This window comes from Mustela erminea, chromosome 21 (genome assembly GCF_009829155.1).
Source record: "Mustela erminea isolate mMusErm1 chromosome 21, mMusErm1.Pri, whole genome shotgun sequence".
Classification (NCBI taxonomy): domain Eukaryota; kingdom Metazoa; phylum Chordata; class Mammalia; order Carnivora; family Mustelidae; genus Mustela; species Mustela erminea.
In genome coordinates, this window is record NC_045634.1 from 6,475,863 (window position 1) to 6,536,810 (window position 60,948).

General features: G+C 45.8%; 1 protein-coding gene across 2 annotated transcripts; it reads left to right on the top strand.

Annotated features, from left to right (window-relative positions):
* Positions 1–27,776: 27,776 nt before the first annotated feature.
* Positions 27,777–59,574, top strand: RAB11FIP1 (RAB11 family interacting protein 1). 2 transcript variants are annotated; one of them, XM_032329286.1, is made up of 6 exons: positions 27,777–28,244; positions 42,491–42,933; positions 44,129–44,930; positions 45,918–47,774; positions 48,546–48,654; positions 56,411–59,574. In XM_032329286.1, exons 1-6 carry the CDS (start codon positions 27,868–27,870, stop codon positions 56,627–56,629), a joined length of 3,807 nt encoding a protein of 1,268 aa, XP_032185177.1. In that variant the 5' UTR covers positions 27,777–27,867; the 3' UTR covers positions 56,630–59,574. The 2 variants fall into 2 exon arrangements, with proteins under 2 accessions (XP_032185177.1, XP_032185178.1); XM_032329287.1 differs by lacking the exon at positions 45,918–47,774.
* Positions 59,575–60,948: the final 1,374 nt, after the last annotated feature.

Sequence of the window (60,948 nt, forward strand, 5' to 3'; positions counted from 1 at the left end):
TGCAGGAGAGGTGGGGGGATGGGGTAACTGGGTGATGGGCATAAAGGAGGGCATGTGATGTGATGAGCACCAGGTGTTATACTAAATGGATAAACTAAGGAACACTACATCTGAAACTAATGATGTACTATAAATTGGCTAACGGATTTTGATTTTTTTTTTAAAGATTTTATTTATTTACTTGAGAGAGAGACAGTGAGAGAGAGCATGAGCGAGGTCAGAGAGAGAAGCAGACTCCCCATAGAGCTGGGAGTCCGATGCGGGACTTGATCCCGGGACTCCGGGATCATGACCTGAGCTGAAGGCAGTCGTCCAACCAACTGAGCCACCCAGACGTCCCGGATTTTGATTTTTTAAATGGAAAAAAAAAAGTTTTGTTATCAGAGAAATATAGAATGTAACGGCCTGCGGGTGGGAAGTTAGACAAGATTTCGATAATGGTGCATTTTCCGGTGGGAAAATTAACATGGGAAGGAATAGGTTTCCACTTTTTGTTCTTATTGGTCTCTTTTCCTTTGTAACCCAGTGTAGGACACTGGAAATATGGGTACTTAGTTTGAGGCAATTGTCTGTAAATGCATCTGGTTCTTCCAATGAATTCAGACAGTAATAATGACCATTGCTGTCCTAGCTAACGCACGTCGGACGTCCGGAGCTGTACTGTTCTAAGCACTTCTCGCCCAGCATCTCCTGTGCTGCTGAGCATCCGTAACCTGCCCAACTCCGGCCACACAGCTAGTAACGGGTTGCAGGGATCCACGCACATAGACCCTTGACCTCTGCTACGGGTGCTGCCTTCCCCCGCAGGCTGCTCCCATCACTCCTTCACTCTCGCCACCGCCCCCCCCCCCCCCCCCCCGCCCCAGAGCTCTTGCATCTAACTCTGAGGAGGTAATAAACCCGCAGAACAGAGTCCACAGAAACACTGCTCCGGGGAGCCTCCAGGCTTAGCGCCCCCAGAGCCAGCGTTAACCTGCGCCCTACGGAGAATGAGGAGCTGCACAGCTGCGTTCCCTTGCAGCAGATAAAATCCTCTGCGCGGGAGGAAAACCTAGCGCTCAGAGGGACTGGTAAGGACCTGGAGATAAAGGAACAGGTAAGAAGGACGGAATGATCGACAGCCTTTCTTCTAACGTGGAAAGCGCGGCGAAGGGACGCGCGGCGCCACCAGCCGCTGGAGCCCCCGGAGGGCGGGCATGGCTGCCGAGTAGCCAGGGTTCGCCACGGAGACTCGAGGCGGTGTCTGCACACACACTGCGACTCCACTTTTTCTCGTGGCGGCCAACGTGGACCACGCTAGCCCCGGCTGCTGCTCGCATCTGTGCGTACGTGCACAGTGCCCCAGGGGCTGTACTTCGAAGTGCAGTCATCTGCGCCCGTCGCTGAGCCCCGACCTGCCGCCGGGGAGCTGGATCTTCAAGGGAATCCGCCACTGAAGGTACCTGGCAACTCCGAGGTTCTCCCTGTAGGGGCGCTGAGATTCCAGAAGGTTCCGTGGCATCCCAAGGACGTGCGCCCTCGTGTTTATTCATGGGTGCTGGTGCCCGAGCCCAGCAGTTAGTGGGTGCGCGTGCTGAGCTTTACCCAGCATTTCTTGGGCTGCCTTCTCCCGTTTTCCGTCGGCCGTGGGTCTCAGCAAGACCTCGTACGTAGTCAAAGCAAAGGAGGTGGGGCAGGTAGGCCTGCCCTGATCAACAGATGGCTGCGGACGCACAGGAGGAAAGCCCGGCGCGAGCGCTTTTTCCAGCCTGGGACCCCGCTCTCCACTCTCTGCAAGCAGTGATGGCCCCAGCCTCGGGTCCCAAATCCCCTGTGTGTGTGTGTGTGTGTGTGTGTGTGTGTGTCTGTGTGTTGGCTGGGGTGACCGACCATTCGCTTCAGGGTGACCCCGAGAAAAGCCGTGGATGGGGTTCTGGGGCGGAGCAAGGGCACTGCCTCCAGGGCCACCAGGACCGCACGGACCGCGGGGATGAAGGCGTGACTGGGGGCCGCGCTTCAGACCTGGGTGCTGGGGCGGACAACCAGCCTGCGGGGTGGCCGGGAGCCCAGGGATGGGAGGAAGGCGTTTTCCACCCAGGCACCTGCTTGGAGCCCCGGGCTAGCCAAAGTTGGGGCTCCCTTTTCCGGACAAGGACTGGAGGGCGAACCGCGGAGGAAGCCCCACAGCGGACCGGTGGAAGGCTGGGTGTTAGGGGTGCGCGTGGAGGACGGACTTGAGCGCCCCCAGCAGGCCTTCGCCTTTGCTCGAGGTTTCCATCCTGTCCTGGCTCTGGGGTGGTCCTGGGCAGCCGAATCCGCGTACTCTCCTACCCTTCTCCTTGGACCCGGAGTAGGGACCGTCCCTCTGTGATGCAAGATTTAAGCGCTTCTCTCGCTTGTTCACCACACTGCAGCCACACCGAGCTTCTTTCAGTTCTTGGAGCAGGTCTTCCTGTCTCAGGCCCTTTGTCCACACTCTCTTTTATGCCAGTAACACTTTTTCTCTGCTTTTGGCAGGATCAGCTCTTTCTCGTCGTGTAGGTCTCACTTCTCAGCTGAAATGTCTCCCTCTCAGAAAAGCTGTTATGTAACCCTCCTACGAAGTAAGGTCTCCACTCCCCCACGAACATGTTTATTTCCTCTTTCTTGTTTCCCTTTATACCTGTTTGTGCACACTTTGCGTGTCTTTCATTTTATTCTGCGACTTTGACAATTTAATGTAACATAAAGCAGGGAACATTTTTTGCCTTGTCAAGCCTGCGACGGGCACATAACAGGTTCTGAAATTTTTTTGTGATCGCACTTTTATTAATGAATTGGCTCCTTGCCCCCATAGAATACTAGAGCCGGAAAAATGCCTCCTGGGACGGGGCAGCCTCCCCAGCTCTGCAGAAACCTGCTCTTCCGCGGCAGCTGCAGTCTGTCAATATGTAAGTTTAGCTCCCAGGTCCAGTCTTCATTTCCTTAGAGACCTAGGTCAGCTACCTCTGTAAGGCAGTGTTCCTGGGACCTCATACAGGGTCCAGCACTCAGGAGCTCAATAAATATGGGACCCTGGGTCTGGGTGGGCCACCCACCACCCCCTTGGCTTTTCACCACTCGCCCTTTGAAGCAAATTCGGCATATCACCCTATTTCTTCAAAACTCATCTTACATCACGAAGCTGAAGCTGTCATGGGGACAGAGAAGTGAATTTACCCTATGGAAAACTTTTTTTTAGGGGGGTGCCTTGAAATGCCAAGATATAATTGAGTAGCATTTTCTTACAATCAAAACATCGTTGATCCACCTAACATCCTTTTCATCTTTTTGTGTTTAAGTTCACAGACCTTTATGTCTTTTTAAAACTAGTTTTGAATTTTTCTTTTCTTTTCTTTTTGAAGATTTTATTTCTTTATTTGACAGAGAGGTAGAGAGAGAGCCCAAGGACCCTGGAATCATGACCTGAGCCGAAGGCAGCCACTTAACCAAGTGAGCCACCCAGGCGCCCCAGTTTTGAAGTTTTAAATCCGATATGGTTAACATACAACATTTTGTTAGTTTCATGTGTACAATATAGTGACTGAACACTTCTGTACGGCACCCCGTGCTCATCATGGTAAGTGCACTCTTAATCCCCTTCACCTCTTTCCTGCTCTCCATTCCCTATCCCCCACGCACCTCCCCTCTGGTAACCAGCAGTGTGTTCTCTATAGCTCAGAGTGTGTTTCTTGGTTTCTCTCTCTCTCTCTCTCTCTCTCTTTTTTTCCTTCCCTGAATTGCTCACTTATTTTGTTTCTTAACTTCCACCTAGGAGTGAAATCAAAGGGTGTTTTTCTTCTCCGGCTTATTTCACTTAGCATCACATTATTCACTTAGCTATTTTATTCCTTTTATGGCTGAATAGTATTCGTTGTGTATCTATACATACTGCCTATTGTTTACCCAGTCATCTATTCATGGGCACTTGGGTTGCTTCCTTAATTTGGCTATTGTTGATAATGCTGCTATAAACATAGGGGTGCAGGTATCTCTTTGAATTAGTGTTTGTATTTTTTCGGTAAATACCCAGTAGTATGATTACTAGATCATAGAGTAGTTCTATTTTTAAATTTTGGAAGAAACTCCATACTGTTTTTCGCAGTGACTGCATCAGTTTTCTGTCCCACCAACAGTGCACGAGGGTTCTTTTTTCTCCCCATCCTCGCCAACACTTGCTGTTTCTTGGTTTTTTATTTCGGCCATTCTGACAGGTGGGAGGTGATAGCTCAAGAAGTTTTGATTTGCATTTCTCTAATGATGAGTGACGTTGAGCATCATTTCATGTGTCTGTTAGCCATCTGGATGCCTTCTTTGGAGACATGCCTGTTCATGGACTTCTGTCCTTTTCTTAATTGAATTATTTATTTTGGGTGTTGATTTCTGTAAGCTCTTTTTATATTTTTGATACTAACCCTTTGTCAGATGTCATTTGCAAATATTGACTCTCGTTCTGTTGGTTGCCTTTTAGTTTTGTTGATTGTTCCCTTTGCTGTGCAGAAACTTTTTATTGTGGTGTAGTCCCAGTAATTTATTTTGGCTTTAATTTTCTTGCTCCAAGAGACATATCTAGAAAAATGTTGCTAAAGCTGATGTCAGAGACATTACTGACTGTGCTTTCTTATAGGATTTTTATGGTTTTGCATCTCATATTCAGGTCTTTAATATATTTTGAGTTTATTTTTGTTCATGGTGAAAAAAAGTGGTGAAAAAAAGTTTCACTCTTCCTCATGCAGCTGTCCAGTTTCCCCAACAGTGTTTGTTGAAGAGATTGTCTTTTTCCCATTGGATATTCTTTCCTGTTTTGTTGAAAATTAATTGGCCATATAACTGTGGGTTTGTTTCTGGGTTTCTATACTGTCCCAGTGATCTAGGTGTCTGTTTTTGTGCCAATACAATATTGTTTTGATTCCTACAGCTTTGTAATATAACTTGAAATCCAAAATTGTGGTACCTCCGGTTTTGTTTTTCTTTTTCAAGATTGCTTTGGCTAGTTGGAGTCTTTCATTGTTCCATACAAATGTTAGGATTATTTGTTCTAGTTCTGTGAAAAATGTTGTTGATGTTTTGATAGAGATTAAATTAAATCTGTAGGTTGTTTTGGGTAGTATGGACATTTTAACAATACTTGTTCTTCCAATCCATGAGCATGGGATGTCTTTCCATTTCTGTGTGTCATCCTTAGTTTCTTTCACTGGTGTGTTTTATAGATTTCTGATTACAGGTCTTTCACCTCTTTGGTTAAGTTTCTTCCTAGATATTTTATTATTTTGGGTGCAGTTGTAAATGGAATTGTTTTCTTAATTTCCCTTCCTGCTGTATTATTATCGTTGTATAGAAATGTAATAGATTTACTAAAGGCAACCAAAATATCCATGAACAAGTGAATGGACAAATTGTGCCATTATCTACAATTAATGCAATAATACCATGAGGAGAAAATGAACCACTGATACATGAATCAACATGGATGAATTTCAAAATTATGTTAAGTGAAAGAAATCAGACAAAGAGAATTCAAACTAAATTACTTATTTTACTAATCTAGCATCACAACAGTGGTTTCCTGGGATGGAGAACAGGGAGGGAGGAGTAGGAGGGAAGAATTAGAAAGAAAAACTTTTTAGGAGTGACAGATAAGGGCATTGTATTGATTGTACTGGTGATTTCCTGAGTGTTTATATATGTCAACACCTACCAAATTGCATACTTTAAATATGTGTAATTTCTTATATTTTGATTATTTCTCAATAGATCTTTGTTTTAAAAGCTTGTCTGTGCACAATTAGATTTTCTTTCATACTGTGAGATACATTTTTAAATGTTTTAAAGAGTGTATTCTGAATCCTCTTTGATGACCCAGAGCATTTTCAAAAGTGGTAGAAGCCACCTTCACAGACACCCAGTGATGTGCTCTGAAAGGGACAGGTTCTGTGGGGTCAGAAAATGTTAAGTAGAGTCCTTCTAAGATCTATTTCTGGCCCCAAGGGACTAGGAAAATGTGTAGCCATAGCTTCTAGAAGGAGAGTCAACTAATGCAGTACCAGTGTTTTTCCAGCTGTGCCTCTCATCTCTGAAAGTGTCCCCAGCTAAAGTGATAATGGGACTAGTATTGCCATCTTTTCTGTCTTTGGAGCATTCCAGAATTACATTCTTCTGCTTCACTTGCAAAGTGAAGGAGCTGCTTGCCCTGATTCTAACTACTCTTCAAAGGAAGAACATGAAACCTTTATGTCCAAATCTCTTCCTGTGATATTGCACTTGACATATAACTATATGGTGATTTTTAATGCAATTTTTTGTTTAAAGTTTATATTTATGAGTTTATAATTGTGACAATAATTGTATATCTAGTTCCTATTGAGTTATCTTAAATGGTTTATACATATTATCTCATTTTAACCTTAAAACAGTTCTGTAGGTGGTATTGTGTTATTATTGCTCCATATTACAGATAAGAAAAACATAAGGATTAAAAGGTTATTTGCCCAAGGTAATACTGTGCTATTTTTGGAACAGGGATTTAAACTCAAACCCAGCTCACTACAAAGCCAAGGATTCAATATACTTTTCTACTGTGTCTCATTTAATGACTTATTAATTTAATCCTTTTCTACAAAAAAAATTGAGATATCTTATTGTAAACATAATATAAACTAGTAAATTTTTCATTTGAAGTCATACCCCAGAGGAAATACGTGTATGTTTCTTCCCATGGTTTGTGAAGGTTAGGGATACCTCTTTTTTATTTATTTTTTTTAAATCACGCATGATTTATTTTTTGCCTTTTTGCCAAATTACCAATGTATTGCATTCATAGTTTGTATTAGATCTATAAAATGTTTTCTTACCAAAAAAAAAAAAAGAAAAAAAGAAATGCAACAGATTTCTGAACCATTGATTTTGTATCCTGTGACTTTACTAAATTCATTTACCAGTTCTAGTAGTTTCCTGATGAAATCTTTAGGGTTTTTAATATATAGTATCATGTCCTCTGCAAATAGTGAGAGTTTAACTTCTTCCTTAGCAGTTTGGATGCCTTTTATTTCTTTATGTTGTCTGGAGTGGTGGACCTTAGTACTATGTTGGCTTCAAGTAATGAGAATAGACATCCTTGTCTTGTTCCTGACCTTGGGAGAAAAGCTCTCAGTTTTTCCCATTGAGTATGATGTTTGCTGTGGGTTTTTCATAGATAGCCTTTATTATGTTGAGGTATTTTCTTTCTAGACCTACCTTGTTGAGGATTTTTATCATAAATGGATGTTGTATTTGGACAAATGCTTTTATTAGGTCTATAAAAATGATCATATGGTTTTTATCCTTTCTTTTATTTATTTTTTTTAAAGATTTTATTTATTTATTTGACATAGAGAGATCACAGTAGGCAGAGAGGCAGGCAGAGAGAGAGAGGAGGAAGCAGGCTCCCCGCTGAGCAGAGAGCCCGATGCGGGACTCGATCCCAGGACCCTGAGATCATGACCTGAGCCGAAGGCAGCGGCTTAACCCACTGAGCCACCCAGGCGCCCCGTATCCTTTCTTTTATTGATGTGATGTATCACACTGATTGATGTATCACACTTATTTAGTATTAAATTACCTTGGGATTCTGGGGAACAAATCCCACTGATCATGGTGTGTGATTTTTAAAAAAATGTATTGTTGAATTCCACTTGCTAGTATTTTGTTGAGGATTTTTGAGTCTATGATCATCAGAAATACTGGCCTCTTTTTTGAGGTGTGTGGTGTCTCTATCTGCTTTTGGTAGCCCATATGGAAAACATTAAATTCCCTATTAGACTTCCCTGTTGATCCCTGAAAAGTCCCCAGCTGGTTACTAGCTGGTTCCTTTTCCTCCCTTCCTCTCTCCTTTTTACACGTCACAAATTTCTTAATGATCTTGAGCAGCTTAGTTCAGACACCAAGCTGATACTCTCTGTTCTGCAGAATCCCGCCTTTAGAAGGCAGTTTAGAAAGTACCTCTTGGGGCACCTGGGTGGCTCAATTGTTAAGCATCTGCCTTTGGCTCAGCTCATGATCCCAGGGTTGTGGGATTGAGACCCACTTTGGGCTCCCTGTTCAGTAGGAAGCCTGCTTCTCCCTCTCCCGCTCCCCCTGCTTGTGTTCACTCTCTCGGGATCTCTCTTTGTCAAATAAGTAAATAAATAAACTCTTAAAAAAAAAAAGAAAATTAAAAGTACCTCTTGTTGTTGGAGCACCTGGGGGTGTACCTAGGGGTTCCATCTCCCTCTACAAATACCCAAGCAACTTATTTAGTATTTCCCCATGGAGGCTGTGTTGAGAAGGTTGACTGTATTCTGCACTTAAGAGAAGTGAGCTTTTCTCCATTTTATTACAATTAAAAAAAAAAAAAAAAACCCAAGGGATAGCCTTGTGATCAGGAGGATGTGCTTAGAAGTGAGGCAAACCTGGGTTCAAATCTGTGCTTTGACCTTGGGAAACTGACCTATTAGGCTCGGTTTTCTCCTCTGTAAAATGAGGATTAAAATACCCACTTATATGGGTTGTGGTGAGGATGAATAAGGTCATGTCTGTTAAGAGCGTAATAAGTGCTCAGTAAGAGTTATTATTAGCAGAAATCTTCCAGAAGTTCCTATAGGCACTAAAGTCACTAGTGAGAACTCAAGGAGCCACCCAAGGCCATGTGAGGCATGAAAGGCCTCTGTTTAGCCTCCTTACTTCTCTGGCTTCCCAGAAACATCTGCAGATTATAACCTTCCCCTTGTGATTCCACTTTAATCTTTCTTGCGAGTACTCTGCTGCAACTTTCCTTTTGGGATGTCCCTGCCACTCTTTGATGTCCTTACTTACTCAGCCCACACTGGCCCATACAAGGCAAGGGTACTGTTGGTCATCATGTGGTTCACGGCCATTGATTGTTCAAGGAAGGAGCTGGATAAAATGAAAGCTCCAGACGCTAATCTCCTCGGATGGTGGTCGGTGGGTGGCTCCTAGCTTTTTCTGGCCTTTTCTAGCTTTCGTCTTTGGGAATCTGAGGAAAGGTAGAGAATGTCTCCCTAAATATACATATCTATATGTTCCTGGCAGGCACATACAATCTGAGCACAATACTCAGGGAAGCCCAAGGATCCAGCGCCCCCTAGGGGACTAGTTCTCTAGCTCCTTCCTGGGCCCAGTCTCTCAGAGGGGCTGCCGCAGAAAAATGAACAAACCTCAACTCTTTTCTCTTGTCCTGCCTTCTCTTTGTCAGGAGGTGTCAAAACAAGGAACTGAAACTGCTTTAAGAGGGGAGAAGGAAAAACGAAATAAACCAGCGTTTAAAGACAGCAGGTGGGAAATTGAGAGATGGCTAAGCTAATGGAGTGTATTTTGTGAGCTCCATGAGGATTCGAGAGATCAATTTTTTTTTAAGATTTTTTTATTTATTTGAGAGACAGAGACCACAAGTAGGCAGAGAGGCAGGCAGAGAGAGAAAGGAGGAAGCAGGCCCGCTGCTGAGCAGGGAACCCGATGCGGGGCTCGATCCCAAGACCCTGGGATCATGACCTGAGCCGAAGGCAGAGGGCTTAATCCACTGAGCCACCCAGGTGCCCCTCGAGAGATCAATTTTTAAAATATTGGCAATGAAGAAGAACTTGAGTTAGAAGAGGGGCAAGAGGGCTAGGAGCGGGGGGAGAATGGTGTGGAAAACGGTACCACGGTCAAGATGAAGAGTTGTGAACACTGAATTACTTGCCCCTACTGAACTGCACATTTGAAAATGTAAATTTCAGGGGCGCCTGGGTGGCTCAGTTGGTGAAGCACCTGCCTTTGGCTCAGGTCATGATTCCAGGGTCCTGGGATCGAGCCCCACATCAGGCTCCCTTCTCAGCAGGGAGCCTGCTTCTTCCTCTCCCCCCTCCCTCATAATCTCTCTCTCACTATCTCTTACTCTGTCAAAAAAATAAAATCTTTTAAGGAAAAGAAAATGTAAATTTTGTTAGGTGTGCTTGACCATGATTAAAAAAAAATTACTGGGGGCGCCTGGATGGCTCAGTGGGTTAAAGCCTTGGCTTTCGGCTCAGGTCATGATCCCATGGTCCTGGGATCCCTGGGATGGTGCCCCCTGTCAGGCTCTCCGCTCAGCAGGGAGCCTACTTCCCCTCCCCCTCTCTGCCTGCCTCTCTGCTTACTTGTGATTTCTGTCTGTCAAATAAATAAAATCTTTTTAAAAAAATTACTGGGCAGGGTGTACCCCGTGAGAACATTTAAGGGTCTACCGCCCTACCTGACCCTAAACAGTTAACCACCCCTTCCCAACAGGAAGTGCTGAAGCCAGGGACAGATCTTGGGTCCAGGGCCTGCTTTATCAATGGTTAAGTGGGTGTCAGAGGGATGGTTGAGGTGGTGCTGGTGGTAGAATTAGCAGAAAGCTGTGGGAAATTGGTGGGTTTTGACAGGGGTGGACTGGTGTGGAGGAGGGAGGCAGAGCCGTAGAGGAGAGGGCATAAAGCTGGCCTGCAGGAGTGTCCTGCCTTCCCTCTGCTTTTCAAGGAGTCTTACAGGCCCTGTGAGGGAGCATTCCACCCCAAGTGTTTGTCTGCTAAGGCTCACACCCAGTGCGGCCCTTGCCTGTTTTCTGACTTAGGAAACAGCAGGTGGTGCTGTTGAATAAACTTGGGAGCCCGAGAAGTGGAAACCTGAACCTTGAACTGGGGAAGTCAGGCGTCTCTACCCTGGTAAGTCTGTCCTTTCCTGGGGCCGCAGCAGAGGAGGGTGTGGGAGATGGGAATCTTCCTTTTCAAGCTCTTCAGGGCTCCTCAGCTGGCCCGGGAAGGAGGGAGGGCTGGGATCTGTCCTTTAGTGTGGTTCCCACCTGTGCTGGTATCCCAAATGTCTTTGGAATGCGGCTCAGGTGAAATCCTGGGTGGTGGCCACCAGCAGTTTGGGAGGGGTAAAGAAATTCTGAGGCATTCTTCCACACCCCTCCGTCAGCCCTCAGCCGGGCTGACTCACCCTGGACCCAGCTTAAGGTAGCTTCCATGGCTTTGCCTGCTCCTCCAGCTCCTGGAACTTCCTCCCTCCCCATTCTTCAGAAAGCTCAGGCTGCTCTGAGGAGTCTGGGACTCTGCTGTAAAACAGACCAAACCCTTGGGAAACCTCTCCTTAATTGTAGTTTTAAATGGGGGGCTCGTATCCAGTGAGCGCAGGTTCCAGAAAGCATCCATGGGGACTAGTTGGGGAACCGGGTGCTTTGTGTTGGGTTAGGGCACTGGATGAGGTAGGAGGTCTCCTTCTATCCAGTGAATCTGGATTTGATTGTGTCGCTGGGCTTTGTCCCCAACAATGACAGGATTCTGGGGAATGCAAACACAACACTGGTTTGACAGCTTCAGCAAGTTTTTAAAAAGCCCAACATGCCAAAACCCAGTGTGCCTTTGCAACTCCACGCTTGCCTGTTTCACTCTCCACGCGTTCATGTCCCTATCCTTGTTTTTCTCTGCCTCACCTTTCTCAGGGTGTTCTAATTTATGCTGTTTGACCTCACTTACGTGATTTTGTAAACAATCTTAAATCCTTCTGGATACAGGGCAGGGTACAAATAAACAGAAAGAAAAGCCCGACTCCGAAAGGTCAGATGTTTTGATATTGGCTAAACCTTGTGCAAATGTAAGAAAATGACTACACCCCTTAGTGACCATAGCATCCAGAATCTTCCACAACTCACAGCAGAGAAAAGATCTGTCTCCTCATGGAAAGAGTCGACAGGACCGCAGACTTGACCTTAGACTCCTGGCATTCCCTGTGCCTCCACCTGCGCAACTTGCTAGAGTTGCTGTTACCCACCAGCTTTAGTGTGGGGTGAGGGCTGGGAATGCTGTGCCCCTTTAACCATTTGTTACTATGAACTCATGACCTTTCCCTCATGCTCCCTGCAGAACTCTAAACTCATAGACCCAAACGTTTGAAACGACTTCGAAAAAGACCATTAGATGAGCAAAACATAAGTAGAAAATAACATGAAACTCGGTCATCTAAGTGGTAGCTCCTGGTATTTTATTTTCCGTTACGCACCACGTGGTGACTTCAACATTCATATGAAAGCTGACCAGGCTGGTGGTCTTATTTATTTATTTATTGGAGAGAGAGAGAGAGAGAGAGAGAGCATGAGCAATGGGGAGGGGTAGAGGAAGGGAGAAGCAGATTCCCTGCCCAGCAGGCAACACGATGCAGGGCTCAGTCCCAAGACCCTGAGATCATGACCTGAGCAGAAGGCAGACACTTAATGACGGAGGCCCTCCCCTTTTTAAAAAAGATTTTATTTATATATTTGAGAGATAGGAGGGAGAGCACTGAGGGAGAATGAGAGGGAGAAGTAGGCTCTCTACGGAGCAGGGAGCCCTATGTGGGGCTTGATCCCAGGACCCTGAGATGATGACCTGAGCCGAAGGCAGAGGCTTAATCAACTGAGCCACTCAGGTGCCCCCAGTTGTCATATTCTTACACTAGGTACAAACCGAAACAATTGTCAAAGTGCAAGACCTCGTGTTCCCCTTCCTCAACAGGGTGGTCCTGCTAGCACCCCTTCCTAGAGCAACTTCCAAACCACATGATGCTTTCTAACTCCAGCACCAACGTTGGCTTTCAGTTTTAAGTCACACATTCTACCTCCCCGCCCCTGCCCCTAGCCCTGCCCTCCTGCAATCTTAGAAGATGAATGTAGCCATACTCAATACTTAGAAGAATTTACTGCTTTTTCCAAGGTATTTCAATCAAAGGTTTGCAGTCGGAGGCATCGAAGTGTTGAAAAGCCATTTTTTACTATCAAATTGGATTTCAAAGGATCTTGGAGATGTAAGAGACCATAGAGAGCATTTATCGCCATTTGTGCACAGTATTCGTGCTGGAAGTGATTAAATTACTTGCTGATGGTCCCAGAGCTGAAGAATGTAAACTGAGATTTATGCCCGTTGATACCCAGACCACTCCTTTTCTCACTGCACTACCCAGATTGGCCTCTTGTACATCTGAATAGAAGCATAATTGTGACTGGGACTTTCTTTAACAGAAGTAGATATATATAGATGCAAACACATACACACACACACGCACATATTCTGGAATATGTGTATATATGTTACTTTAATTCCTAATTCTTTTACTTTGAATGTTCACATATATATATTTTTATAAATAAATAAAGAAATAAATGTTTATATATATAAACATGCAAGGTAATAGAATCAGGAATTAAAGTAACAAAGGAATGATTATTTGTGCTGTGTACACAATTTTAGCTATTGTGATGAGTGTGTTCAGGTATGCACAGATGCAAATCTGGACTCCTAATAAATGGAATGAATGAATGAATCTAAGGGAGAAAAAAGTTTTCATTTTATCCATTGAATATAGAACTCGAGGGCAAACGATGAAATTTCGACAAGGTCCTATCCTCCAGAAGTTCATGATGAGTAGGCATAGGCTTAAATAATTCTAATATAAAGTATTGATATAATATAAACTAATATAAATATAATATAATATATATTGTATATTATATATAATACATAATATAATATAAAATTTGATCATTATTGTCACAATTTAGGAAGTTTAGGATCACTAAAGAAAAAAATAGTAATACAAATAGGAAAACTTATCAGAAGTATAAGCAAATTACCTATGTATAGGTATGACACAGGTATATATACATGGGTATAGATGTGTAGCAACTGACCATTCATATAATGTGATTTTTCAGTGTATTGTAAGTATCCAGTAAGCAACGATGGTGTCATTTGAGATGAATTCTTGCACAACTTCTACTCAGCTTTATACGCACAGAGACCCTTCCTTCATGGCGTGTTTCTTATCTCTCGGTTTGGTTCTAGGCCCAATGGAGAAAATACATTTATATTTCCAGGTCAGACCTCTCCTCTGAGTTCCAGATTCAAATTTCCAACAGTCTATTTGCCATCCTCTGGGGTGTCTCAAAAGGACCCAAAGCTATACGTGTCCAAAATAGCCCCAATCCTTCTTCCAGGATTCCCTATCTCAGTCGATGGCATCATTGTCCATGCAGTTATGCAAGCCAGAAACCTGGAGCCAAAACATCACCTCCCTGAGGGCAGCGACCTGGCCTGTCTTGTTTTCTGCTGTGTCTTCGTGACCCAGAACAGTGCATGGCCCAGAAAGGGTACTAAGTATGTCCTGTGGAATTACTGTCTGCAATCTCTGGATTTCATTCATTTTCCTCCATCTCTACCATTCCTGTTCAGTCCAGGCTGCCATAACCTCTCACTGGCACTACTGCAATAGCCTGACTAGTCTTCATCCAAGCTCAGCCCTATTTCTATATACCTTCCACTGTAGCCAGTGATCTTTTCAGACCAAATCTGAACCTGAGAGAAGTGCTCTTGCCCTGGCCTCTGAGGTCATACCTGGTCTGTATCCTATCACTCTTGTAGCCTCGTCTCCTATCATGATTCCCTTGGCTCTTTAGATTCCAGCCAGGTAGGCTTTTTTACAATGCCTATAATCACTTGCTCTGTCTTGCCACAGGGCCTTTGCACACACTTTCTCTGCTTGGACCATTCTTCTCCTCTTTACCCCCTTAATTTCTACTCATCTTCCTGATGTTACTCTCAGAGCTTGGAGTACTAGTTCCTGTAGGTCCAGATGTCAGATGTATTTGACAGAAAAGCCATGGTCAAAATAACTTGAAAAATACTGAAAAGAGATAGCTCTGTAGCACTTGTCATGGTTTAATTTTTGTATTTGTTTGTATAATTGTTTTCTACATAAAATTTTTCATGACTTGTAAGATGTTTTTGTCTGTCTTCCTTTATGAAGTCAAGGATCTAGTCAAGGACCATTAAAACATAAGTCATCCTTCCTTTCTTCATGTGTTTTTGGAAAGTACCACTGAATATATTTTCCTGTATTCTTCTTTTCTTCCTATTAGATATAAATCCTCAGAAGATTACTAATGTTTGATAAAAATATCCCAGGTTTTTATCATTTCAGTGAAGTCCTCCTTAGTTCATGAATGCCTTAGGGGATTGTTTAAGTGTAGTTTAGCGGGGGACAGGGTATGCACCTTTAGAAGATACTACCTTTTCTTCCTCAATTTCTTTCATGAGTACTTTATAGTTTTCTGAGTATAGATTCTTAGCTTCTTTGGTTAGGTTTATTCCTAGGTATCTTATGGTTTGGGGTGCAATTGTAAATGGGATTGACTCCTTAATTTCTTTCTTCTGTCTTGTTGTTGGTGTAGAGAAATGCAACTGATTTCTGTGCATTGATTTTATATCCTGACACTTTACTGAATTCCTGTACAAGTTCTAGCAGTTTTGGAGTGGAGTCTTTTGGGTTTTCCACATATAGTATCATATCTGTGAAGAGTGATAGTTTGACTTCTTCTTTGCTGATTTGGATGCCTTTAATTTCCTTTTGTTGTCTGATTGCTGAGGCTAGGACTTCTAGTACTATGTTGAATAGCAGTGATGATAATGGACATCCCTGCCGTGTTCCTGACCTTAGTGGAAAAGCTTTCAGTTTTTCTCCATTGAGAATGATATTTGCGGTGGGTTTTTCATAGATGGCTTTGATAATATTGAGGTATGTGCCCTCTATCCCTACACTTTGAAGAGTTTTGATGAGGAAGGGATGCTGTACTTTGTCAAATGCTTTTTCAGCATCTATTGAGAGTATCATATGGTTCTTGTTCTTTCTTTTATTGATGTGTTGTATCACACTGATTGACCTTTTCTTGTGATATCAGAATTCAATAAAATCAAGCAAAGAAGGGCTTATCCAGGTTATCTTCTCCAATGTATGTATTTTCTTTTCTTGAGAGTTCCTGAAATGGGTAAGCTGATGGGATCTTATATATTAAGATGGTTAGAATCACTCAGGCAGGCTAGGTGTTTCAAACAGACCCTGAAATATAGGAACTTATTACATGATAAGGAAGGATTATAGATCCAATTAGGGAAAGGTCAGTTTATTCAACAAATTATCTTTTAATATGTAATTAATAGTTCATGGGAAAAAGTAAAATTTATCTTTAATCTACGTCATGTACCAATATAAATTCTAGAAGGGTTAACATGCGAAATAGTAAAAACTCAAGCCAAAAATGGCCATGTGAAAATGTAAGTGAATATTTATCTCATATCCAGAGGGAGGAAGACATTCTCAGCTTAAAGGCAATGGAAAACATTATTCCCACCGCCCCAAAAGAAAATGTTTGACCACGTAAAAATGGAAAATTATTGACCAAGGTAAAAGGTAAACAATAAAATGGAGGAAAAATAAATTATCAGAAACTATACAAAGGGTCAATGTTTGTATTACCTTAGGATGTTTATAATTTAGTAAACAAGTGCTAAGACCCCAGTGAAGAAATTGAACAATGGATATGAACAGACACTTCATATGTAAAATATAAAGATTGACACATGAAAAAATTCAGTCTTTCTAGATATCAAAGAAATGCAAATTATACATTTTATAATTGCATAAATGCAAAAATAACTCTTTTAATCTATCAAATTAACAGAAATAAAAGTGTATAATACTCAGTATTGAAGAGGGATGGGGGAAATCACTTTTCCAATACATTGCTGGGGGAGGGGGAGTGATATTTGTCATTATGAATAATGAATATTAAAAATATACACAGCTTTTGACCTATTTCCCAGAATATATCATCAGCAAATATGTTAAGGAAATAAATCTAAGTATGGGCAGACTTTCATGAGAAGTATTACAGTTGTTTAATAAAAGGAGATCGTTAAAAAACTAGTATACATTCACATGATGAAATAAATAAGTTAGAAATTAAGTATATGAAATATTCCAATAAAATGAGAAAAGGTGAGAAAAATAGGATACAAAAGTGTGTGTACAGTATAACTCAACTGCGTGTAAAGACAAGTGTGTCTAGAAAAATGTTGGTTTTTTTGGCAGGGGGGTGCCTGGGTGGCGCAGTCAGTTAGGTGTCTGCCTTAGGCTGAGGGCATGGTCCTGAAGTCCCAGGATTGAGCCCCCCATCAGGCTTCTTGCTCAATGGGGAGCCTGCTTCTCCCTCTCCCCCTTCCCCCTACTCACGCCCTTTCTCTCAAATAAATGAAATCTTAAAAAAAAAAAAAAAAAGAAACTAAAAACTTTTGTAAAAAACAAACAAAGAAACATGTTTTTCTGTTCCTATTTTTCCAAGACAGGATATAAATTTTTGTTTTGTTTTGTTTTATGTTTTTCTACTTGTCTTTGCTTTCCAGATTTCCTAGGAACCAATCCTTGCTCCTTTCCCGTGTGAGCACAGAGACAATGTCATAAAAACAGATCGAGTACTGACACACGCTTGACTTGGATGAACCTTGAAAACCTGAGGCTAAGTGAAAGAAGCCAGACCCAAAAGGCCACAGACTGTATGATCCCACTTATAGGAAATGTCCAGAAAAGGCAAGTCCATAGAGACAGAAAGCAGGTTAGTGGTCACCAGGGGCTGGGGAGGAGGAACTGGGACTGAAGGCTCAGAGGCATGGGGTTTCTTTCTTGGGTGATGGAATATTCTGGAACTAAAAGGTGGTAATGGTTGCGCAATATAGTGACAATCCTAAAAAGCCCTGCACAGCACACTTAAGCGGTGAATTTCATGTTATATGAATAATAATATCTCAAATAAGTACATAAATAAATAAAGGGGGGTGCCTGGGTGGCTCAGTGGGTTAAGCCTCTGCCTTCGGCTCAGGTCATGATCCCAGGGTCCTGGGATCGAGCCCCACAGCCCCTCTCTGCTGAGCAGAGAGCCTGCTTCCTCCTCTTTCTCTGCCTGCCTCTCTGCCTACTTGTGATCTCTGTCTGTCAAATAAATAAATTTAAATAAATAAACAAATAAATGAAGGAAGGCTTGTTATTACCAAAAAAAAAAAAAAAAAAAAACCTGAAGTGAGTGAAGGTTTTAGGTTAAGAATTTAATATGGTCCATTTTCAAAGGAGTCATCTCTTTGCATTCTCAAGGAAGCCCTCTTTTTCCTTTTCGGCCCCAAGGACCTCACTGGCTGGTGTATGTCAGAGAAGAGAGGGAACATGAAGGAGAAGAACTGAACATTGATTTTATTTTTGAGTAATCTCTACATCCAACATGAGGCTTGTCCCTACAACCCTGAGATGAAGAGTTGCACACTCTACCAACTGAGCCAGCCAGGCACCCAGGATCAGAGAGGTCTTACAAATTATGACTGGCTATTAAAAATGAAAACATATGGACACCTAGGTGGCTCAGTCAGTTAGGTATCTACCTTTGGCTCAGGTCTTGATCCCAGAGCCCTGGGATCGAGTCCCACATCAGGTTTCCTGCTCAGCAGGGAGCCTGCTTCTCCCTCTGCCTGCCACTCTCCCTGCTTGTGCTCACTCTTTTTCTCTGACAAATAAAATCTTAAAAAAAAAAAAGAAAGAAAATGTGAAAAGATACTGTTTACAATAGCACCAAAACTTCAAATGCCTAGGAATAAAGCTAACAAAAGATATATAAGACCTACATAGAAAGCTACAAATATATATTTTTTAAGATTTTATTTATTTATTTGACAGGCAGAGATCACAAGTACATGGAGAGGCAGGCAGAGAGAGAGGAGGAAGCAGGCTCTCTGCTGAGCAGAGAGCCCGATGCGGGGCTCGATCCCAGGACCCTGGGATCATGACCTGAGCCGAAGGCAGAGGCTTTAACCCACTGAGCCACCCAGGTGCCCCGAAAGCTACAAATATTAAGAGAAAGTAAATTTAAAAAGGATCTATCTTGTTCGTTGTTTGAAGGATTCTATTGTAAAGAAGTGAAATTTCCCCCAAATTGATCTATAAATTCAATGCAATCTCAATCAAAATTTGAGCACGTTTTTGTTGTTTTGTTTTGTCTCATTATATCTTAGAAATGAACAAGTTGAGGGTGCCTGGGTGGCTCAGTCAGGTAAGCATCTGCCTTTGGTTCAGGTCATGATCTCAGGGTCCTGGGATCAAATCCTGCATTAGGCTCCTTGCTCCGTGGGGAGTCTGCTTCTCCCTCTGCCTCCGCCCCTCCCCCCACTTGTGCTTTCTCTCCCTCAAATAAATAAAATATCTTTAAAAAATGAACAAGTTGATTCTAAAATGAATAGGAAAATGCAAAGGACCAAGAATAGCCAAGAAATCTGGATGGATGAAGGACAAAGCTAAAGTCTTTACATTAGTAGATACTGAGAAGTATTAGAAAGCTAAAATAATAACTCAGTGCAACATTGGCTCAAGTACAGACCAGTAGAGAAATGGACCAGAATAGAGATCAGAAACAAACCCACACATAACCGTGACAGTGAAGAGCTAGTAGGGGGAAGCTATGTTTTTCAGTAAATGGTGCTGGGTCTATGGGATATGTTTGTGAAAAACGTTAAGAATCCTGATTCCTATCTGATACTATATGTTGGGAAAATTTATGCTTCCGTGGAAAACTGCATTTTTGCAGCACAACCTCTGGGTTATCTGATGGTGATTTTACGGCAACTATTTTATAACTCTATAAAATTGTAGATAGCTGATAGCAAAATTCATGAAAATAAATTCTGTCTGGTGGAGGGACACCATCCCCCCACCCTCATGGAAAGACTTATTTTGCCTCAATTTGCATATTCATTTCAATATTCCTGACCTATGAATGTGTCTGTTCTTTGGACTCACTTTTGAGCAGGTTGAAACACCTTGCCAGTTTTTCTTCTTAATAAGTTAAATAAAATTTTAACTTGTTCATTTTTATATCTGCGTAAGAGTCATGATTTTATCTTTTCTGCTGCTCTGCCTACTTGTGATCTCTCTCTCTGTCAAATAAATAAATAAATAAAATCTTAAAAAAAAAAAACCTCAGTGGGAAGCCTGCTTCTCCCACTCCCACTACTTGTGTTCCCTCTATTACTGTCTCTTTCTCTATCAAATAAATAAAATCTTTAAAAATAAAATTTTTAATTTTTAAAGATTTTATTTATTTGACAGACAGAGATCACAAGTAGGCAGAGAGGCAGGCAGAGAGAGAGGGGGAAGCAGGCTCCCCACTGAGCAGAGAGCCCGATTCGGGGCTCAATCCCAGGACCCTGGGATCATGACCTGAGCCGAAGGCAGAGGCTTTAACCCACTGAGCCATCTAGGTATCCCCATCTTTTAACAATTCATACAAATTAATTCCAGATGGATTGCTAACCTAAATGTGAAAGGTAAAGCAATAAAGCTTCTAGAAGATTACAAAGGAGAGTATATTTGTGACTTTGGGGCAGCAAAGTTTTCTTAAACAGGACACAAAAATCACTAACCACAAAAGAAAAGACAAATAACTTAAATTTCATTAAACAGAAGTACTTCTCACCCAGGAAAGCTACAGAGAGTGAAAAGGCAAGCCACAGGGTGGGAGAAGGTATTTGCAATGCATTTTTGGACAAAGGAATTATATATATATAATAGAAATATAGAAATTATATATTATATGTAATACAAATATATAAATATTACAAATCAGTAAGAACATAGACAATAGAAAAGAAAAACAGACAAAAGACCTGCATAGCACATCACAAAAGACCAAATAGCCCAATGGCCAATAAACAAGTGCCCAGCCTCACTAGTCATCAGGGAAATACAAATTAAAATTGCTACACATCTACCAGAAGGGCAAAACACAAAACTGACAATGCCGAGGTTGACAAAAAAATGTGGAGAAGCTAGATTTCCCAAACATCGCAAGTGGGAGTATAAATTGGTATAAATGTTTTGAAAAATTATTTGGCAATATCTCTTAACACTAAACATATACCCAACCCGATCCAGTAATTCCATTCTTAGGGGTGTGTGTGTGTTTATGTATGTGTATATGTACAAAAAGACATTCAAGAATGTGCAGCAAGTTATTCTTAATACCTCTGTGTTAGATTCCTGTGGCTGCCGTAGCAAACTACCACAAATTCAGTGGTTTAAAAGAGTAATTTATTCTTTCGCTGTCAATTCTGGAGGTCAGAAGTCTGAAATCAAGGTGTCAGGGCTAAACTCATTCCAGAGGCTCTGGGGGAAATTCAGTTCCTTGTCTCTTCCAGCTTCTGCTGTCTATGGGCATTCATTGGCATGTGGATCCATTATTCCAACCGATGCCTCCTTCTCTTGGTCTTGTCCCCTTCTGTGAAACCTCTCTGACTCATCCATCTGTTTAAGGATGCCTGTCATTGGATCTAGGGCCACTTGGACAATCCAGGATGAGCTCCTCATCTCAACATCCTTAATTAGATCTGCAAAAACTAACTAACTAACTTCCTTCCTTCCTTTCTCTCTCTCTCTCTCTCTCTCTCTCTCTTTCTTTCAAGACATACTCATTTGAGAGGGAGAGAGAGAGAGAGAGACTGGAGGGCATGGTAGAGGGAAAGAATCTTCAAGCAGGCTCCCCACTGAGCACAGAGCCCAACATGGGGTTCCATCTCATGACTGGTGAAATCATTACCTGAGCCGAAACCAAGAATCGGACCCTTAACTGACTGAGCCACCCAGTGCCCCTGCAAAAACTTGATTTCTAAACAAGCAGCATTCACAGGTTCCCGGGATGAGGACATGCATATATTTGTGGGGGAAACATTCAGCCCCCTACTAGCCCCAAACTAGAAGCAACCTAAATGTCTATCAGCTGTAGAATGAAAAATAAATTGTGATAGATGACTCTAAAACAATAAAGATGAACACATCACTGCTACATGGACACCACTGTTGACTCTCATAACACTGAGTGAAAGGAGCCAGACCCCAAATAAACACCTAGTGTACAATTCATTTAGATAATGTTCAAAAATAGCAAGACTAACCTAGGGGACAGAAGCTGGGATGGTTGTTGCTACCCAGTGGAAAGAAGGTGTCCAGTGACTGAGAGGGACGCAAGCATGGTTTCTGCACGTGCCAATACTGCCCTCTTTCCTGATATGGGTGGGGAAGACTCACCACACCGAACTTTTCTATGCACTTTTCTACAGATAATGTTTATAGCACATTTTCCTCTTTACCTTCTTCACGTTTTCTTTTACTTTCTGTGTATATTAGATTTCAATACCTATGTTTCTTAAAAATTGTAAATGATTAACACTATTTTCTTTCTCATTATGGGTTTAGGGACTATACCATCTCTCAGGACTGTCTCTTTGGGGAAATATATATATATGCATATATATACATACATATGTATATACATATACATATTAGTCTAATGGGTTTTGATTGAAACTTGAATGGGGGGGCCCAATGGTGCCAGAGACTGTGCTGCTTCATAATTCCTTCCCAAACCCCTCTATAAGCCCTTAGTGTCACTGACTTTCCTGGCTGAAGGTGTCCCCTTTTAACTTGGAGGGCTGGTGGTTGGGATGGCAGTGGGAAATGTTACTCCAGGGTGAATGATTAGGCTTAGGACAAGAGCTTAGACCTATGAAAAGCATTATGCATTCTAGGATAGGTAAGGGATAGTGTTTCCTGAAGTCAGGCAGAGATTTGTCAGAGGGACTATAAGGGCAGGTAAGAAGAGGGTACTTCAGGAAACCATTTGGACCTGGGTTGCCTCTTAGAGGGGACCTCTCCGTAAGGCCTCTGATTCTGTTTGTGCCCACCTAACCCCACCCCAGCTTTAGAATTGGTGAAATGTCAAACACTGGGTTTGCCTTGAGGCTTCCAGGCTTATAATTCCTGAGGGTCAAAAGTCAACATACCCATCAGCCTCATGCTGTGCACTGTGGTGTCAAGAGGGAAGAGAAGAAAGGGGGGTGGGGGCTGCTCCCACCACCTCTCGGCCAGCTCTGCCTCTGTGGCTCTGTGTTCAGAGGTCCCCCGCAGTTGGAAAGGGGAGGCTCGTGGCTTACATGGAAGAGGCCAGAAGGAGACCAGGATCCTGAGGAGTGGTTTCCAATGGGACGATTCAAGGAGGAATAAACGCTCAGAGCGTCCGTTCTCCTCTCATACGTCATGAAACTGGTTCCGGGAAGGGGAAGGACAGCTAGGATCGAGGAGGAACACATCTTTCTTTTATAATCAGAATAAAATAAACCTAAATTTTTGAAAGGTGCTTATGTCAGGGGGTGCTAAAAGGCTTCAGAGTTGTCTGTCTCTCCCACTTAACCTGACCTGCCTTCTGTTTGCCACTTAACCTGACCTGCCTTCTGTTTGCAAGGCCCTGGGAGAGCCGGAAATGGTAAGGACCACGTTTCCTGCCTTCGAGATGCTTACAGGGGAGTAAGTGCTGAATCAGAGTCTAAGAAAGAAGCTAGGAAACCAGAAGCCGTTCTGAATGGGAGGGGCCCAGCGGAAGGCTTACCGGAGAAAGGGGAGGAAAATACAGGTCCGTAGTCTCCCCCTGCAGTCTGTAGTTGTAAGCTCCTTCTCTGGAGACACTCAGCAAATTGGAAAGATAACATCTTTGTGTTATCTATGACGCAAGTTTTGTTAAACAGAATAATAGGGGGAAAGGGGGAAATGTTAGCCATTGGCCTCTTGAGACCATCCTCTGTCCGGTGTGGCTATAGCTGTTTTTTATTTTTTTGTTTTTAGATTTATGTGAGGGAAAGAGAGAAAAAAGAATGTGCATGCACATCGGGGGAGAGGCAGGAGGAAGAGATCTCCAGCAGACTTCCTGCTGAGCGTGGAGCCCCACACAGGGCTAGATTCCACAACCCATGAGATCATGACCTGAGCAAAAACCCAAGAGTCGGACGCTTAACCAGCTGAACCCCCCAGACCCCACAGTATGGCCATAGTTTTAACTTCCACATTGCCACGTCCACTGGAGCAATGGAAAGAGACCCAGATGTTGGGGACTTGTTCCCCTGGCTCACAGACCCCTGAGGTAGGAGCCCCTTGCTCCCAGAGCCGGCACCCGGAAAGTGGTCTCCTTGGTCAGCAGAGTGGGCAAGAGTCTGAGGCAGCTGGACCCGGAGAAGCCAGAATCCTATTTACAAGCACTCCAGTGAATGAGTCATGTGTGTGGACATTTGTCACCACACCCCAGAGTCTAAGGTAAAGGAGAAATACAAGCAACCATTACCAGCCTCTTTCTGCTCCTCCTTTGGGATAGTACATTAGCCCATTCAGAGCATTTATTTATTTATTGTTTGTTTGTTTTGAGGATGGGGAGGAGCAGGGGAGAGGGACATGCAGACTCGTGCTGAGTGCAGAGCCTGATGCAGGGCTTACTCTAATGCCCCTGACATCATGACTCGAGCTGAAACCAAGAGTCAGAAGCCTAACTGAATGAGCTCCCCAGGTCCCTCCCTCCAGGCAGTTTTTGAGTGAGTTCTCTTGCGGTTGGGGGTGTACTGAGGAACTGTGGGCAGGAGTGATTGGCAGTGGCAGGGTGGTAAACATCTCTCCTTCTGCCGGCTCTTCCTCCTACCCAGAGCGTGGGTCTACACGATGCCTTATCCTGCGGGATTGTTCCTGGTTGCTTCCCAAAGCAAATCTGCACTGGTCTTCTAACCACACAGCTGGTGTCTGGGAGTCCCGGCACGCTGTGTTCTGCTGCTCTGGGAGGAGGACAGGTGGCTAACCTGGCCAGTCCAACCTGCCAGGCACCTTGCCCACGTGCTCAGAGCCAACAGAAACTCTTTTCCTCTTTCAGTCAGGGCTAGAGGCGGGCCGGTGAGAGGAACCAGAAGTCAACTTGCCGCACCCTGGCTGTGGGAGGTGTTTATAAACACTCCCGGAATGCAGTGAACCTGCGAGGGGTCAGCTGCCCCAGGACCGCCTGGCCTGTGGGAGAGGGTGGGAGGGCTGCCCAGGTGGGTTCTTCTGAGGGCAGGTAGCGAACAGGACCTCGTGGAGCGCCAGCCCTCTCATGCTCCTTGTCTTTGCACCTGCACACCCCCAGCCTGGACTGTGGGGCTCTAAAATTAGGGGGAAGACAGACTTACTTCCGGGCGGTCAGCAAGTGAGGTTGGAGGGACAATGTGCTCCAGCTGGAGGAGGGGAGAAAACAGCCACCAAGGCACTCTAGCACCAGGGACATCTGGGGATCTGCCTCCTGGCTTCGCTCTAGCTCCCGAGGTTATTTCTAATTCCAACCTCTAGTGAGCCCCCACACCTCTGAGTTAACCCCTGCCAGCCTCCAGTGTCTGGAGAGATCTTGATCTTGCTTTCCTGGTGGTTGGGGGAGACAGCCTTACCCTCCCCCAACCCACCATCTCTGCTTTAACCACAAAGCCTGTGTGTGTCTGACAGAAACCCAAACACATGAGGTCACACGGTACTCCGAATTTTTCCTTCCCTTTCGCCCCCCATCCTTGTCCTCTAATCCTTTCCACGAAGGGAAGGATGCTTGGTGTCCTTCTCAGCCTGTGAGTCTGTCCGGCTAGGTTTCATTCCTTGCTATCTTTATTGTGGGGCAGCACTAACCATGTGAGTGTGGGGGCGGACGGGAGAGCAGAGCTGAAAACCTTTACTCCCAGGGTAGCGTTGGACCTCAGATCTCTGACTTTGTCCGGCTGGGATGTAATGGAGCAGTCCACAGGTAGGAAAAAGAGAAGGGAAGTCAACGCCTTATTGAATACAGTAGCAGCCAGGAATAGACAGCAAGTACGGGTAAGGGGTGCGCTGGAGTGGGGCCCGAGGTAGACAGGCCCCAGGTGAACATGAAGGCACCTGGCTGTGACCTGCCATGATACTGGCCGCTGGGTGACTTCTGCTCATACCTGCCTTACGACGTGAAACATAGCCTCCTCACACCACTGCTCAAAACCCTCTGAAGGATGGCTCACCCCGGCCTAATGCTGTGGAGTAACCTCCTTAGTCTGGTGTTCGTGATCTACAGGATCTGGGTCCACCTACCTGGGCTGTCTTATCTCTACCATCCACCCCAGTGCCCTTTTAAAATAGTCCACATTCCAACCCCAAGGGGGTACTCATAACCCCTAAACGTGCCATGAACTTACTCTCTGGCCCTCATACTGTTGCTTAGGCTGTTCTGTTCTCTCTTCCTGAAATGCTGCCCCCTCCCACCTCGTGTCCCCCTCTCTGCCTGTCAAATGAGCCCAGCACAATGTCATTTCCTTAAAAAAAAAAAAAATCCACCAGCTTAGAGAAATAACTCCAACCTCAAAATCCCCAAAGCACTTTATTAGTATAGAACTTCCTCTTTTTTTTCTTTTTTTTTTTGAAGGTTTTGTCAGAGAGGAAGAGAGTGCACAAGTAAGGGGAGCAACAGGCAGAGGGAGAAGCAGACTCTCCACTGGGCAGGGAGCCCCATGCGGGATTCCATCCCAGGATCCCAGGATCATGACCTGAGCCCACGGCAGACACTTAACTGACTGAGCCACCCAGGTGCCCCTGGGACTTCCTTTATAGCATTTGTCATGGTGTGCCTTGGAACTGGATCTTGCTCAGAGGGCTTTGTGCTTTCCATAGCTCTTAGCATGGGCACCAAGTAAGTTCTCAGTAAATCTTTATGATAATAAATGGACCCATGAGGTTAAATGACACCAAAAGATAGTCAAGAAGCAGAAGTGGCCCCAAAACAGCACAGTTCTTTTAGGGCTTGCCATCACTTACCTGTCTGATGCCTCCTTCCTTTCCCTTTTCTATCACCATTACATATTTATAACATACTGAGTATCAGGTCTTTCCCACACAGGAGCTACCCTCAGTTGCATACCTCAGGCATCATGCCTCTTCTAACTTCCTCCATGGGAAAAGGATACACTGTGTGTTCATGGTTGTTGGGGGGGGGGTGCTGCAACCTGCACACTTTTCAATTCCATAGCATTCCCTGGGGACCTACGGTGTACCCAGGTTTCTGCCAGGGGTTACAGAAGGAACAAGTTAAATAAGTCACCACCTGGTCCCTGCCCTGACAGGGACTCCTGGAAGCTTACCCATGGGGTAAATGTGAGTAACTCACCAGGATTTGGGAATGAAAGGAATCTGCCAATCCCATGGACATCTGGAATAAGGAAGTGAACGACTGGAAGCCCAGAATTAAGGAGCAGGGAGAGACTGAAGAGGATCCAGCTCGGGACAGCTGGGGAACTAAATGGAGACGGGGTGGCACTCGGTTCTCCTGCAGTCTGGTTTGGCAATCCTATTTTCAGTTCCTCCTTTATTCCCCTTCCCTAATTTAGCCTCTTAGCCTCACCTTATTTGGCGAGGGCAGGGCAAAATAGTAGCACACTCCCACATCACCTCCTGACCGCCCCCCACCCGCTTTCGTTCTCCTCTTCAGGCCGTCAAACGGTCCTCCTCCCTCCCCACCCGCCCGGCGCCGTCCCAGAACGCGCCCACCTCCAGAGTAAACTACCGGCTGGCTAAAATCAAAGAGCAGTGAATCTGGGATCGCGTTCATTATCGCCCTCACAGCTACCCCTGACTGAGAGCTCACCGTGTGCCGGGCTACATTATCGTTTTTACAGCAACACTAGGAGGAGATTGTTATCTCATTTTATGGGTGAAGGAACCGAGACCAAAAGATGTTAAGTAATCTGTGCCAGCTCACACACCGGCCGGTTGGCGGTGCGGGACTGGGAATGAGGTCTGACTCCCCAGGCAGTGCCCCGGTCAGTTCCGGTTGGGCCGTACGACCTTTGGCAGTTGGGGACCCCAACCCTTAACCAACACCCCTCGTACCGGAATTCTCCAAGCCCCGCCCCGCCCCGGCCGCGCCTGCCTCCGGCGCCCCGATGCTCGCCAGCCTGAGCCGCAGAGGCCCGCGCGGCGCGGGCAGGTGGGGTGGGCGGGGCCGGCGCGGCGGCGCGGGTGGGGAGAGGCGGGCCCTGGCGGGGGCGTGGCCGGAAGCCTTAAAGAGGCTGGGGCCGAGGGGCGGGCCGCAGAGGCCGCGGATCGCGGCGGTAGCGGTCTCGTTTTGTAGCCCACCGCGGCGCCGTCACCATGTCCCTGGCGGCCTCGGCGGGCCGGGGGCCGGGGTCCGTGTGGTCCCCAACGCATGTGCAGGTGACGGTGCTGCAGGCGCGGGGCCTGCGGGCCAAGGGCCCCGGAGGCACGAGCGACGCGTACGCGGTGATCCAGGTGGGCAAGGAGAAGTACGCCACCTCGGTGTCGGAGCGCAGCCTGGGCGCGCCAGTGTGGCGGGAGGAGGCCACCTTCGAACTGCCGCCGCTGCTGTCCGCCGGGGCCGCGCCCGCGGCCGCCGCCACCCTGCAGCTCACCGTGTTGCACCGCGCGCTCCTCGGCCTCGACAAGTTCCTGGGCCGGGCCGAGGTGGACCTGCGGGAGCTGCACCGGGACCAGGGACGCAGGAAAACCCAGTGAGTGCGGGCCGGGGGAGAGGACAGGGGGCGGCGGGCCGGGGAGCGGGGCAGTGCGGGGCGGGGAACGTGAGGCTGGGCGCCGAGATTCTTTTAGAGCGAGCGCGGCAGTCACCGCGCCGCTGTGTCCCAAGGGGACGGACGGAGAGAGGCCTTTGGTCAGGGCTCCCCGTGGACGATAATCATAGTCTCACGGAGGTTCAACTTCTCCTTGGGTTGTCCCGCCCCAGCTCTCCCAGCGCGTGGGCTCTTTGAAGCCGGCGCTGAGGGTGGAGGTGGGGGAGTACCTGGGGTGTTTTTGAATCTGTAGGGACGTCGCTCAGCGCCCGGAACTTAGTAAGCACTTTATGAATTTTCGATGAATTGGAAATACATGTGGGCTGACGAATTCTTCTTCCTAGTGTGGGTAGTGTGGATGTTTGAAACACTCATTGGCTTATGTGGAAAGCCTCCTGGGTATTTCACTGTCCTAGACACTGAGCTGGGAACGGCTGGGTCCGGGAGCAGGGAGTTGACAAGGTGGAGGGTGAACCCCACTGACACTCTGTGGCCTTAGAGGCTCTCCCAGGGACAGAACTGGGGCATTACAATGCGGGGTGGAGGCCACCCAGAGATGTAGAATCTTCACCCCCACCTCAACTACTGCCTACGTGGTTAGTGAAGAGAATCTGCCTCTCCCTCTTCCCCTTTTTTCCTCCACCCCACCCCGGGCCCCAGAGCCTCTAGAACAGCTTGGTCTTCACTTTCACACTGAAAATTTTTAACACTGTTTCCCCTGAGCCCCAAGGTAGTAAGGATTTCCCAGTGCTGGTCAGAGCCTGTGTCTGCCCTTGGCCCAGCTACAGTGGGAGGTAGACATTGTTTCTTCTCTGCCTTTGTCGGATTCCCTCTGGTCCTATTCTGAAAGGATGGCTGCTCATCTGTAGCTTTTCAGTCTAGAGTTGTGTGCTAGGGTATCTCACTCCCACAGGGAAAGCTGGGCACCACCCAGTTCACTTCAAGGTGTCACCCATTTATTTGTTCTCTTTCGCAGGTGTTTGCCATGGAGCGTTTGATTATGGAACATTTGATTGTGCTCACGTACTGTATCAAAAACTGGCCTCCTTGGCATAATTGGTTACTTTGCTGGACCTTACATATGCAAATCAGTCATATTACCACAACTCTACAGCTTGTGAAGCACATGAATTCACATTGGGTGTTTTAGATATATATAAATGGTATTTTAACTTTCCCTGGTGGAGGGGACGGAAAAAGCCAGAGGGTTTGATGTTACCAGACTCCCTTTTCTGCCTCGTGGTTCCAATTTCAGCTTGCGTGCTTGCAAATGCAATACCTGATTCACTTATCTGGCCCAAGATGAATAGGCATTTCTGAATTCAAATCAGATAAAAATAGAGAGCCTTGAGGTGAGGATGGATAGGGTATCTCTTGGCATTAACTTACAAGCCATAAGGTGAGCAGTGCCTTTGCTGAGGAGGCGCTGAAGCAATGCTGATTTTCCATTTGACTGACATTTGGGGCCTTGGGTTGGCTTCCTTTCCAGCTTCAACTGGGCGCCATTTGGCCATCCGTTGTCTTGTTCTGTCCCAAGATGCGCGGATATTATCATCTGTCTCTGCCGTCTGTTTCTCGGGTGAACATTTTATTCCCTTGAAAGACCGTGTGTCACCGCCAGAGAGAAGGATTCCAGATTCCTGGGTCTGGTGCCCACTGTGGTCCTGACTCACTGTTAGGCTTTGGGTTGCTCCGTCTCTAAACACCCAGATTTCCCTATTTACACATGGAGCTTGTTGCCAGGCTTAATTGATATTTATAAGATGTTTCTGGGCTCCTGGATTACTGGGGCTGGTGTGTAGACTCAAAAGGTTCTGTTACTGCTTTGTGAGAAACAAAAATCATCTTAAGTTCCCTATTTTTAGGAAGGGTTCAGAGGTCTGCAACTTCATTTCTGTCCTCTTCTCCAATGTAACTCTGAACCTAGATGGTTACTCCTATCTCTACGGTATGGGCTGATTACCACTTAGTCACAGTATCAACCTGTAGGAAATTGATGCTTAGTTGATGTGTTGGGTTCCCCCCCACCACCAATAATTGCAAACGAAGTCTTCTTTGCCACCTCAGCAGTAGGTGAAATTGTAAACTTTCCATCTGCCGCTTCCTGGGACTTTCCGAGGGGAACCTAGTTAAACCAAGCCTCTCAGCTGCCCCAGTACGTTCCTTGGGCGCTCGAGATAGCTGAGATTTGGAGAGTGAGATATATAACAAGAAGCGGAAGTTTACCAGAAGGAAACTGGTTGGGTTAGAAAAGTCATTTGAACTAGTTATTAAAGGTTTGACTCCACCTTAGATATAAAAAACCAGCAACAAAACAGAAGCTCAAATTTTGGTCTCTGGGTTTGTGTGCATGCGTGCGTGTGTGTGTGTGTGTGCGTGCGTGCATGCGTGCATGTGTGTTAATCTTGAGCAAAGAAGAGTTGCTGTAGAGTATGACTCTTGTCATGGGTCCAGAAACTCAAGACGTCAAGAGCTAACTGTGCTAGAATTTGCCTTGGTTCTCTTGATAAGCCCTCATCTGTCATACATTTGGAGGCAAAAGAATATGCTTTTCGGGGCTCAGATTTTGCGGACCTCAAATTTAGTGTGATGACACACATCTTAAAATGCCACGCAGAGGATGACCTATGGTATAGGTAGGCATAGGTAGGATACTTTAAGTAGGGAGGAGTTTATAGCGCCTGTCTTTAAGAGGCAGTTGAAATGCATTGGTTTTGCACTTATCCTTACCTGTTAAAGACCCGGGGTCAAAGTTGGGCCTAGGTTAAATGGGAACCAGTTAAGTCTCATGTTCATAAAACAGACATGAATCTGCGAGGCAGAAACAGGTAACCAACATGGGGGATTCTCTGCTCACCTCTCTAGTCTCAGGTAGTTTGGGATCCTAGACTGATCTAAGGGGGAAAAAAAACTTTGGGGCACTAAGAGCAACAAGATGTGGGGAAATAATCTGTTTGGGGCAGATTAAAAAACAGCCATTCAGGCTGGCCACTGTGTAACTAGTATCATGAAACTTAATACTGCCCTAGTCTTTCAGCCAGGAAGACAGAGTGAGTGGTGGAGAGTCATTTTCTTACACCTCTTGAAGATGCAAGAGGGAATTTGGTTGCATATGAAAGGATTTGGATATTAATAAAGGTTAGAGATTTTGAAGAACTGTAAATATAGTAAGTATAAGTGTAGTAAGTTGCCAAAGGAAATCCGGGTTATTAAAAAGAAATAAGGGCTCAATAGTTGTTTTTCTGGATGGGTCGGATGCAGAGAAATGATTTAGATGAGCAGAGAGATAGATAATAAGCAGTCAGTGTTTGTGCCTGTATTGTCAAGGCTCCTCAGTGCATTTAGGATTTTTTGTAACAAGTTGGCAAATTGGAGCAGTGTTACTGATTAAGTTTTCCCTTTCTTGGGATTCCCCTTAAAGATAACATTGGGCCCTACTGGAAACCATTCCTCAGCTCAGGGGCCCCAGGAAGCTGAGAGTTCCAAGCTGGAGATGCCCGGGAACTGAGACTCTGTCAGGCTCTGGGAGAAGTAACCCTAACCTGCTTGTAGCCGTGAAGTGAAGTGACTAAGAGGAGGGAGGGGACTCGAGAGTCATTGTTCTGGTGATGGGCAAGAAGTTCCCGCATGGTATTATTTGATTATGATTTCATCTCTAAGACATTCAGTTAGCTTCGGGAAAGTTTGAACTGCCTCTTTTTTTTTTTTTTTTGGTCTTTAAAATCTATGTTTTTAGTACATTGTTTTAATTGAAGTAGAGTTGCCACACAATATTATTTGCCACACAATATTATATTAGTTTCAGGTGTACAACATAGTGATTTTATGTGGCGCTCACAAGTCTAGCTGCCATCTGTCACATACAATGCTATTTATTACATTACCACCGCCTGTTCCTTGTGCTGTGCCTTTCATCCCCATGACTTGTTCATTCCATAACTGGAAGCCTGTACCTCCCACTGCCTTTTACCCACTGTGCTCACCCCCCACTTCCTCCTCCCCGGGCAACCACCCACTTTGTTCTCTGTATTGATGAGTCTGTTTCTGCTATTTGTTTTGGTTTTTAGATTCCACATCTAGGTGAAATCATACAGCATTTGTCTTTCTCGGTTTTACTACACTTAGCGCTGTACCCTCTTAAGTTCATCCATGTTGTTGCAAATGGCAAGATCTCATTCTTATGTTTTTGGTAAATATTTTTTAATACCTCTAAGTGCCAGGCACTGGGATATAAACAGTGACCCAAACAGACATGATCTTTACTTTGAGGAAGCTCAGAGCCCTGTGGGGAAGATAGACATTAAGCAAATGAACACATAAATAAAGAATAACGTATTATGATAGCACTGTGGAGGAAGAGGGCAGGGTGTCATGAGAGAATGGAGGGGAAAGACATGACTTAAAGAAGGAGATGGCAAATAGCTTCTCTGAGGCTGTTTATAACCTTAAGAACAAAGAGATTTTTCTGGTGAAAAGGAGAAGAAGGGGACCTGGGGGAGAGGGAGATGCCTATGCAAAGGCCCTGAGGCAGGAACTCTTGAGAAGTTGGAGAGATTGTGTAGATTGAGGCTGAAGAGGAGGGCAGGGCTTTATTTAAGAGCAGTGGGAAGTCCCTGAGTATTAAAAGCAGAGGGGTGTTGTGATCCGCATTTTTAAAAAAGTCACTGACCACTGGGTGGACAGTGGATCTGAAGCGGTCCTCAGCTGGAATCAGACAGCCAAATGGGAGACAGTCGCACTAATCTAGGCCACCAATGGTGGTGAACTGCACTTGACAGCCATGGAAGTAGACAGGTGCTAGATTTCAGAAATATTTTGGAGGTTCAGTTGGCCTGATTTGTGATGGGTTGCGTGTGGGTGGGGGTGAGAGAGAGGAAGTGATAAAAATGAACTAATAAAGTAGGGAGAGTTTGCTGTTGAAAATGAACCAGGAAGTGGTGGTGATTTCTTTCCCCAGCAGCCTCCGTGATACTGGAGTGAGGTCACCATTACAAAGACTGCTTTGGGCCCTGACACCTGTGACTCCACAGTCTTCTGTAGGAAGCACCACTGAAACCAGGGTGTGTGTGTGTCTCCAAGTATTTACAGTTTTAATACAGGCCAAGTCTTTGTTTTGTAATAGTGTACATAGCTAATGAAATCTCCCTGGTGTGCTCTAACATAGCTGACGAAGTCACTGCTTCAAGGAATACAGGACTAAGCAAAGGAGAAACTCATATATAACAGTAGGGAAAACAAACCCATAAGTGAAAAATAAAACTCTGGAGGCAAGTAAGTCACCCATTTACATGTTTTGCACATTAGGGAAGGTAAGTGTACAAAGGAGTCTTGTGCCTTTTTCACTTTGCTTAAATTTCCCTTTGATTACAAAGACTCTATTTCTGTAACTACCATCAGAGGGAAGTTTTTAGAAATAGTATCTGATATGTCATTTAATTGTAGTGATTAACTTAGAAATGTTCTAATTACTTTAAAAGCAATACATGTGCTTATTAGAATGTTACCTACCCCAACACGGATTTGTTGACCTTACTCTTTTCCCACTTAACAGTCATCTCAGATATCTATTAAAATACTACAGTTTTAGTTGCCATACATCCCAGAGAACTGTGGTCCGTGCTCTGTAATCTTGGAGACTCTAGCTCTGGTTTAGCTCCAGAGGGATTAAGTAGCCCTTGCCTGCTGGAGAAAGTGATAAGAGGTCATTTCAGTCCTTATCTTCCTCCCTGAGCAGCCCCCTTGGGTGGCCTTTGATGGGGGGGGGGTGCAGATCTCTAAGCCTCAGGGCCTTTGAATTCCAACAACATCAACACCCAGACCCTTGTATTGGTCTTTGAGGAAAATCAGTCCCCTGCCAAGATCATATGTTTTGGAAAAGACTTGGCAGCAAGAACTGCTCCCCTGAAGGTGTCAGGATCTTGTGGCCCGATCCACAAAAGCAGGCAGGCTCAGGAGACCCAAGCCTGGCTTTGCCTGCTTTTCCCTTGGCTGGGCGGGAACCACTTTGGTCCTGCGCTCTGCCGTGTGACCCAGGGCAGGAGCTCAAAACATCTGTGTGAGTGAGCGGGGTAATGAGTGATGATTTTTCGCACAGGGCCCGCGGCGGTTTGCTGGAAAGATGTGGAGAAGGGTTTAATCCTTCAGCCCAGTGGATTAAAGGTTCAGCCCAGTGGATTAAAGATGAGGGGCAACCGAGGGTTGAAGGCAGAATTCTGCTTCTTAAGGGTTCTTAGTTTTGGCTGTGGCGTGTTTGCCAGTTCTTTTCTTAACACTGAAGGAGCAGGTTACCTTCTGCTAACCAGGCCTTTGGCAAAGGAGCTGCTTTTAACTACTAATGAGATGAGAAATTCCTTTCCTGCAGTAAGAAGTCTGTAGATAATCTGTTAGAGAAAAATCAAGGATTTTAGTCTCCAGGGTGTCCCCAAGGGACACATTTAGGAATGTGGTTGTGGAGAGAAAAAAAGGCAGTGGTAATTAAGTGTCCTTTCCTGAAGGCTGGCCTTTATATGGAGTAGAGGGGAGGCATTTATAAGGAATCCCAGAAAAATTTTTCTAGAGGTGTGGCTGCTATGCACTTCACTTTTTAAATACTCTTTTATGAGAAAGGAGGTGGCTAAGCTAGGTAGAACAATTAAGGCTTCCAGAAGGCCTGGTCTGAAAGGACCTCTTGTGATCATGAAGAATGGGTGTCCTGTGCGAAGGGCCGCAGTGCAAGCCAGGCCCCTGGATACTTCTTTAGGGGTGTTGCCCCCTCTAACACTGGTCTTGTGGGGTTTTCCTGGTACGTCAGTGGCACTTCTACTAAGCATTGGTTGTTAAAACAGGATTTAAAAATGTGGGTTTTTTTCACCTTTCCTTCTTGGGTCTTAGCTTGATTGCAAGATAAATCATTGATACTCTGCTTCCTTGTCAGGAAATCTCACTGAAGGAGTGCGAATCTGTCTGTGCTGGGGAAGCCGACTGATAGGTCCCTTATGCTAGGATGTGTCTGTTTTCTCTTGTCCTGGTCAAGAGATGGGGAACCGTGCCACTTCATTTTTGTCCCATTCTTAAAGTCGCTTTGTGCGGGTGATAAAGGACTCCGTGGTTGCCAGGAGATTGTCTTTGACAGACCCATTGAGCAAGAGGTGAGATATGGGATCTGATGGTAGAATATTAATACTTGTGGCTTTTTGAGATATGATTAAGTAGAAAAACAAATTGACAAGTAAATGATTATAGGAGGGGTACTCGTCCATGTTTAAAAAGATGTTGATTTTTTCTAATTTAAAAATTATTTTATTAATTAAAATTTAAATTATTAAATTTCTTTAGAGATTCTGTTTATTTGATTTTTTTCTTTTTCTTTTTAAGATTCTATTTATTTGAGAGAGAGCACGAGGGGGCACGCGCACAAGGGGTGTGCACTCTCCCATGTGCAAAAATAAATTTAAAAATTTTTTAAATTCTTAAAAAATAATGCTTATAAAATAAAATAAAACAAAACACAGGTCTTCATCCTGATACTTCAGTCAGTCATGCCGCCCTGTCATCTCTCCACAAGGGTTTGGAAGCCCTCTATTTCTTGTCCGTGCTGAAGAGTTGTATCTGAGGGTCGGTAAATCTCTCTGTAAGTTACAGAAACTATATACCGATCACGGTGTTTTTTAGACTCTTAAATACTTCTTAATTTTAGAAATGAGGTCATACAGACTGATTTTGTAACTGAGTGTTTTCTTCCTCCCTACACATGCATACCATTGTTGTTTGGATTTGATGGATAAGGTCGGATAACTAGGAGTACAGCCAGTCAGAAATGTTAGTATCTTAATTTGCCTTCTGAGAACTCTCTGAATGGGTAAACCATGGTATTCGTGCCCTTCAAAGAAGGTCTTGCAGCCCTTAGAAGTGGCAGGTATGAAGTCTGGAGGGCAATAATGTACAACACACTATGAATAAAATTGCACGTCTGCTCTGGTTACAGCTGAGTAAGGGTTATAGCTAACACTTAGCGAATGTTTACTAAGTGCCGGGCACTGTTCTCAGCGCTTGACATACATTAGGTGGTTTTATCTTCATAATATCCGGATGAGGTAGGGGCTTTTAGCCCTGCTTCAGAGGAGGTGCCTGAGCCACAGAGAGGTTAAGTAACTTGCCTAAAGGGTCTCAGCTAGTGATTGTTAAAATGTATAGGAAAAAAGGCTTCAAGATGATACATAAAAAGGTTATAAAGATCAGATTAGTATGAAAGTGAGTTCATTTAAAAAATTAACAAAAAAAAAAATTTTTTTTTTGAAGTTGGCTCCCTGCCCAGCATGCCCAACATGAGGCGAGATCTCACAGCCCTGAGATCAAAACCTGAGCAGAGATCAAGGGTCAAATGCTTAGCCTAGGCGCCCTCACAAAAAATTTTCTGTAACCTGTTGTGCTCACTTTCTAAGAGAATTTCCATAGAGCAAATAATATGGAAAGGACCCAAAGCATTTTCAACCCACTTTTTTCTGCTCTCTGTCCTGGAGCCTGGCACTTACCAGCTTTTAGGATTCAGTTTGGTGGTTACAGATAGCCTTTCAGTGCTGCCCAAATGACTGTTTCAGGGATTGGGCTAAAAAAAAATTAGCCCTTTGCCTCTCTCATGACTGACCACAAATTCTTCCAAGATGTTGACAATGGGCAGAGAGGGCCACCTGGGGAGGCAAGGTTGGCCCATCGGTCATTAGGTATTCTGAGTTAGGCAATGATGACCAGCTACTGAGGGGCAATCACAAAACTTGTTAAAACTACTTAGCCTCTGGGGTGCCTGGGTGGCTCAGTGGGTTGGGCCTCTGCCTTCCGCTCAGGTCATGATCTCAGGGTCCTGGGATCGGGCCCCGCATCGGGCTCTCTGCTCAGCAGGGAGCCTGCTTCCTCCTCTCTCTCTGCCTGCTTCTCTGCCTACTTGTGATCTCTGTCTGTCAAATAAATAAATAAAATCTTTAAAAAAAAAAAAAAAAAAAAAAACTACTTAGCCTCTGTAGGGTACACACCACACATGTTTTATAGGTCATAAATGTTTCCGTCCCTGTTTGCTCTGCACTGCTTCTAGGCTTACCAAGTGAAGTTTCCAGATATTTCACCCATCTGGACTCACCCCTTTCCAGAACACCTTTTAGATGTTCTCAGCTGCTAACCCCACGTGATTTTCAGCCTTATTTTGATTCCCTGGTGGAGCCAACTAATGAATTGCTTTAAAAAAATTCTTCACCTGAGAACGGTTGAGAGTGTCCTTTGTGTCAAACACCACAGCAGGTGCTGTTCTGTTCTTCCTGCTTCTTCCCTCACCCGAGGCCATAATCCCCTGTGTCACAGTGCTTGGTTACCACGCAGGTGACTCACGCTACAAGTCAGGGAGAGATTTTGCAGAGGGAGGGAAATGGGTAACCCACCTCTGACCTTCGGGTCCCGACTGGACCCACAGACAAGGAGCCCTTGAAATTTACACACATGAAAATGCTGAAGTCACGTGTAGAGCTAGTGGTCTTTCTTCCCCTCCCTTTCCCGGAACCCCCTGTGTCTAATACAATAATACAGTATTCATTTTACTGGAGCCCCTAAGTAGGTGGTTCACACAGGATTTAATTTTGCTGAGGACCCTGATTGTGTGCGAGTCCTTATTTGGGATGAAATTGTACCCTTTAGCAGGCATATCTTCCCATGTCTAATTATTTTCTCAGGTTTCAAAGTCAGAAAAGGCAGCAATGGTCCCAGTGTAACACATGGTGATGTTTGGTGAGCCTGGGCTCTTGCTCTGCTCCCACTTGCTCCCACTGGAGGGTATGGTATGCTTTTTAGGGCAGAATCTGGCCCTTTTGTATTTCCAGCACCTGCTGTGTAAAAATGTTAGAACTGTATCTGCGAAGCCATCGTTTCCCTGTTCGTGTCTGCCCTCTGGAATGTTTTAAAGGAAAAACATGTTTGCTTCAGCTGCAGAAAAGATTATTTTTGACACATACCAGCCAGTCCCTTACGAGTATAATCCCGAAAGTCTGTACTGCTGTGAGACTTTCCATTTCCCAAGAGCAAGAGCTGTGCTGCCCTCACCCTGCCGCATTCCGATGGAAGGCCCCCTGTGATCAGCTTTCCTTGTATTTGAGCTGTACAGTGAGAAACGGTGCCCTCTGAAGCAGACTGGCCAAGTCGATTGGCTATGGTTGGATCATTTTAGCTCTTCTCAAAATGACTGTTTTAAAGCCTAAAAGCCCAGGAGATTGGACAGTGCAGATCCAGGCAATAGAAGACATAATTGAATTTTTCTATATTTTGAGCTATTGCGTTGTCTTGTGTTTGATGCCCCCCCAAAAAACTCAAACCCCCCAAAACAACCCTAAACCCCCAAAACTCTAAAACAGCAGGGCAGCCTATTTGGATAATAGGCATTTTTGCCTATATATGCCCAGGACCATCACTTGAGTGAGGGGTGTAGAGAGGTAGGAAGATTAAAGTTTTCATTCTGTACTGTTTTGCGTGATTTGAATTTTTACTTTATGCCTATTATTACTTTAAAATATAGTTTATATTGGGGTGCCTGGGTGGCTCAGTGGATTAAGTTGCTGCCTTTGGCTCAGGTCATGATCTCACTGTCCTGGGATGAGCCCTGTATCCTGCTCTCTGCACAGCAGGGAGCCTGCTTCCCTCTCTCTCTCTCGGCCTAACTCTGTCTACTTGTGATCTCTCTCTCTGTCAAATAAATAAAATCTAAACAAAAAAATAAAATAAAATAAAATATAGTTTATATATAAGTCTTCTGTCACTTTCCGTGTATTCAGAGATCCTTTTGATTTTTGAAGAACTGGGTTTTTAATTATAAGTTAAAATAATTATCTGATTATAGAAGGGACCGCTTGATTTCCTTGATTGGTTGCAGGACTTTTTCCAGAATATGGGCTTAAAAACAAACTCACTACCTTGGGATGATGGTTTTCTTCCTGTACTCTGCCCTTTGGACTAGGAAAATGAACCCTGCCCTGATTTCTGAGATAATTCCAGCTTTCTGGGCCTCCATGAATGGTAATGCTGGAACACACCCACTCTGCCATCACAGACTGTGTGGCTATGCTGGGACTTCATTATTTATGAGCTACTTCCATGAGGTGGTAGAATTAAGTGAGCTAAAAAAAAAAAAAAGCAAATTAAAAATCAAAAACCAAAAACAACAACAACAACAAACCAAATGAATAGAAACACTTAGAATCAAATTGACGCTTGAATGTCAAAACCCACAAAGGTGTCTGGTTTGGGATTCCTTAGGGTGAGCCATTCGTGAATCATGGCTTTCATTTATTATTGAATTACGCATGTGCCAAAAGAACCCTTGCTTAAACGGTTTGAATTTTTAATGACGAGGGTAATACTATTAGAAGAAACAATTCCTGTCTTCTTTTCCGGCTTTAATAAATCCGGCACAGATTTTTAAAAAATTCTGAACCTGTGCTGAACATTTGCATGGGACGCTTACCTGTGCTTCAGTCTGCTTTTCACATCCTTTAATAGGCCTGTGCCCCTTCTTGGCTACCTGGTATTTGGTTTTAGGTTTGCCTGTAAAAATAAATTTTAGGAACAGTTGATGAAGCATCTGTTCTCACCTCTTAGTGGTTTTAGAGGTTCCCCCAAACAAATCCCACTTTAGTGCCCAGGACCGAACCTATGCATCAGGTAAGAATAGGTCCCCCAAGGAGGATTCTAGAATTGGTTGTGGCGTCACTCAAAACAAACAGACTGGCGCTGATACTTTTGGAGAGGCAGGCTGGTCCCAGGAGCTGTCAGCAGCCTGCTCTGAAGGTCATCTCTGCATCCCCTGGGAGGCTAAGGGACTGAGTTGCAGGGAAGAGCTTGGAGAGGCGGCCTGACCCACTGTTTCCCCAGGGTGAAGAGGTGAAACTGCCTGCGGCTAGTGTGGTCATCTGAGCTCTACAGTCAGCTTTCAGCAACTTCCCCTTTCCAGGTGTCTGCAACGCGAATTTACAAAAGCTAGCCACCCTTCATCACCAGGGCGACCACAGAGCCACGTGACTGTCCGAAGAGGAAAATACAAATGATTCTCTGGTGTCTAAATGACAAACATGCAATAGCTTCCAGGTTAAGTCTTAGAAAATAGATTGGAAAAACACCAGACTGGCGGGGGTGACGCTGTGTAGAAAGACATTGCATCTGCCCCCCACCTCCAGCTGTGGCCTGTGGTTTTAAAAACCATAAAAGATTTCCCCCTAAAGGTCCAGAATCATAGCTCACCTCATCTTCTCCGATGTTGGCTGTGTTTTTTAAAAATCCAGTCTAAGTTCTTCTTGATGACTTTGCACACTGGACTTTCTATGTAATCTTACGATTTATGATGGGTGGCCAGCCATGACGGGTTTCCCCCTTTCTTCCGAGAACACTTCTTTTTTTCTTCTGCTAGGACTCTTAAATGAGAAGCTTAAACTTGCCTCAAAAAGAATTTAAGTTTGAACCCTCCTCTCATATGTTGCAAAGGGGAGGTGAGTCAAGAGAGAGTGCAAAGCAGGAATTTTGGTGTAAGAGTAGGGGCTTTGGAGGAAGGCAGAACTGATGCAGAATCTGCCCGTGCCCTTTACCAGCTGTAAGACCTTGGACAAATCACTTTGAGCCTCATTGTCTTATGAGACTTGGATGAGGGCGTCCCTAAGCGTGCACAGTGCTGGGTATGCTGTAGGTGCTGTTTAAGTGTTAGGTGTCTGCTTCGCTCTGCCCCTTACCTTTCAGTGTGTAATCAGCTGAGCTAGTGGGGCAGTGATCTGCCCTACGAGCAGACTGGCTGAGGGTGAAAGAGGAAACTGCTCGTTTGAGGAAACCTATCATTTCCTTAACGTCCTCGGCCCTCAGCTCTTAAGTAGGTCATGACACAGAACATCCAAATGTGGTTTCTTGGTCTGACGGTAACCCTAGGGATGGCTCTCAGTGGGCCACGCACTCAGACTTTTCTGCTCTGTAGGGGTTGTGCTACTCATCAGCCTCATGTTCTTGCAGTTCCCCAGAAGGAAAATGCCCAAGGGAGATTTCCTTTTTCTGACATTGTCTTTCAGGAGAGTTGGACTAATAGAATATTGGCCATATCTTCAAGCAGTTTGCAAACGACCAGTTGAAATACTTGATAATGTTTGAAATATTCTTTTTTTGGATTAGTAAGGTAGGAAAGAATGCTTCCTTTCAGTTTCTAATTTTTTTAGGGTGGTAAAATATACATCACAAAATTTACCATTTTCATCATTTTTTTAGCGTATAGTTCTATGGTATTAAGTACATTCACATTGTTATGCCGCCCCTCACCACCATCCCTGGCCAGAACTTTTTCATCTCCCCAACTGAAACTATACCCATTAAATACTAATTCTCCATTCACTGCTACCCCCAGCCTCTGTCAACTACCATTCCCACTCTGAATCAGACTACTGTAGATAGCTCATATAAGTAGAATCATACAATGACATTTGTTTTTAAAGATTTTATTTATTCATTTGTCAGAGAGAGAGAGAGAGCACAGACAGGGGGAGCAGCAGGCAGAGGGAGAAACAGACTCCCCACTGGACAGGGAGTCTGATGTAGGACTCGATCCCAGGAGCCTGGGATCATGACCTGAGCTGACGGCAGATGCTTAATCGATGGAGCCACCCAGGTGTCCCACAATGTTTGTCATTTTGTGACTGGCATAGTTCATTCTTTTTGGAAGAAAAATTCTCTCTGTCTTATATTTTCTATTATTCCCTAGCAGGGACTGTTCTATAAACGCTTGCTTTTTTTTTTTTTTTTTTCTTTCTGAGATGTATGTGTAAATTTGCATTCTGCCTTCTTAACTGTTTGTGTGTGATCTTTGCATTTTTACCCTGTTGGCGGAAAATACCAGTCACAGGAAATGACTGGATGGAATATTTGTTTGACTTATTTTATTGTTAGAAATAGCTATTAAATCAAGATTTTAAGTGACTGTACATTAAGTACAGAGTCAGATCCTGTCTTTGCCTGGTGGGTGTCTTCTCAAAAATGAAATTGCAAGTTCTGCCCCCATTCCCCTACCCCACCCTCTCTATTCCAAAGAAGAGAGCCCAAGAATGTGTTTAGAGGTTGGTGGTAACAGAGAAGAAAAGCCGGTTAATGGGCATGCTGAACGTTGTTTTAGGCTCTTTGATTCAAAGATAACCTCTCAGCCTTTCTCCTTCTAGGTGGTATACCTTGAAATCCAAACCCGGAAAGAAGGAGAAAGAGCGAGGAGCAATTGAGGTTGACATCCAGTTTATGAGAAACAACATGACTGCTAGCATGTTTGACCTCTCCATGAAAGACAAGTCTCGGAATCCATTTGGGAAACTGAAGGACAAGATCAAGGGGAAGCATAAGGATAGCGTGTCGGACACCGCCTCAGCCATCATTCCCAGTGTGACCCCCTCCGCTGACAGTGATGATGAGTCTCCTTCCAAAGACAAGAAGAAGAAATCGAAGATCAAGACCCTGTTTTCCAAGTCGAATTTGCAGAAAACGCCACTTTCCCAGTCCATGTCCGTCCTGCCTACTTCAAAGTCAGACCGAGTGCTGCTTCGTCCTAGAGACTTTCAGTCCCGTTGGGAGGATGAGGACAATGAGGATGACTCCCCCTCTGCCTCGGATGGTAAGTTTGCTCCTCCTTCTTACTTGGGCTCGCTCTCTTTCTCTCAGTCTCTTTGCACTCAGAAGAAGCAAATCTTAAAGAGAAGGACTTTAATTCAGTTCCTTGATTACTGAAATGATGATGGTGGTGATGACAGCCATGATGGTGGTTAGTCTTGGTCAGAAAGGCTTCTCTTTTTAAGCCCTCTGGTTCCTAAGAATGTATAATTCCTTTTCTAAAATGCCTGGCTCAGGGCGCCTGGGTGGCTCAGTCAGTTAAGCCTCTGCCTTTGGCTCAGGTCATGATGCCAGGGTCCTGGGACCCACCTCGGGTTCCTGCTCCCTGGGGAGCCTGCTTCTCCTTCTTCCCCTGCCACTTCCCATGCTTGTGCTCTCCCTCTCTCTCAAATAAATAAGTAAAATTTAAAAAAAAAGACTAAAGAATTTTTTTAAAGATTTTATTTATTTATTTGACAGACATATCACAGGTAGGCAGAGAGGCAGGCAGAGAGAGAGCGGAGGGGAAGCAGGCTCCCTGCTGAGCAGAGAGCCTGATGTAGGGCTCCACCCCAGGACCCTGAGATCATGACCCAAACCGAAGGCAGAGGCTTTAACCCACTGAGCCACCAGGCGCCCCCAAAAGAGAACGTTTTATCTCTGTAACTGATGTAGATTTAAAAAGCTTTTGGAGTTAACAGAATAAATGTATCCAGGCCTTTTCTTTTCTTTCTTTTCTTTTTTTAAATTAAGGGTAAAATCATAGAACCTCAGAGTAATTCTGACATTTTATTACCTCATCAGGTATTTATTGAGATCCTATTAATGTGTTAAACCCTCATGGGAATCATCCTTAGTGAAAGCTGAGGAATCTGCTTCCTTTAACTGTGAATTAACTGTGGATTTGAACTTCAGTTTCAATGACCAAACCTTACTGTTGGCTAGATCCTGCCCTTCTCATTGGTTTAATGCAGGGTCTCTCAACCTCCACTCCGCACTGTTGGTAGCTGGGGCCACATAATTCCTCCTTGTAGGGGCTGCCCCATGCCTCATAGGATCTCTAGCACTATACCTGGCCTCCCCCTGTTAGATGCCAGGAACATAGCCCCACGCCGAGAACCAGAAATGCATTCAGACACGAGAGATGGGCACCCCCTTCTGATTGTGAACTGGTCGTTTAACTTCTTGTTTCCTTTTAATCTTTGTTTTTCTCCCCACAGTCATGTCTCACAAGAGAACAGGGAGTGCAGATGCTAAGCAACTGAACCAGGTCAATTTCAGCCTTCCCAGGAAGGAAGGACTCTCCTTTCTTGGCGGCCTTCGGTCTAAGAATGACGTCCTTTCTCGCTCTAATGTCTGTATCAACGGGAACCATGTTTACATGGAGCAGCCGGAAGCCAAGAGCGAGACCAAGGACAGCACCCCCTCCTCCTCCCCGTCCCCGCAGGGCTTCAGGAAGAAGCATTTGTTCTCCTCCACCGAGAACCTGGCTCCCCGGTCTTGGAAGGAGCCTGGGGATGGAGGGGCGGTGTCTTCCGACCGGTGGTTCTCTGAGTCTTCCACCAAGGACTCTCCGAAAACCATGTCTCTGCCATCTTACCGGCCGCACGGCAGTGGGGATATTCGGGAGAATGTGGCTCCCGCGGGCTTAGAAGCCACAAAAGAAACCAAAGAGAGCAAGAAGCAGGAGAACAAGAAGTCCTCGTTGCTTTCTCTGGTGACGGGAAAGAAGGACGTGGCTAAGGGCAGTGAGGGCCCAAGTCCGCCTACCGTCCTGGGGAAGGAGAAGGAAGGCGCCCCGCTGGAGGTCCGACCAAGGGATGACCGGCCGGGGCCTGACGACGGCCTGCTGAAGAGAACTGAGAAGGACACTCTGGCTGTCGTCTCTGAACGGGGTAAATCCCTGAATCCCTTTGAGGAAGTGCAGATCACAGAACCGGAAGCCGACCGAGAGCCCAAGTCGGAAGCTGCACCACCCATGGGCTCTGCATGGGCTCCGCAGACCAAAGCCGTCAAGCCTCGGTGAGTCTCAGCCCTCCTCGTGCGGGGCTGTTCATGGCGATCAGAAAGGTCTGCTGGAGCAAACCTTGCCTGGGGATCCAGGGTGGTACCTGTGTATGGCAAGCATTCAATGGTCTGAGTTATTTCTACCAGCCCCTTGGCTGGCCTGGCCTGTACAGATTGCAGCGATGGGCCTCTGTCTCACCCCGCTGCCAACAGGTGCAGTCTGCCCCATCTCGGTAGGATGATCAGCCCCCATGGAATGCCCTGGTTTGTAGCAAATTCTGAGTATTCCAAGTGGGGCATACCAGATTCTGGTTGTGGTATGTGCAGAACGTGTGTTTTTTTAGAGTCCTCATCACGGATTTCCCTTTGAGGCAGATAATATCTTTCCTCCTTGCAATTTGGCATTGGTGTGCTGGCACGGGGGCCCCTTGGTCGGCTCCCAAGCGTGCCTGTTCTCTGCGTGGCCATTGTGCATCTTGTTGCGAGAGCCTAAGTGAACACTGGGGGCTTTCTGCTTTCAGCCTGACTCACAGTCACACTAACAATATTTCTGTGGTCTTGGGTGGGAGAGACTTTTTTTGAGATTCTGTGTACTCTGATTTCTCACACACACACACACACACACACACACACACGTGTGTGCACGCACAGACTGTTCCTCTTCAGAATTGGTGCCCGTTGCCCCGAGGGGCATCTTTTACTGCTTCGAACTTTGTAGATGCTTTTTGTTTATCACCAAAAGCAGCCGTGGGCTGTTGCTTTACCTGGGGCTTTCTGTTTCTGTTGCAACAAGCCCTTTGTGTGGCAGATGTGTGGTGATAAAAGTGTCCCTTTCCTACCTTAAGTAATTGATGTTTCTTCTTGAACTTAAGATACTGCCCTCCCGGCTCCCCCCCTCCCCCATAAAAGTGTTTGCCCCTTTGGAACAATTTTATTTGTGTTTCTTGCCTCTCACGATGCATCTGCAACTGACCTGCAGATTTTATTTTGTCCTTTTTGCAGACTGGACGTGTCTCCAGAGGCTCAACCCACAGCCAGGCTTTCTTCTTCCTCTGACTCTCCTGTCTTCTTTTCTGCTCTTCTTTCCAGTTCTGGCCAGACACCTATCCCTTCTAAATTGGGGCATGGTACAGAGACACCATCCTCTGAATCTCCCTCTGTCTTCTCTTTCTCATCTCCCATAGTGGCTCCCATTTCCACATCCACGCCGGTTGAGAACTGGCCTTCCACAGACAAGGGCCAGGCCAGGCCGGAAGAACCATCTTTGCCCCTTAAGGCAGAATTGCCAAGGGAGAGTTTAATAGAAGTTTCAAAGACCGTTTCTGGGGTCTCGGGGTCACTTTCCAGAAAGCTACCCACTCCAGCATGTAAAGGGACAGAAGATTCTCCCACGAGGAAGACCAGTGAGATGGGCCCAGAGAGCACTGTTGGTAACAACTCAGAAAAGTCTCTTGTGAAGCAGTCTGAAATGGGGCACCAGGAAGAAGTTCTGGGGTTTACTGCCTCAGAACGAGACTCTGTCCCTTCATCTCAAGAGGCCCAAGAAGTAACATTCGGCCTTTCACTCCAAAGTGGCCAGATTGAAAGCCCAGCGGGGAAGCATCTGATGAGGGCAAGCACAGGCTCAGAGAGTCCGTCTGTGTCCTTTGGGGAGACCAGCCTTCAGGAGGACAGCATGACTTCTGCAATGACGGAAGCGGTGCCCCCTCTTCAGATGGGAGAACCGGCTCCCCCTCTTGGCTCCGTGATGCGGAGACACGAAGAGAATGTGGGTGAGAGCCGAAAGAAAATCAGGAAGCATGTGTCATTTTCTGAGCAGCTCTTTACACAAGAGGAGCTAGAGCAGGCCACCGGGTCAGTGGAAGAGGACAGAAGGCATCCCCGGGAGCTGACGCGCAAGGGAGTCGCTGCTGGAAATGCGTCAGATGGGGAATCCGCTGAGGCCACAGAGAGGGAAGCCGTGTCCCCAGCAGCACAGTGTGGTGTGCCAGCTTCCGTGGCAGGCCCCCTTCCTGGCCCGTCTTGCGAGGAGAAGGGCTCAGAAGCCCCCATGAGTGAAGCAGGCTCAGGGAAAGACATTCCGCTCTTGAGGATTGAGCCAGAAGATATACTCATGGCCCCAAATCAGAGCAAAGCCAATGATCACGAAGGTTTATTGTCCAAGCCCCTGAGTGGCCTCCACTCTACCCCAGGGGTTAACTCTCCAGTGGTGGCTGATCTGGGCTTAACCCTTCCTTCCATTCCTGAAGTGGCATCAGATGATGAGAGAGTGGATCAGGTTGAAGACAATGGAGAGACAGTCCAGGTGGCAGCCCGGGAAGGAGGACCTTCCTCCTTGAGCCTGTCCCCTTCCCGTTCTGAGATGGAAAAGGGGCCAAGGGGCGAGGCAGATGGCTGGGCGGCGCCTGCAGAGGGTCCACATGACCCCGGGTCAAAAGCACCCAAAACGTCTGCGGCAGCCTCTCCAGAGCCAATGGCAGCTTCAGGAATTCATAAGCCAGATCTTGGCAAGAGCTCATGGTTGGATAAACAGCTGCCAGGTCCTGGCGGCGGCGAGAGGGAAAAGCTGATGAGAAATGGGAGGCCAAGCCAGCCTCCTGATCCAGCCCTGGATTCTCCTGTAGCCAGTCCCTCCTTTTCTGAGAACTTTCCTGTTACACGCTCTTTCCCCGGCTGCCCACACGCTGACACTCACACCAGTACAGCAGAATCTCAAAAAAAGGCCACAGCAGAGGGCCCCGCTGGTAAAGTGGAAAGTTCTGGCAAGAGGAAGCCGCTTCTTCAGGCCTGGGTCTCACCCTCAGAGACACTTCCTATCTCAGCTCAGCCGAGCGCGGGAACGGGGTCAGCCAAGCACAGGTGAGAGTCGGGGAAGGTCGTTTTGTCCATGGGAATGAGGCCCACCCCACAACCCGACCCTTTGCCTTTTGCCTGCTGAGGTGGATGGCTTTCTAAGTGCACAGCTATCCCGATGGCATATGCCACGCAGTTTGCTGGTAGGGGCTGTTTTCAAAGGGTCTCCCCCCCGCCACCCCAACCCCCAGGGTGGGAATTCCTCCTCAGGACACTCCTGCATTTATAGGGAGAACACTGGGACAGTCTTCACAGATGGTTTAGGAATTGTTCTGCACAGATTTGGGGCTCTGAAACTGCATCTTCCAGCATCTTCCCAGCATCAGAAACCAGCTGAGGCGCAGTGGTAGAACAGAGCAGTGTTGAGAGCTTGCTTTGAGGTGAAGCTGGCATGTTTGTTCCTGGCACTTTCTTTACTGTTGAGGATCGGGAGGCTCTGCAGGACCCCTCGCACTGGTGTGGGTCCTAGGCTGTAGCCTCCTCAAGAATAAGAGGCTGGCTTTAGCGTTCTTCTGACGTTGATCATGAGACCAAGGGTCTGGTGAGAACGTCAGGACACCTGACTTTCCGGTGCGCATGGTGGGCCTGCATGTGGCTGCCTCGTGCCGACCGCCCTCATTTCCGCAGGGACACCGGCGTCTGCCGGACTGGACGTGCGGACAGAGCGCATCACCACTCTGCCCTCTTGTCTGTCTCACTGGCTGCTGTCCGTGAGGTGGATGGTGTCTCGGTTTTGTCACTACCGAAGGTCTAAGGATCCTTTCCCCTTCTCTTTAGACTTCACCCTGTGAAACCAATGAACACAACAGCCACCAAGATTGCCAGCTCCAGCTTGGGCACCGCCACCATCATCAACGAGAACTTGATCAATGAAACTGCAATGAAGGTATGTCTCCTCCAAGAAGTAGGTGTGCTAGTTAGGGGTCTATAAAAAACCCGTTTCAAGAGTCACCATTATGTAGACCCTCCTGGGCAGCAGGGAGGGTCAGGAACGACCTGACTGTATGTACATCTGTGTCTTCGTATAGTCTTTGGAAGGCCCTACACTTCCCAGGGGACTATTACTGCTCCCCTTAGAGTTAGTCATTGTCGAATTGCTTGGGTCTCCAGCAACAAGGCTGACACCGGTTTTTAGTGGGAAGAAAATGTCACCCACTGGCTGGTCCACTCTAATCAGATGTTTTCATTTCCCCGTGTATCCTTTTTTATCTTTTGGCAAAAATATAAAATTCTTGTGCTTGTCATCATTCCCTAGATACACTTTTTTGAAACTTTATTCTGTTAATCATTGCAAACTTTAAAAAAAAAGTTGCGAGTATAGTACAGAGGACTGCTATAAACCTTTCATCCCAATTCGTCAGTCGTTGACATTTTACCACATTTGCTTTATCGTTTTCACCCTCTCTCTCCCCGTCCCTGTTTGTTCTCTCTTTGTATAGACATACTTCTTCTTCTTTTTTTTTTTTTTTTTGTCGGAACCATTGGAGGGTAAGTTGCCCACCTCAAGCCCCACTTACCACTAAATACTTCAGCGTGTAATTCCCAAGAATAAGGATAATCAAGATCAAGACATTTGAAGTCTCTGTACTCCTCTTTTCTCATCTGTAGCCCACACTTGAGCTTCACCTGTTGTCTCGTGAGTTTTCCTGTTTCTCTTTCCATTCCAGGATCCAATCCAGAATCTCCCACTGTTTTGTGGCCATGTCTCCCTCGGCCCCTTTATCCTGGAACCGTTTCCCAGCCTTCTTGACGTCTCTCAAGACCTTGACATTCTCAAAGACTTTAGATCAGTTGTTTTGTAGAAATTTTCCTCTGTTTGGATCTGTCTGCTCTCTCCTCCTGGTTTGGTTGAGGTCACGCATTCCTGGCAGGAATTAACCGTGCAAATCGCACGTCCTTCTCAGTGCATAGTAGAAGGAGGCACATTATATCCTCTTGTCACGGTAGTGGGAGCGTTAACTCTGATGACTGACTTCAGGCGGTGCCCACGAGGTTCTGGAGTGTAAAGTTCCTGTTTCCCCCTTTACAATCAATACTGTTTCCCCCTTTACACTACAATACAGTTCGTGGGGAATTAATGTCAGGCCATGTAAGCATTCTGTTCCTCACTGCCCTTTCGTTCCCAGTCTTTCGTATCCATCAGTGAATATGGCAGTGGCGAAATGGTGGTTTTCCAGCTCTATCGCCCTCATTGGAAACAGTGTTCCAGTCTGTTTTTCATTTATTAGTAGATCATAAGCATTTTTTGCTTGTTGCTATGTAATTATTCTTTGACATGGTTATACTGATATTTACTTAACCATTTCCTTATTATGGGATATTTGGGTTATTTTCTGTTTTTCAATATGAGTAACGCTACGGTCAACAATTTCTTGCATAGAACTTTTCCTCTTCCTAAGCTAAATTTCCAGGAAGTGTATTTCTTGATTAGAGGATCTCTTCTCTTCAAAAGCTTGGGCTAACTTTTTTTTTTTTTTTAAGATTTTATTTATTTATTTTGACAGAGAGAGAAATCACAAGCAGGCAGAGAGGCAGGCAGGGGGCGGGGGCCGGGGTGGGGGGGAGGAACAGGCTCCCTGCTGAGCAGAGAGCCCGATGCGGGACTCAATCCCAGGACGCTGGGATCATGACCCGAGCTGAAGGCAGCGGCTCAACCCACTGAGCCACCCAGGCACCCCAAGCTTGGGCTAACTTTAAAAAAAAAAAAAAAAAACCAACTCCTGCCCACCAGCCAAACCAAACTAGCCCCTCAGATGATCTCTGCTTTGGAGCATCCCCATCCTGCCCTTTCTGGTTCTAAAATCAGGAGAATCTAGAACACTGCCTCCTGGCAAACCTCTGGTCTTTGACTCATTATCACTTGGGCTAAGGAGAATGATTTACAGAGGGACTGTTGGGCAAGGCTGTGTTGAGTTTCAAATATATGGAGAGGGATTTCCTGACTGACTACTGGGAACCACTGTCAGTAGAAGTAAACTTTATTTCTATTTTAGTCCAGGGCATCTAGACGCTTCATTCAGTGAGACATTGAAGGTCTCACAGTGCACTGTAAGACATCAAGTAGTCTTTGTGGTTTTAGAATAAAAATTTCTTGCTCACTTCTCTTTTACTCCTGTAGGTATTTTTATTTTAAGATCTTATTTATTTATTAATTTGAGAGAGAGAGAGAGAGAGAGAGAGAGAGTGGGAGAGAGAGCATGAGCAGGGAGGAGGGGGAGAAGCAGACTTCATGCTCTGCAGGGAGCCCAGTGAGGGACCGGATCCCAGGATCACGACCCAAGCTCAAGGCAGATGCTTAACCACCCAGGCACCTTCCCTGCAAGGGTTTTTAAAGTACTGGTTTGTTTGTTACCACCTGGGCTCCATTGCATCTCTGCCATCAGGAGCTGGGCGAAAGTTTTCCTGAAAGCTGGACCCGAGGTTCAGGGAAAGAGGCTGAGCAGTGACCACAGATGGTTACTGCGAACAAGTTAGCATCTTCTAGCCACTTTGCCTTCTCTTCCCTTGTACTGTGTGGTGCTGGGGCCAGTGAGCATCATTTTCAGATGTGCTTGCTGTGTATGAATTAGCCCTTACCCAGAAATGTTCCATAACTTGCCCAGTTCAGCTTGGTAGGCCTCTGAGGGTGTGGGGAAGAGGCAGCACATACCTTCCTGGGGTTTAACGATATTTACCAGGAAACCAGGCAAAAGAACAGCATAAAAGGGACAGTAATGAAAGCTAGGGTCATGGAGCAGCCTCCCATCCCCTCTTCCTTGTACTGTGGAATGCAGCTGGGCTCCAAAGAGAAACAAACAGCCAGCTCTCGGGAAGTGAGCAAGACCCTTGGCTCCCATTTTATTTATTCTTCAAAGCTCATTTAATCAGGGGCTTATCTCCTGGCCCGGATGGAGGGAATAACTTGCCTTAAAACAAAGGCAACTGCTGGTTATTTTGCTCATGATTTGTAAGCTGGGCCACTGCCCCCTCTGGCTGCCTGCTACAAAGCGCTTAGCCATGGACCATACCTAGTAATACTCTGAGCAAAGAGGGAGAGTTTCTTAGAGACTCTTGTTGGCCCCCCATATAACGGTGCTTTGTACTAAGCCATAAATAATATTTACAAAAGTAACTACTCTTTGGAATGTGGCAGAGTGCGAGAGAGGTTAGGGAAAGAAACTGCATGGCCAAAGTTATGAAAAGCTAGCTGAATCATTACCATAATGGGTTTGGGGTTTTGTTTGGGTGGGTTTTTTTGTTTGTTTGTTTGTTTGGTTGGTTGGTTTTTGGTTGCTGTTTCATGGCCTCCATTGCTTTTAGATTATTTGAAGCTTAAGGGAGTGTATTATTTACCCAGGTGGCTTTAATACTTCCATTTAAAAATAATACAGCCAACTGGATCCAGAAATCATCTGTCCTGTTAATACGGAAACAGTGAGACACGGATTTGAATATACGTCATTATTATTGCAACTACGGTGGGAACATCCAATATGAAAATCCTGGAAGGAAATATGTGACAATGGGCACTGTTTTTTCTTGAATTAATGGTTATATTCCTTGTACCTCTTCCTTGCTATGGCTGTTGTTCACTTTCTGTAACGCTGGATTGTTTTATAATTTTTGAATCATCACATGTGTAGGATCGCCTAATGATTTCAAAGCCTCACATACTTTCCTCTTTGGATTATGAAATCCAAATTGAATAGCTATTTCATAGTTTGCAAGGTATGAAGCGTACATCCCTTTTCAACCCCACGCATCTATCCTGAGGGAACTATTTTAGAGATGTGATCCAAGATTCATGCTCATGCATCTTAATAAAAATGTTATATGTAATTGTGAAAACTGAAAATACCTAAATATCTAACAAAGGAGATGGGTAAAATATAATGAAATTTCAAGCATCCATTAAAAATATTTCTGCTAAAAAAACAAACAAACAAAAACCAACCAAAAAAAAAAAATAGGTGGTGCCTGGGTGGCTCAGCCATTAAGTGTCTGCCTTTCGGCTCAGGTCATGATCCCAGGTTCCTGGGATTGAGCCCTGCATCAGACTCCCTGCTCGACAGGAAGCCTGCTTCTCCCTCTCCCACTCTCCCTGCTTGTGTTCCCTCTTTCTGTGAAATAAGTAAATAGTTTTTAAAAAATGATTTTTGTTAAAATTTAGTGATGGGAAAATGCTCAGAAAATAATAATTTTAAAATGCTTGAAAACCATATTCTGCATGATGTTTGAAGTTGTAAAACATACCACAAAGAAACCAAGGAAGAAATAAGAGACCCGGGGCACCTGGGTGGCTCAGTGTGTTAAAACCTCTGCTTTCAGCTCAGGTCATGATCCTGGGGTCCTGGAATCGAGCCCCACATCAGGCTCTCTGCTCAGCAAGGTGCCTGTTTCCCCCCCCACCCCACCCGCCTCTTTGCCTACTTGTGTTCTCTGTCAAATAAATAAATAAAATCTTAAAAAAGAAAGAAAGAAAGAGACCCAAATGTTATGTTTTGGAGCTCTAGGTAATAATTTTTTCCCTCTTCTGTATTTGAGATTTTCCATTATGAGGAAATAATTCCCCTTATAGTGAAAACAATTCTGTTATTTTGGGGGGAAATTAATTTTTTAAAAGATTTTACTTATTTGCTTGAGAGAGAGGAAGAGAGCATAGAGGGAGAGGGAGAAGCAGACCCCCTACTGAGCAGGGAGCCCGACATGGGCCTCAGTCCCAGGACCCCAGGATCATGACCTGAGCCAAAGGCAGATGCCTCACCAACTGAGCCACCCAGGCGCCGCAGGGGAAAATTAATTTTAACTCGTCTTCAAAGTCTAGTTGTGGTATCACTGCCCAATTTGCAGTCTGTCCCAGTCCCCTGCGTAGCAGAGGGCTCCTGGCTGTCCAGCTCTCTGGACTCCTGACTCCCACGCCCCTAAGCCCTTGTGTGTGAAGCGCTGTAAGGACTTGGTCTCCACTCTTGAGGAGCCCCTGCTGCTCCTGCCTCCAGCTGACAGCTTCTTCTTCTCTTGATCTCACAAACTGCCTTGCCCCTTATGTGCCCCTTATGTGCGCCACAATTTTCAGTAAATAAAATCCTTGTATGATAGAGATACAATCTAAAAACGCTCGAGGACATTATTCTTGGGCTATTGTTCCCGAAGAGTACTTTTCCCTTGATAGGATCCATCAACAGACATGCACCTCCTTTTTAAAAAATTGGGATCTGGGCACCTGGGTGGCTCAGTGGGTTAAGCCGCTGCCTTTGGCTCGGGTCATGGTCTTGGGGTCCTGGGATTGAGTGCCACATCCGGCTCTCTGCTCAGCGGGGAGCCTGCTTTCTCTCTCTCTCTGCCTGCCTCTCTGCCTACTTGTGATCTCTGCCTGTCAAATAAATAAAATCTTTAAAAAAAAATTGGGGTCAAATAAACATCACATAAAACTTTTATCATCTGAAGCATTTCAAAATTTAAAAAAGTGTTTTTCAATTCAAGCATAGTCAACATACAGTGTTATATAAGTTTCAGGTGTACAATTTAGTGATTCAACAATTTTATATACATTACTCTGCTCATCATAAGTGTGTTCTTTGCCCCTTCACCTATTTCATCCATCCCCCACCCACCTCCCCTGTGGTAACCATCCGTGTGTTTCCTACAGTTAAGAGTCTGTTTCTTGGTTTGTCTCTTTTTTTCTTTGTTTATTTGGTTTGTTTCTTAAATTCCATATATGAGTAAAAGCATATGGTACTTGTCTTTCTCTGACTGACTTATTTAGCTCAGCATCATCCTACTCTCTGGCTCCATCCACATCGTTGCAAACAGCGAGATGTCTTTTTTTTAATGGCTGAGTAGTATTCCTCTGTGTGTGTGTGTGTGTGTGTGTGTGTGTGTGTGTGTGTACCACTTCTTTATCCATTCATCAGTCAAGGGACACCTGGGCTGCTTCCATAGTTTGGCTCTTGTAAATAATACTACAACAAACACAGGGGGTGCATGTATCTTTTTGAATTAGTTTCTTTGTATTCTTCGGGTAAATACCTAGTGGCAAGATTACTGGATCAGTTCTGTTTTTTTAAAGAGTTTTTTATTTTTATTTTTTTATTTGAAAGAGAGAGAGTGAGAGAGCATGAGCAGGGTGAGGGGCTGAGGGCAGGGAGCCCACTGTGGGACTGGATCCCAGGACCCTGATCATGACCTGAGCTGAAGGCAGATGCTTAACTGACTGAGTCACCCAGGCCACCCTCAATTCTGTTTTTTAATGTTTTGAGGAACCTCCATACTGCTTTCCACAGTGGCTGCACCAGCTCGCCTTCGCAGCAACAGTGCACGAGGAACCGTAAGCATTTTTAAGTGTGCGGTTCAGTAATGTTAAGTGCATTCACCCTGTACAACCCGTCCCCAGCGTCCTTTTCCAGACGCTCAACTTTCTGGTTGATGATGGTTTTAGAATTACTAATGGGATGATTGAGGTCCAGAGGAATGTGTACCTTCAACAAGTTAAGAAACTAAAAACAACAAAAAGATTAAGGGAGAAGTGGTTTCTCAAAAAAGTAGTCCAACCTCTCGCCTGTTTCTGTGCAGTCTGTGGTAGGTGCACACGTGCTGTGTGCATGGAGACGTCGGTGTGTGCTTCTAAGCCGGGGCTGTGAGCACTGTGCTTCCCTTCCGAGCCAGGATAAGAGCGATGGGGTTTCTCTCTGATTTCTGGCTAGGGTGTAGGCAGCCGATGCGCCACTATACTAAGCAGGGCCTTCTATCATGTTGTCAAAAGAATGAGTGATGATTCCACTCTCGACTTAGCTTCTCCAGCTGGAGGCTTGGTACAACATGGTACTTTTCCATTTAATCCTTATCTTGTGTTTCCTCACAGTTTGGGCCTGGTCCCTTTGCAGCTGGACTCCAGTCACCCCGGATTATAAATGCTGATGGAGTCATTCCTTAGGGCTCCTGCTGTTGGCAAGAGCGGGGCTGCTGAGCCCTGGCTGTGGCCACCGAGTGCCCAGAGGGTGCGCCCTGATGTCTGAGTGTGCTGACTGCGCGACGCGCCGTCGTGGCCCTTAGCTCTGATTCTGCGTATGTCTTGAGGATGACGTGACTCCAGGTGGGGGTGTCTGAGTGGCCAGTGCCTCAGCATTCCTGTGGTCCCCCTCTGAGTGTCGAGGGGGAAGCAGCAGGCGGCGGGGATGAGTGGCTGCCTGGGGAGGGGTTGGGTGAACGTCGTCTCCCGCACCTTCTGTCGCTAGGGTTTTTTCATGGACCAGCTTAGCTTGGGGCTCTCAGCTCGTGTTCATAATTCGCTGTGCCCGCTCCTAGTGTTGAGAGACCTCCAGTTGTTACATTTCCTGAAACCTCAAATCCAGAGTCTAACCCAGGGGTTTGTAGCCTAGGAGCCAAGTGCGGTTTGTACATTTTTATAAAGTCATAAAACAAATAACAAATGAAACAACAGAAGAACGGTTGACACAGGCCGTATGTGGCTGGCAAAGCCTCAAATATTTACTCTCTGGTCCTTTACAGAAAACTTTGTCAGTAACCCGGTTTTCCACCTGAACTGAAAACACATTCCCAGGAGACTCCAATCGCTAATAACATGTTCCTCTTTTAGATTTCTTTTCGATATTTGCCTTCTTTGCTGACTTTACCACTTTTTCTTCCCATTCTCTCCGCTTCTGAAGAAATACAACCCCTCGGACCCTGCCTTTGCATACGCACAGCTGACCCACGATGAGCTGATCCAGTTGGTCCTCAAGCAGAAGGAGACGATAAGCAAGAAGGAGTTTCAGGTCCGAGAGCTGGAAGACTACATTGACAACCTGCTTGTCAGGGTCATGGAGGAAACCCCCAACATCCTCCGCGTCCCGGCTCAGGTCGGCAAAAAGGCAGGAAAGATGTGACTCGTCAGCCTAGGAGACCCAGACTGTTCTGTGAGTTCGTTTCCACCCGCTCCTGAGGTCAAGGACTCTGTAGGCCTGATAACCAGCACACAGGCTCGAAGTCACCAGCCGCCTCCCTTGCCTGTTATCTGGCAAGAGTCAGTTCCAGCAACTGAAGCCAGGTTAATTATTACAATGAATCTTCTACTGTACATTCCCAGGGTTTTATTTTTAAATGCCACTGTGCCTTTAACTATATTGTAAATACTTTATGCTCTGACCGGAGATGTGGTCATAAGATCTGCTCCTGGCCCAGAGCTTCGGCTGGCGCTGGATGATTCGTGTATCTAACACTGGGATTTTCTCTCTTCGATATTGACATTTAAAAATGCACACCCCGCTGCCGCCGCGCCCCGGCAGTGGAGTGCGGGCTGAAATGAGAAGGACCAGGCACGTGCTTGCGCGGCTTTTGAGAGTAGCTCAGGGTGGCGTTAGGCTGGAGGTGCTCAGTTTTGATGCCGTGTAAACCTCCCCAAGTCCTCCTTGGACTTGGTCTTACTGATTTGACCGAAGCGGGGGAGGTGGACGAAAGCCTTGTGCGTGTGCCTTGCTAGATTTTGGAACAAGCTGCCTTTTCTAAATGCCACAACTCTTCAGCCTTACGGTGTGCTCCTGATCGGTGCATAGGGCCCGCCTGTGGAGATGGGAGAGGCAGAGCAGGGAGACTGTCACTTCGTGCTCGTTTAACGGGGTTGGTCGAGCTCCAGCCGGGCTCCTGCTGGCTGGAGTGGCCTTGTCAGTGCCTTGAGAAGAGATCAGGTGGCCAAAGCACTGACTAACTTGATTCTACCAGGTAGGGAATGATCTCAGTAGGACTCCTGTGGCCAGTTGCCTCAGTGCCTTTGCTTGGCTCTCTGATCTCCTCACAACACTTCCTGGCGATCCCCTACCCCACCCCCAACCTTTGATATAAAGTTTTGAAGAACAAGAAGGTAACACTTAGTTTTGGTTGGCTGTATTTTTAAAGCTAGAAGAACACACCTATTTTTTTGAAGCTAGGACACTTCTGAAATGATACCCCCAGTCGGACTCCTCAGGTCGTTTCATTGTTCAGAAACGAATACTAGAATTAGAATGTTTCTGTGTTGCTCGTTTTTTTCCCTCCTGGTTGTGACAGAATCTTACCTAACCTTGACCTGTCTCTGGGGTGGAAGATCACAGGCCAGCGCAGAGGGCAGGGTTTGAGGCAACAACAGTCATTAGCTCGGGGCTCTCTTCTCTGTCTGTTCTTGTTCGATGGAGGGCAAGAGGCAAGACGGTTGGCAGCAGAGCCCTTTTCAGGATCTTATGTTAATGGCAACGTTAGTTACATCAGAGCACTTCACTTTGAAGGGTGATACTGTAACTTGATGAATCAGCTTTTGATTATCTATAGCTGCTTTATTTAATGCTCTTACAGTAGTGGGGAAGCTGTAAACTTCCCAGATGACTTGTATTTTTGTAGTGCTATGAGAGTTATTTACGTGCCTGGAAAGAGAACCGTATATGGGCCTCCACTCTGAAAACGTATGTGTATATATTCGTTCTGCAATAGGTTGTTTTTGTTTTGTTTCGTTTTGTTTTACTTAGAAATGTATTTTGACTGTGATAACCCAAGGGCACTGGGGACAGGGGTGCTCCGAAGGATTTCTCCTTAAAGGAACTGGTGTGGAGACCTGCACGGTTCACGAAAGGAGCTTGGTCTGGACATACTATCTGCTGCTAGGACCTTGGGTGTGTAACTCGGTCAGTATTTGAGAGGGACGTCTGGGTAGAGGAGTGAATTCCTGTGTTCTGAAATGCCACTTGGGGACTCTGGAGAATGAAGGATAATTTACTTCAAGGGTGTCTGGCTTCTACCACTGCTGGGGGAAAAGAAATCCAATTCATAGCAGTCCTGTACCTCTCAAAATAGCTAACCTGGAGGGCATGAGGTAATGACTGTCCGTGAGGGCTCTATTCTGGGGGAGGGTTTATGTCTCCCTGACCCGTTAACAGGGGTTGGTGAATCGGAGCATCGGAGGGCGCGCACCCACGTACATGAGGAGCGTTGGGGCTTGGCTCCAGCTGCTGTAAATGCCAGCCTGATGGAAGCACGCTGGGAGGAGGCTGTGTTCTGGAGAAGCAGGAGCAGCTCTTTTCCTGGCCTCACCTAGCTGTCTCCAGAAAGAGCGGTCGGTTCTTTAGGGAAGCATCAGATTAAATACCGAACATCTTGCAGTGAACTTGAGCTGGAGGTCAGCCTCCTGAAAACATTGTCAAACATTGTCAATCCTTTGCCTATTTCCTATCATCTCACTCCTTGGACTCTGACAGGTTTCCTGCCCTCCATTTTATTCCTGTGTGTTAGCACATCAGAATGGAGGAACAAGAAAGCCTGCCCTTGACCATGAGGAAGAGCCGTTGACCCTGAGTGGAAGGTGTGTGCAAATGAATTCGGGGTGTGTGTGTGTGTGTGTGTGTGTGTGTGTGTGTGGTTTCCAGCTTTACTAACAGTGGGATCTCAAAAGGGCAGAGCGGGGGAGGACCCATGACAGTCACACACCGAACTGAAGACCAGAGACAATTTAATGTTCAATTAGGCAGGATCTTACCTCCCTGAGTCCCTTTTCCCCATCGATCATCTTCGTTTCTCTTTGAGAGCTACGAATTAATGATCTCTCAAGGCTGACAGATTAATTGCCTTCAGTAGGGAACTTGGCCTCCTGGTAGTCATACCAACCTCGACTCTGGTTTCTCAGTATCTGTTATATGAGCTACTAACTTGACCTCTTCCACCCTCCAACTGAAAGATCGCCCAGCGTTTTTGGATTATAAAATGATTTCCTGCCTTTTGAGTTTGGGAGTTTTTTAACTTCTTTGGTTTTGTTTTTAAGAAGTAACCTAAAATTTCTACAACACTAAATAAAATGGTACTACCTTTCAAAGATGTGTGCCTGTGCCTTCATGGGGATGCAAGAAAAATGACTCTGTCTCCTGGAAAACCTCTCTTGGGGAGTGACCAGCATTTCTTACCCTGTGAGCATCCCTCAGCTGGATTCCTGTGGCTTCCACCTTGCCTGGTCCCCAGAGGTCCCCATGTTCTTTCTCCTGCAGCGGATGGGACATCTCTGAGCCCTTCCCTATGACACTCGCCTCATCTTGGCCTGCAGGGACCGCGGCATTTACCAGAAGAACATCAGTTGAATTCTCTGTCCCCACTGTGAAGAGCTGCCACCTTTGCTTGGCACCGGGCACTTTTGGCTGAGCATATGAACAAGGTCTCTTCCTTGATCTCTCTACCCTCCACCCCCACCCCCACCCCCACCCCCACCCCCACCCAATTTCCTAGAAAGTAAAAGTTTCATTTTGGGGACATGACTGAAATTCAGATTGGCTTCAGACTGCCCCAGATCTGGGAGCCAAATCCCTGGTTCAGTCAACTTAGTTTATTCATTTTGGAGCAGAGGGTATTAGAGAAGCACAGAGAATCTTTTCCTGAGCTCAGCTCTCTGGGAACTCTGAGTCTTTCCTGATGAGGTGAGAGGTCTGCCTGCCTCCCAGCCATAGTCCATGCTCCAAGGTCCCCAGTATCTTGAAAGGGAGGAGATGCTTTTTCTTGCCCAGGGATTAAAGTCACACTGTAGAGAGTGCTTGTGAAGCACTCGGATGGGATGGGGGAGCTCCGGCGAGGCCTCCCTGGTTACCCCAGGTCAAAGGTAGGGCCACCATGTAAAGTGGTGGGAGGGCAGCTTCTCTTAAAGCACAGCCCTCCAGATTCAGTTTAAGAAAAAGGAAAAAAAAAAAAAAAGCCCTGTGGAAGGAATCTTGGGGAAGGAAAGTTTCATTCTGACTTTTCCCTCAGAGATCACCCACCCTTGTCTGGTCCCCGCTGGTGCCCCCAGACCCAGCCCTCAGGGGCAGCCCAAGGAGGAACACGACGCCTTCTTTCTTTGAAGTCCCCTTTGGCCAGCTGCTAATAACAAAAAGTTAGAAAACAAAACAAAACAGGAAAATAAAGAATGGGGGCACCTGGGTGGCTCAGTGGGTTAAGCTGCTGCCTTCAGCTCAGGTCATGATCTCAGAGTCCTGGGATTGAGTCCCACATCGGGCTCTCTGCTCAGCAGGGAGCCTGCTTCCCTCTCTCTCTCTCTCTGCCTGCCTCTCCATCTACTTGTGATTTCTCTCTGTCAAATAAATAAAATATTAAAAAAAGAAAAGAAAAGAAAGAGAATGATTATAGGGTATATGAACAGCATAGAGAGTGAACTTTCCCAAGTCTAGGATCCTGAGCTGCAGGAAGTCAAGCCACCGGACCCTGG

Bases quoted from the DNA above. Each gene is read 5' to 3' on its own strand.
- RAB11FIP1 (XM_032329286.1), top strand. From the start codon at position 27,868: ATGTCCCTGGCGGCCTCGGCGGGCCGGGGGCCGGGGTCCGTGTGGTCC. The intron at 42,934-44,128 runs GTAAGTTTGCTC...TTCTCCCCACAG, and splicing joins CTCCCCCTCTGCCTCGGATG to TCATGTCTCACAAGAGAACA. The intron at 48,655-56,410 runs GTATGTCTCCTC...CCGCTTCTGAAG, and splicing joins TCAATGAAACTGCAATGAAG to AAATACAACCCCTCGGACCC.